Source organism: Salvia splendens, chromosome 16 (assembly GCF_004379255.2).
Source record: "Salvia splendens isolate huo1 chromosome 16, SspV2, whole genome shotgun sequence".
Lineage (NCBI taxonomy): Eukaryota > Viridiplantae > Streptophyta > Magnoliopsida > Lamiales > Lamiaceae > Salvia > Salvia splendens.
Window position 1 is genome coordinate 32,861,625 of NC_056047.1, and position 60,948 is coordinate 32,922,572.

The 60,948-nt window shown below is 40.0% G+C and overlaps 1 protein-coding gene and 1 pseudogene across 1 annotated transcript; one reads left to right on the top strand and one right to left on the bottom strand.

Moving 5' to 3' along the window:
- The first annotated feature begins 19,516 nt into the window (after positions 1–19,516).
- Positions 19,517–22,280, top strand: LOC121770515 (annotated as a pseudogene).
- Positions 22,281–34,866: 12,586 nt separating this feature from the next.
- Positions 34,867–36,187, bottom strand: LOC121770516. Its single transcript, XM_042167231.1, has 3 exons — positions 36,156–36,187; positions 35,731–35,759; positions 34,867–35,627 (listed from the first exon to the last, which is right to left on the bottom strand). The coding sequence occupies exons 1-3, from the start codon at positions 36,185–36,187 to the stop codon at positions 34,867–34,869; spliced, it is 822 nt and encodes a 273-aa protein (XP_042023165.1).
- Between the last annotated feature and the right edge of the window lie 24,761 nt (positions 36,188–60,948).

A 60,948-nucleotide genomic window follows, 5' to 3' on the forward strand; every position in this document is an offset into this window, starting at 1 on the left:
AAACAACTTCATAGCATAAAACATGTTCGGATCTTCAAACAAGGTACTTCTAGGCAGTGAAATTCAAAAGCAAACAAAGACCCAGCGTAAGGAAAAACAAGCAATTTAACTACGAAAGCGAAATAAAAGTGTTTTGCCACGCCGGGCGATGGAACTTCTAACTACGATCTTGTTGACCAGATGAGAACGTCTGGAACTCCGGGAACTTCTTGATCTTCAAGTGACCATGGCTGTGGCGAGGAACGAGACTCTGGACTGGGCTGAAGGACTGAACTACCGAAAGAATTCTACCTAAGAGTGATGATGATGATTCTCTCCATGTGGCTTCCTTTTATAGGGAGGCTTACCCTTGATTTTAGGGTAAAACCTTGTGGTGAGATGACTTCTTTGCCCTTAATCGTGGTTGATCAGTCCCAGCTATCCTTCTTCTCCATCTCGAGCCATTTTTGCATGTACACTGGTAAGTACGTAATTGTCCTGACACCCTTTTCACCTGAAGTATTTGAAGCTTTGCCTACTGGCTAGAACACTCACCCTGTACACTTTGAGCAACTGTTTTGCAGATATAATCAATTACGCACATCATACTGACCAATAACCAAGGCCTAGAGTACGACTTATCAGTGCTACTGGCTACAAGTGTTTCCCCTGCCGGCAAACGTGAGGGATCGGTCATATCCATTTGCCGGGAGTTCCTTTGGGGTACGTAATACCCCCTGTGTCTTGGAAGGATCTCTACCTACCGAAGAATGAAGGGGGACTCGGCTTTCGGGACCTTGGGGCGTGGAACAAGGCTCTACTCGTGAGGAACTTGTGGAACATTCACGTGAAGAAGGATTCACTATGGATCAAATGGATCCATAGTGAGTTTCTGAAGAATCGAACGCTGTGGAAATGGACGGCGAGATCGCGGGACTCACCACTCTTCAACAGGCTGCTTGAAATCCGAGATGAGTTACTGACCGACCGGCTGAGAAGAGAAGTGGAGAAGTTGATGGGACAGTGGTACGTGAGCATGGGAGCGGTACAGGCGTACGAGTGGTTCAGGCCAAAAAGTGATCGGCGACTGTGGCACCGATTCGTGTGGAAGGACTTTCTTGGTTCTCACCTTCACACGTGTCTCTTCCAACTTCTCATCACGTCGTTGAGCTTCTAAGGTCTTGGTTCTTAAGTCTGGCTCAATTACTAGCGTCGTTATTCTTCCTCCTACTGTCTCGGGCGCTTTCACTATTTCCAAAAGCATCCTATCGAACTCACGGATCAATGTTTCCACTTGAGTTAGGAGAGAATCCAGTTGCGATTGGTTCTTCCTACTCAAAGCATCGGCTACCACGTTCGCCTTGCCCGGGTGATAGTGAATACCGCAGTCATAATCCTTCACAATCTCCAGCCAACGTCGTTGGCGCATGTTCAACTCCTTCTGTTCGAAGAAGTACTTGAGACTCTTGTGATCCGTATATATCTCACATCTCACTCCATAGAGATGATGTCTCCAAATCTTTAGTGCGTGCACTACTGCTGCTAGCTCTAAATCATGAGTCGGGAAGTTTAGTTCATTTGGCCTCAATTGCCAGGAAGCATACGCTATCACCTTCCCATCTTGCATCAACACGCATCCAAGTTCTACTTTCGACACGACAGTCTAGTCGGCGAAGTCCTTGGCGGTTTCCGGCACCGCTAGGACAGTTGCTGTAGTCAACTTCTCTTTCAAAAGTTGGAAACTGGCTTCGCATTCCGGCATCCAATCCACTTTGACTCCCTTCTTCAACAGTTGCGTCATCGGTCTCGCAATTTTAGAGAATCCCTCGATGAAGCATCGGTAGTATCCCGCCAATCCCAAGAAACTGCGAATTTCACTCGGCGTTTTTGGTGATTTCCAATTTTGCACGTTCTCGACCTTTGCTGGGTCCACTTGAATTCCATCAGCCGTCACTATATGACTAAGAAAGTTAACTTTATTCAACCAAAACTCACATTTCCTAAACTTGGCGTAAATTTGCTCCTTCCGCAATGTTTTCAACACGGTTCGTAGGTGCCATGCATGCTCCTCCTCGTCCTTCGAGTATACCAACACATCATCAATGAAGACTAGCACAAATTTGTCGATATACTCGTGGAAAACTCGGTTCATCAAGTCCATGAAAACTGCCGGGGCGTTAGTCAGTCCAAACGACATCACGACAAACTCGTAATTGCCATAACGAGTGCGAAAAGCAGTCTTAGGCACATCCTCTCGTCGGACCTTTAGTTGATGATATCCCGACCTCAAGTCCATTTTCGAAAATACGCCAGCTCCTAGAAGTTGGTCAAATAAGTCATCAATTCTTGGTAGAGGGTACTTATTCTTCAAGGTCAACTTGTTGAGCTCAAAGTAGTCGACGCACATCCTCATCGTCCCATCCTTCTTCTTCACGAATAAATCATGAGCTCCCCACGGTGACACACTAGGTCGAATGAATCCCAAAACTAGTAGTTCTTACAACTGAATCTTCAATTCTGCCAACTCCATAGGGGCCATTCGGTATGGTGCTTTCGATACTGGCGCAGATCCAGGTTCCAAGTCAATGGTAAACTCCATTTGTATGTTAAAAGATCAAGCTTTTGCATTTCCTTAAAGTGTTGCATCAAGAACTCAGAATATGAATCAAGAACTCAAAATTTAATCAAACAGTCTTAACTTGGATATGAACCGATTTCGAATTATACAAACACTGTAAAAAAATGCTTTAAATTTGAAGAGTTCCAAAATCTCTCAAGGGAACTAGAATTACAATTTCAGCTCGACTTTTATTTTGAATCTCACTAACTTGCAACAGTTGGTTAGGATCATCCCCACGGAGCTTGAAAGAACATAAGATAGGTCATGAACATAAGATGGAATCGAATTAAATCTCAATTCTCATGGTAGGCTACCAAACAAGATAATTCAGTTGTTAGACCAAATTTGAAAGGTTCACACATCAATGGATAAGGACTTAACCATGTCACGGCCAAAAATGATCAGTTGTATGAGGAACAATAAAAATGATCAGAAATGTAGGCAGTTGTCACAAAGCAGCACTGATCACGGTTCAACGAAAATCATAATATGGAACAATAAAATCACATCAATGGGTTCATAAGTTTGTTAAAGGCAACCAAGGTCAAATGAACTTTTGAAAAAAAATCAAGTGGATTAAATTTGTTAAGGCAAGGTACAAAATGTAGGCCTTAACTTCATCTTGTAGAAAGAAAAGTTCTAATATGGAAATGATACATATAGTGGGACTGAACCAAAAAGAATTTCACTCTATAAGAAAGAACTTGACACGGACATGGTTACAAAATGAAAAGCTGAACAAAAGTTCGAAGAAGAATATACCATAGAAAACATGTCTGCGAAACGTGATTATATTGAAGGACATAACTGCAAGCAGCCTTAGGAATGAAGTTCAATAGCAAAGGCTCACAAAGTCAAAATATTGTTCGTATAAATAATAAGTCAAAGAAGACTACATTCATTCCAAGTGTCCAAAGTTATGAAGGCAACACCACTTTCCAAGAACTGAAAGTGAGTTATGACTCAATGGAGAAAAAGAAATAATATGCCTTACGAGCAAAGAGTGAGTGAAACAAGCTGTTAAATAGACAAAGGCTCACGGTTATTCGAAGGGTCCTGAAAAATAACTCCTTAGAAGCCACGTAAGAACTGTTGATTAAAATAGTTTGTTCTAGCTATTAAAGTCGCACTCCCTCGTTCATCTTTCGCAAGCCGAAACTGGTAACATCGCTCTAAGAAATTGTGGATTCCACGCTGAGATTCATCGTGTCATTGCCACTAATAATGATAGTCGAAATCCATATCTGCATAATATTCCTTGCATGTCATAACAACCATTCTCTTAAAAACATTGTAATTATACTCGCGCTCTCTACACGCAATAATAGTCGTTTGCGTCGCATCACCACGTAAGAATAGGTTTAGCTTATCAGATCGCGGGTACGATCTCTCTCCCCGTTGTAGGATTACATCATTTGGCATCTCCTCTTGTCTCGTACTTTTTCTCATTCGAAAATTCTCTTCAATTTGCACACCTTCTCCTCTTGAGCTCATTATCGTATGTAATGTCTCTTCGCATTCTCCTTATTCTTATTGTTCAGGAAGACAATAGTGAATTTGTAATTTTTCAATGAAGTTCTAATTCGCACCACATATTTCCATTTGTCTTATCACTCGGAAAAGTGATATCGCAGTTGTAACAACTAAGTTCGATATCGTTCGATCTAACAAACATCTATGTTTGCATACAAAGTTCATAGCATCATAATTTCTTCTATCGGCACTTTCATAAAATACCTCACACTTCAACGTTCACAAACCATCACTTAAATCATTATTCACATACTACATAATTAAACATGCATAAATGAATATCGCTATACATAACCACATCATACTTCTCGTTCACTTCAAGATCTCAATTTCCCAAAAGAAAAGAACTAACATGCTTTCATTTAAAGTTCAAAGATATATTTTTATTTTTATTTTTTTTCAAAAATTTCCAACAAGTTTCCACAACATAAATAATTTTCCTCAATCAAACTCCACCAACACAACTAGTCATTACTATTGCAAAACATCAACCTCAAAATCCTTTTCCCTTTTTTTTTACATACCAAACACCATGCAAATCTTTCGAAACTCATGACTTGTTCTTTTCTCCACACAACAAAAAATAATTCTTCCTTTTCTATACCAACTTCCTCAAAATATCTTTTATCTCGTTGTATGTGATAAATCTAAAGCTTGTCACGTATCATCAAGTTTGATATCATCTTAAGGCTTCCTATGTTCACATGCTTATGTCGCAGTACTTTCACACATAACACATATTTATGACATCATGACACTCATGCTCATGTTTCAACATAATAATACCATCACATTATCAAATTCACAAATGACCTTCATACAAATGCATACTCTTGCCAACACATCCTCATCATCTCATCATCGATTTCATATTCTTTCAACTACTTAAAGCATACCTCATTTTCTTTTGGTTGAGCGTGATGCTTCGGATGTTGAGCCTTCGTGACACTTTTAATCTAGGGGTACCGATCTAGACTTAATGTGAAAGAAGACTCTCGGACCAGAGCGAAAGAACGAAGCTCTGATACCACTCTGTCACGACCGCCCTTACTAAGGATAGTAAAGACGGGGAACTCGCGACTAGGGGAGGAACTAAGAAGCGGGAAAGAAATGGGGGAAGCAATATTAGGACAACATTTAATATGAAAACTCAATTAACTTCCAAAAGAAATATTTTAGTCTATCGAATAGTTAAGCAGCGGATTAATGTCTCAAGGTAATTAATGTCATAACATAGTATGGGAAAAAAATGGAAGACTTTTAGAAAGAAAGCAATTTCAAACAAGGCAGCGGAAATCAAGTATCATGAGAGAGTCATAGGATGACGCCCATGTACAAAGACACGACGCATCCGGGAAATCTTAATATACTCAATGGGCTCATGTCGAAAACATTTGATAAAAGTTATGTCATCCATACCATAGTGAACTCGAGTTTTACATTTAGAAGAGAAATATCATCGAGTATCACAAAAACAGTTTCATAGTCTGGCCAGACAAAACAATCTCCCCACTTTCTCAACAATCAATCATTCACATCCTCATACCATAGTGCGACGAAAGTGTGGCCACACTATTCACCCACAAGACCGGCAGACTAGCAAGGATGGCTCACGATCCCACCAGTGTACATAGCCTGATAGGGTTTGCGGCCCTACTCAAACCCAAATTCGTTTAACACAGCCCTATAGCCTAACGGAGCAAGCTCAAACGAACTAGGCATCAGGCAACAATCTCAACATCAAAACAATCATGGCATGACATAAAACTTTAAACCACCCTTATAACACCGTATCATACTTTTGAAAGCGTAAAAGAGTTTAGTAAAAGAAAGCCCACCTCACTTGCTTATACAACACAATTCACAACTTTAATGCAACCCTTGCTCTTTGTACCCATGTACGCACAACAACCCTTGTCAACACCATAACACAATCAGTTTTGCATCAACACATTTATCATGCATGCCCTATCGTTCCTTTCATCGTTTTCTTATATTGCCCATCCCAAACGTTCACCAACATAAACGAAACGAACACTCTAGCATACATAAACGTGCAACACATAACCACATCATAGGATACGTTCCTTATTCACACATGTATCATGTAATGCATTCAAAGCTTGTCAACAAAGCTTATTTCAACAAAACTAGAATCTGGCAAAATAGCGCAGTATTTTTGTAAAAATCATTAAAATTCCATCCGATCTCATATGAAGCTAAAGTTTGGTCACCACACAGTAGACACATAAAGGTTTGTCCATTTAAAATTCCACACCAAAATCATATCTTTTGATTAGTCAAAACAAAAACGAAACTCACTGGACGAAACACAATTTCTGGCAGGACTGCGCAGTTAAATTGAAAAATTTGATATAAATTCGTCCGTCATCAATTGAAGCTGAAATTTTGACACAAAACAGAAGACATCTGAAACTTCATGTCGAAAATAAGATCGTTTGATTGGTCAAAAACTCGTCGGAACCTACTGTCCAAACACAACAGTTTTCATGCTCAACATTCACAAACCCTAGTTTGTCTATCATACATTCACACACACATATTCATGCTTCCAACACATAGTCATGCTTCAAAAACGAGATTACAACCATGTTTTCCTATTCGCACATAACATTCACAATTATTCATCCACACACTCACACATGTACATACACGCGCGCACACACAACCATTCATGTGCATAAAGGGGCTGGCAGCGGAAGCGTGCGATCAAAACGGATCACATGAATTTGATCTATTTAGCAGATTATTTAGACAAAATCTATTCGCTTAATTATCACATGTATCATGCTCATAACTTGAATTAAAACATGCTTTAGCACATAAAATCCCTAAAACATGCTTACTACGGAATTAGCCAATTTACCTTGTTGATTCAATCAAGAATCGATGATGGCTTGCTCCGTCTCCACGTGAAGATCTTCAATACAAGACCTCGGATCTTCTGACTGGTGTCCCGGACTATACGCTGATATTTGTGTGGGAAAATATCACCAACGTACTAGGACTCGAATAATGGAAGACAGAACTCAGCTCACGGAGGAGGCACAAATTTCGAGCTCTCTCTTTAGAGGGGGACGAAAATTTTGATAATAAATTGTTATGTTTTCTGTCTCCTTTATTCTCCTATTTATATAAGTCACATATTGGGCCCAATCAGGGATCTAAGGAAGAATTTGGAACAGGCCTCACCCAATTAGCTTTTTACTAATTAAATTGAACCCACAATTTAATATAAGCTTATATTGGAATATTACGAGCAGCCACTACAGAAGTAATATTGCACTGCCTTCCAAATCCGAAATTACAAGTATTCCGGGTTTCCTTTAATTGCATTTGATTCATTTCCCGCGCTTAAGATGGAAACATCCATTAATTAATTAATGCCTGCTATAGACTTAATTAATTAACATATTTCGAATTCCAAGAGTGGACTTAGCAAGAAACTCTTATTTATTATTCATAGAGTAATCAAACTCCAACTAGCTAGGTTCCGAATAATAAAACCTCGTTTCGAGCTCCTCTTGTGGATGTTATCAAACGAGACTCTCCTCGCGCACGTTTCAACTTAATAGCAATCCTAGCACTTCCAGATAATGATCACCACTACCCAATATACCTGGATCGTTGGGTTACGTAAAACCCGCACCTTTGGTAAGTCAAAGTAGTGGATCCTCAATATCGTATGCTCAATGCTAACGTACATTGATTAAGAAATTAATTTTCTAGACCTCGTCTTTCAGTAGATAGCATAAAGACTCGTCTTGCTGTTAGATCCATTCAGTGCTATACCACACCAACGTCATCTTATTTTATTAAGGTTTAGAAATAATCGGACTGACATTGCAACCTTTCGCGATAGGTAGTCTAGGCCTATCTTGGTTGTGAAATTCTTATTTTTCTTTGTTTAGAACTGACCGTGTTACCTTAAATTGGACGACGCCCACAACCGGTCTACTAAAACAAAGACTTAGACTTTGTTACGTTTGCTCATACATTTAAATATGTAATAAACAACCATTAAATGTAAAACATAACAACATTATGACAAAAATAATCTGTTGCATTTATTGGAAAATAACCATTAGAGTTTTCAGTATCCAATCGCTCGAAAGGTGATTTCTAGTATACAAAACCCTAACAATCTCCCACTTATACTCAAAACAGCTTTTGAGTATACAAAATAGTAGTGCACAGGTCTAAATTTCTCCCACTTATACTGAAAGCGAGTTGAGGTCTTGAATGAGTCAAACTCCCATCCCTTCAACGTGGCACTCGAACGGTTTTACCGCCAAAGTCTTTGTAAAAGGATCTGCCAGGTTGTTCTCTGACGCAATCTTGACCACTTTTATGTCTCCTCTCTGCACTATTATGTGTTTGCTCGCTTTGTGAGCTCTTGGTTCTTTCGAGTTTGGCACAGCACCAAAATTGTCACAATAAATGGTGATGCTCTTGGGCATATTCGAAACCACACCTAAATCCAAAAGGAAGTTCTTGGACCATACAACCTCTTTTGCAGCCTCCGAAGCGGCCACATACTCGGCTTCCATGGTCGAGTCCGCGATGCATTTCTGCTTCACACTCTTCCAAATTACGGCTCCACCTCCTAAGGTGAACACATATCCTGAAGTAGATTTTCTCGAGTCCTGATCAGCTTGAAAGTCTGAGTCAGTATATCCCAAAGGACAGAGCTCGGCTGTATTGTAAACTAGAGCATAGTCCTTAGTCCGTTTAAGGTACTTGAGTATGTTCTTTACGGCAGTCCAATGTCCTTGGCCCGGATTCGACTGATATCTTGCCACCATGCCAACAGCAAAGCAAATATCTGGTCTAGTACAAAGCATAGCATACATGAAACTTCCAACTGCCAAAGCGTATGGAATCCTTCTCATTGCTTGTATCTCAGACGGCGTTTTAAGGCACATCCCTTGAGATAAATGGATGCCATGTCTAAAAGGTAAGAAACCTTTCTTGGCGTCCTGCATGCTAAAACGACTAAGTACTGTTTCGATGTAAGATTCTTGAGATAAGCACAACATCTTCTTCTCTCGATTCCGAAGAACCTTGATCCCGAGGATGTGTCCCTCGTCTCCCATATCCTTCATCTCGAACTGGTTTGATAACCATGTTCGAACTGATGACAACATCTTTTTATTATTTCCAATTAGAAGAATGTCATCTACATATAAAACTAAGAACACCACATTCCCCTTATCAACTTTCTTATACACGCAGCTCACACTTGGGCACTTTTCGAATCCAAACTTGCAAACAGTTTGATAGAAACATTGGTTCCACCATCTGGATGTTTGCTTGAGGCCATAAATGGCCTTCTTAAGCTTCCAAACCATGTGTTCTTTGCCCTTTATGGCATATTCTTCGGGTTGTTCCATGTAGATGGTCTCCTCAAGATTGTCGTTTAGAAACGCAGTCTTAACGTCCATCTGCCATACATCCCAATCCATATAAGCTGCAATAGACAACAGTATCCGGATCGATTTGAGCATGGCCACTGGGGAGAAGGTCTCATTATAATCGATGCCTTCCTTTTGGGTATACCCCTTGGCCACTAGTCTTGCTTTGAAGACTTTAACTCGTCCATCGGGTCCACATTTATGTTTATATATCCACTTGCTCCCAATGGCAGTACAACCTTCGGGTAGGACGGACAAATCGTAGACGTCTTTGTCTATCATAGATTGTAGTTCCGAATCCATTGCTTTTACCCATTCGCAATGATCGACATCTGCGCCTCCGCAAAGTTCCAGGGATCTAATACATTGATGTCCGAGGAGTGATCTATAGATTCTCCCAAACCAATGTATCTGTCGGGCTCATGTGAGACCCTCCCACTGCGGCGCGGCACTACAATATTTTGAGTAGAAGTTGAAGTTTCGAGAATTATTTGTACACTTGGTACTTGTTCTTGGTTAATGGAACTTGTGACAGAAGTTAGCTCATCAAGAGCCACTTCACTGCTGGGTTTATGATTCATTACATAGTCTTCCTCTAAGAATGTCGCGTGAGTGCTCACAATGACTTTCTTATCTCTGAGACTAAAGAATTCATAACCTTTCGTTCCTTTGGGGTATCCTATAAACAAACATACCTCCGTCCTAGATCCTAGCTTAGTTGGATCCTTTTCCAATACATGAGCCGGGCAACCCCAAACCTTGAGATGTGCTAGATTAGGCTTACGCCCAGTCCACAACTCATATGGAGTTGTAGGTACGGATTTTGATGGTAAATTGTTTAAAATGTGACTTGCGGAAAGCAAGGCATGTCCCCAAAACGAAATAGGCAGACGTGCATAACTCATCATCGATCCAACCATGTTTAATAAGGTCATGTTCCTTCTTTCAGCCACGCCGTTCTGCTGGGGCGTGCCCGGCGCAGTCAGTTGGGATTGAATTCCCACTTCGATAAGTAGTCCAAAAATTCGGCACTGAGGTATTCGCCTCCACGATCAGATCGTAGGCATTTGATATTCTTCCCATGATACTTCTCCACAAGAGTCTTAAAGTCTTTAAACTTGTCAAAAGACTCTGACTTGTGACGCATCAAGTAGACATATCCAATTTTCGAGAAGTCATCAATAAATGTGATGAAGTATCAAAAACCACCTCTTGCCTCAGTTGACATTGGTGCACATACATCGGAATGAACGAGCTCAAGTACTTCCTTGGCCCTATTGCCCTTAGCCTTAAAAGGCCTCTTGGTCATCTTTCCTTCTAAGCATGACTCACACTTATGAATAGGTTCCTCCTCTAGACCTTTGATAAGATCTTGTTGAACAAGAGAATGGATCCTCCTTTCATTGGCATGACCAAGTCTAAGGTGCCACAAGTACGTTTCGTTCATTGAACTTGAAGGTTCCTTTCGTTTCTTTGAAATTTTCGATGTTGTATTGAGTTCTGATTTGCGATTTTTAAACTGTGTAGAAGTGATTGTGTACAAATTGATTTCCATGATACCACGACAGATATAAGAAACATCTTTCTTAATAATGCAGTTGTCATTAAAAGAAATCGAATATCCATCATAAACCAATTTAGAAACTGAAATTAAATTTCTTCTAAAAGAAGGTATCAACAAAACATTCTTCAAAATCAAAAATCTATCACTACTAAAACGCAAATAAATGTCTCCCACTGCAACGGCTGCCACTTTGGTAGCGTCGCCCAGCTGGACTTCGATCTCACGATCATGTAGCCGTCTTGTCACCTGCATTAAGTCAGGATCAAAACAAATATGATCAGTGGCTCATGTGTCAATAACTCAAGTGCAAATTGATGTCGAAGTTAAACAAGACTCGACAACTAGAGCCTAGTGCATACCTGTAGCCTTGCCCCGTTTAGGACAGTCTGGCTTCCAATGCCCCTTCTCTCCACACTTGAAACACTTCCCCGTGGGCTTCTTGTTAGCCCTCTTCTTCTTTCCCTTAGCTATCTTGGCCGGTCCTGAGTTCGGTGCCTGCCTTTTTCCTTTGCTAGGCTTTAAGCTAGAGGAACGAGGCGCCGAAATCATCATGGTCGTCTTAGCCTGGACCATAAGGTCCTCTACCGACTGAAGTTCATTCAACAGCTCTGCCAAGGTGTAATTCCTTTTGTTCATCTCGAAGTTGAGCTTGAACTGTTGGAAGCTAGGGGGAAGACTTTGAAGGATGATAGTCACCTGGGACTCCGGATCGATCGTCCCTCCCAAGACCTCAATTTGGTTGAGGTGGCCCATCATCTCGAGGACGTGGTCCCTCACAGACGAGCCTTCCTTCATTGTCTTCGACATGATACTCCGAAAGGCTTGAGACTTAGCCGTTCGATTCTGAGTACCAAAAAGATTCTTGAGATTCTGCATAATCTCGGCGGCAGTTTCCATAGCAGAATGCTGATGCTTGAGTACTGATGACATAGATGCCAACATGTAGCACTTAGCCATCTCATTCGCCTTATGCCACCGTCTATGTGCATCTCTGACTCCTGCTGCAGCGTTAGCCGCCGGTACTGGAGGTCGCGGGGTGGTGAGCACAAAGATTTACTCATCTGCTATGAGAACGATGTCCAAATTTTGTTTCCATTCTATGTAATTTTGGCCCTCGAGTTTATTTTCTTTGAGAATTGCAGAAAGATGATTGAACGACATATTGACGATTTGGATTGCACTGCAAAACAGAGTATTTTACTATTGTCATAAACTTATGTAAGAAGTTTGATTAGATTAAACTTTTCAAAATCTTACAACTGTAAAATTAAAATTTTGTACCCTCCAGAGGAAGTCAATACGCATTAAAATCTTACAGTTTTACTGGTCACAACACCGACGAATAGTCCAGAGACCACAGAGTGGCATGGCCGCCAAATGTTGCCTAAGCAAGACCATCTCTTTAGCATTACAGAGTCTTGTTTCTACAACACACTCCCATAACAATGCTTATGTGCTGCTAACAAGATCAAGTTATCTCATAAATTCTGTGTGAACTTCTGAATCTCGTAGTTTCTTAGGATTATTGTCCCCACAGAGCAGGTGGCGATAATATTGGAAACCACATTCTAGTTCATACTATTTATATTTGAGAAGTCCGCCCTCATGAACTTGCTATTTTCTTAGGATTATTGTCCCACAGAGCAGGTGGCGATAATATTAGAAAAAGGCTTCATAAATTGCAGATCAATTGATGGAGACCATATACAAACGTTGAGTTCGTAATTATAGCTTAGATATTTCGGTTATGGTTTTTCTTTAATTATCCTTAGTTTTAGGGCAGAGAAAGACTTGGTCAAATTCTGTTGGTATTTAATCTACTGGATAATTAAATCTTTTATTAATTGGTATCTTCCTTTAGGGAATAATTATTCAAGAATATAATTCTTATTCATGTCTACTATAAGATTTGACTAAAATAAATGAATTATTTAATAATTAATAAGACATGAAAAAGTAAATTCAAATTAATTCCATGTTCAAGATTAGGAAGAGATATTTCATTATTTAATGTATTCATACATATCTATCCTTTTTAGGATCTTAGATATATAAATATTAGGAAACTATTAAATTATTCTTATCCATATCATCTAGGAATCAAAATATTATTATTTATTTCCATAGATATAGAAAATAATAAAAATATTCCTTAAATCTAGATAAATATTAGGAAACTATTAAATTATTCTCATCTATATCATCTAGGAATAAAATAATATTATTTATTTCCATAGATATAGATAATAATAAAAATATTCCTAAAATCTAGGTAAATCTTCCAAAAAGATTTTATTTCCATTAAATAATAATATTTTAATGATATCTTTTAATAAAATAATTAAATAATCATTAAAATAATCTTTCATCGTTATCTCATCGTACGAGGTTCGCACGAACGATGAACGACGAAAATTCGACGAGTTCTTCATCGGACCACGACGCACGAAGCGTCTCGGCCACCAGCGCGCAGATGGCGCGCCAGCGTCTCGGCCAACGGCTCGTCGGGTGTCGCCAGCGTCTCGGCCAGGAGCGTGCGCGGAGGCGCGGCTCCTTTCGGCCAGCGGCGAGCACCCGTCACGGCGTCTCGGCTCGTCGGGTGCCGACGCTTCTCGGCCAGGCGCGCACGCGGCGGCGTGCGCCTCTCGGCCAGCATCTCGGCGCCCGTCTCGGACATCCGAGCCGTCGGGTGGCGCGAGCTCTCGGACAACGGCGGGCATGGTGGCGCGCCCGCTCTCGGCCAGCTCCAACCTTCCACCTAGGGTTCGGCCTGGCATCTCGGCACCTCGACACGTTCTCGGTTGAACTGCCGTGCCGCTCCATCACCCGCGTCGACCTCGACCCTGGTTCCGTCTGGTGCATGTGGTCTCGGCCGGCGGCGCGCACGAGTCGTACTCGTCTGCGCGTCGCCCCGTGATCACGGCTCCCGGCTCCCACTGTCTCGACATCCCTACCTCGATCGTACGTGGTGCATTCGAGCAATTCAAGTTCTTTGATTCGATAGTTCTTGAGTTCATCATGCATAAAATTAAACAAAAACACCAAGAACATGCTTCGCAATCAAATAACACATGCATACATGAATTTCGCGAAATTTAAATCCAAATAATCAAAGCCAAAGACTGGCTCTGATACCAACTAAAGGGGCTGGCAGCGGAAGCGTGCGATCAAAACGGATCACATGAATTTGATCTATTTAGCAGATTATTTAGACAAAATCTATTCGTGTAAGTATCACATGTATCATGCTCATAACTTGAAATAAAACATGCTTTAGCACATAAAATCCCTAAAACATGCTTACTACGGAATTAGCCAATTTACCTTGTTGATTCAATCAAGAATCGATGATGGCTTGCTCCGTCTCCACGTGAAGATCTTCAATACAAGACCTCGAATCTTCTGACTGGTGTCCCGGACTATACGCTGATATTTGTGTGGGCAAATCTCACCAACGTACTAGGACTCGAATAATGGAAGACAGAACTCAGCTCACGGAGGAGGCACAAATTTTGAGCTCTGTCTTTAGAGGGGGACGAAAATTTTGATAATAAATTGTTATGTTTTCTGTCTCCTTTATTCTCCTATTTATATAAGTCACATATTGGGCCCAGTCAGGGATCTAAGGAAGAATTTGGAACAGGCCTCACCCAATTAGCTTTTTACTAATTAAATTGAACCCACAATTTAATATAAGCTTATATTGGAATATTACGAGCAGTCACTACAGAAGTAATATTGCACTGCCTTCCAAATCCGAAATTACAAGTATTCCGGGTTTCCTTTAATTGCATTTGATTCATTTCCCGCGCTTAAGATGGAAACATCCATTAATTAATTAATGTCTGCAATAGACTTAATTAATTAACATATTTCGAATTCCAAGAGTGGACTTAGCAAGAAACTCTTATTTATTATTCATAGAGTAATCAAACTCCAACTAGCTAGGTTCCGAATAATAAAACCTCGTTTCGAGCTCCTCTTGTGGATGTTATCAAACGAGACTCTCCTCGCGCACGTTTCAACATAATAGCAATCCTAGAACCTCTAGATAATGATCACCACTACCCAATATATCTGGATCGTTGGGTTACAAAAAAACCGCACCTTTGGTAAGTCAAAGTAGTGGATCCTCAATATCGTATGCTCAATGCTAACGTACATTGATTAAGAAATTAATTTTCAAGACCTCGTCTTTCAGTAGATGGCATAAAGACTCGTCTTGCTGTTAGATCCATTCAGTGCTATACCACACCAACGTCATCTTATTTCAATAAGGTTTAGAAATAATCGGACTGACATTGCAACCTTTCGCGATAGGTAGTCTAGGCCTATCTAGGTTGTGAAATTCTGATTTTTCTTTGTTTAGAACTGACCATGTTACCTTAAATTGGACGACGCCCACAACCGGTCTACTAAAACAAAGACTTAGACTTTGTTACATTTGCTCATACATTTAAATATGTAATAAACAACCATTAAATGTAAAACATAACAACATTATGACAAAAATAATCTGTTGCATTTATTGGAAAATAACCATTAGAGTTTTACAGTATCCAATCACTCGAAAGGTGATTTCTAGTATACAAAACCCTAACAGTGCAACCATCCTTCCCAACCAATAAATTCTTAGATTTACGATTCTCCACTCACTATATGCATGAGGGGTTCAAGAATCATGGATTCAATGATAAGAAGGGGAAAGGTGGATCAAAAATTATACCTTTCTCTTGAAAACAATCGGTAGAAAAGACAATTGGTGCGATTCCTCAACGGATCTTGAGTTTCCAACTCCAAATCGAAGCAACAATGAAGGATTGATTTGGAGCACTTGAGAAAGAGAGGAGGGGGGAAGAAAAACGTGTGGGAGAAGAGAGGAAGAGAGGGAGGCGTGTGGAGTGAAGATTAGGGTTAAGGATTTGTTTAATTTATATTCAATAATTATTCCCACACTTAATTAAACAATTAAAATTGTGGATGAATAAAATAGAGGTTAATGAATAAGCTCCACAATTAAAAGAAATAGGCAGTAGTGTGGGGGGAATTTTTCGAAAATTATGGTATTACTTGGAGAGAAATATACTCACAAAAATGGGTAACAAGATATTGAGCATCCCATAAATAAGGTAACAAAATAATTCAAGAATTCTCCAAGTAGGAAAGGGGGGGCGTGTAAAATAGGGAGTAGTCAAAGGAAATATTTAAATCCCCAAATTAAATAGGAATATGATTTAAATTTGGTAATTTCTTGTGGAAAATGCTCCCATAAAATAGGTAACAATTAAATTAATCCCACAAGGTAATTGAAAGGCATAAGGGGCGAAAATTTATGAGGTCTTAAAGATGGAAAGAGTCAAATCCTAATTAAAATAGGATATGAAGAGATTTAATTGGATTTTTAATTTAAGTAAGGAAATAAGTAAGGTACCAAGTAAATCTACAAAATAATTTATCCTCCTAATTAATAGGAGATTTAGAAAAAAAACCAAGAAATGGGCAAGGGGTCGGAAATTATGTAGAATAACATAGGGATAATTTGGTTTGGATTTAATTTGGATAATTATCCCAAAATAATAAATTAAATCCAAGAAAGAAAATACTATTTCAAATAATTAGGAGGGCCGAAAAATATCAAATAAAATGGCTAGAAAAATATGCATGATCCCATTTAATTTAATTCACACATTGGAACATAATTCATATTATTCCACATAACTCACAACAACTAATTCCACATAATTAACTCAATCACATAGAAAATCAATTTCCATAAAAGAAATTCTCATTCAACATCCACATTAATAAAAACAAAAGTCGCAAATTTTTCGGGGTGCTACAGAACAATCGGTGAGAAGATGTAGAAGCTGCTGTTTTGCGTTGTTTGTAGTCATTGTTGCTGTCGCCGGTGACATTTGTCGCGGTTGGCTGCGAGGTCGGTGAGGTGAAAGGAGAGCTAGGGTTTCAAATGTCGGCGCTGAAAATGGAGTGTTGTATTTATGTTTTTGATATAATATGTTATTAAATCATAATGTTTATTAATTATATTGATTAATTGCAATTAGGTAGTTGTTTATTAATTATATTGATTAATCGTAATTAAGTTTATGGAATATATATTGGGCTCCTTTATTTTTGTGTTGAGCTTTTTAATAAATTACTTTTTGTATTGGGCTAGTTTCAAATAAAAGTAAATATTGGGCTTCTTATTTGTATTATATGTGGGATTCTCTTATGGAATATATATTTTTAGAATTGGGCTGTTTGGAAAATCTTTTTATGTTTTGCGCCGGTTTCAGATAAATAGAAATATTGGGCTTCTCATTTGTTTTCTTATGGGTTTCTGTTAATAATTTTATTTAGCGTATGTTTTCAATTTATAGTAGACAGCAGTCGTGCAAGTTATTTAATTTTTCTTATTTACCAAAAATATTAAAATCTTCATTTTATTTCTATTGCATGTTATTATTATTATTTTTTTTTGCATATTATTGTGATATTGGTCATGCTTTTTTATTCGTGTTCAAATTGTGATGCATTTTTTTGTATGAAAAATGGTTGAGCAAATCGTATAAGTGTACTAATCCTAAATATTTTGTAGATTACTTAGTTTTTTATTACACAAGAGTTTATGTTTTCATTTATGAAAATATAAGTTTTGGTAATCATATGGTGTGAACTATTTTTTTATGGACTTTAATTTATTTGTATTTTAGTATATATTGTTCGTGTATGTTAATATTTATGCAAGCTTAGTTGAATGACTTATAAGTAGAATGTGAAGATCTTTTTGGGTGTAAGAAATTTATAGACTGGAATAAAAGACAATTTACTTGATCCTCATTTAATATATAGTTGATTTATTTTATTTTATTTTACTTCACTTGGGTCATGAGTTAAAGTTGAAGCATCGTTTACCGAATATCAAATATTATTTATATGTTTTCTGAATATCAAATATTTAGATTGAGTTGGAAGGAATATGTTTTCCTTTTTTTACTCTTGATAATGTTATTAAATATTTATACTTATTGTAATTAAAATATTTTTTTAATTATAAACACCATTGTTACTCTCTTTTTTTTTTAATTATTCAACATTATTTTTTGAAAATCGTTTGGGCCATGTGTTAATACTAGTTAACTTATAAAATAACAAAAATAAATATTTACTGTTATGCATCCATTAATAAAATCAAAGCACCGACGAGATCAGCTGATTGAACGCGGCGTCTGTGTTACGATCTTTCGTCGTGATCGCCCTATCTTTGACCGTAACTTCTCATACACACGCAATATCACCAACTCGAGCTAAGAAGAACGAATAGGAATTATATTGATCGAGGAATATCACACTTACAATGCAAGGAATTCGGATAGGAATCAATAGGAGCTGTAGATCCACGATCTACAGCTAACATGAACAACACACACACAATTCTCAACAACACCAATGAGCTAGCTTCACTCTTATTTATACTTATTTCTCCCGCGCTAAACTTCATATATCCACGTCAACTCCACGTCGGCGTAAGCATGTGTATGTCACGTGATGATTGCCAGCTGGCTTGAGTTAGTTACACAGCAACTAACTCCTAACTCCCAACGGTAATTTCCCACGGCTTCATTTTGTAGCTCGTCATCTTGTGTTGCATGCATTTTACGCATGAATGATCATGCATGCAACAATACCCCCCACTTAAGGTTCCTTGTCCTCAAGGAACCAAGGAAAACGCTCTTTAATTACGTCAGCGAATTCCCAAGAAGCATCAGCAGGGGATCTATCTTTCCAATGGATCAGCCATTTTGTAACCGCTTGATTGTGTCGCTTCACCATTTTTTTATCCATTGCGGTATAGCATCATTGATATGAGATATAGTTGGTAGATCCGAAATAGGCCCGAGAGTATCACCAACTCGAGCTAAGAAGAACGAATAGGAATTATATTGATCGAGGAATATCACACTTACAATGCAAGGAATTCGGATAGGAATCAATAGGAGCTGTAGATCCACGATCTACAGCTAACGTGAACAACACACACACAATTCTCAACAACACCAATGAGCTAGCTTCACTCTTATTTATACTTATTTCTCCCGCGCTAAACTTCATATATCCACGTCAACTCCACGTCGGCGTAAGCATGTGTATGTCACGTGATGATTGCCAGCTGGCTTGAGTTAGTTACACAGCAACTAACTCCTAACTCCCAACGGTAATTTCCCACGGCTTCATTTTGTAGCTCGTCATCTTGTGTTGCATGCATTTTACGCATGAATGATCATGCATGCAACAGTCTGCAACTTGACTACTTCACATTGTATAATCTTACTCACAGCCCCCTTATGTAATCTGGATCGCCGCCGGAGAAGCTAATCGGCAATGGCCAATTATTTCCATTTAATTTCTTCTTCTTTTCATCTCGTCATCGTACTCTTATTGCTACTCAACAACCACCCCGTCCTATGCAAGACGCTTAAGCGAGACGGTAATTATCTTGATCCATCGCTGCTATTGTAGTTTTATTAAGCTGATTTCTCCAGTTGCAGATCTCTAGGTCTAGTTGCAAAGTTATCGAGTTCTTGATTAGGTTATTATTTTTATGATGATAATAGTATTTCTTATTGAAATCTTGAATTTAAGATGTCCGGTCAACGAAGTTTGACTAATAATAAATGTGACAAGACATTTAATTTTTGAAAATTAAATGATATAGAGTCGATCTACGTTCCGCGTAAATGACCGTAGTATATTCACTTTCTCAAATCCGATTCCCGGTGAGTGAGAAAAAAGTGGAATAAAGTTGGTCACATTGTAGCTTTTAATAAAGCTATGAGATTAAAGCTTAGGGAGTAATTAACTAGTGTTAATTATCCCACATATGAGATTAGACACATCTTTTAATGTGTATTTATTAAGTGACTTTACTACACTTAATAATTATAGTGGACTAAGATGGGTTGAAGAAGCCCACACGCGCACCGAGCCGTGCCCGTGCCCTTGCCCTTGACAATTGGTCTTTGGGCTTGGTGCTTGGGCCCAAACTTAATGTTTTGTCAGCGAAACCAGTGGCATGACACATCTTCAACTATGACGCAGTCAAAGTCTACGAGGCTGTCACGTAACGAATTCCACGTGTGACGGATGAATTGGGCATGTATCGCGTCTAGATTCATCGTCAACCTCTCCAGCTTTCAAATCCGTAACGGCCAGCCGTTACAGCCACGCCATGATGACAGCCATCAAGGCTGAGTTGACCCCTGCAGTGGACTAGGTCTATAAATAGGCTAGTCATTTCTTGCATCAACATAGAACATACACACAAAGCATCATACTCTCCGCATAGTCTTTTCTTCTCGAAGCTCTGCCCTCTCATCTTCCAGTTCGCCGGAGCTCTGCTGATAGCGGTGCTGGTTCACCAGAGACGTTGTCGTTTTATCTTTGGGGACGACACGCCATAACCGAGAGTACTACCGGGGCGTATCTCGTCTTGCGGAAAGAGAACTTTCCTCGACTCGGCTAAGTTTGATTTCATTGTATTTTCAGTTTCTGTTCTTCTGTGTTGTATTACGCCCGCTTTTGATTATCTCTTGTAATTCCAGTCATTCCACCAACAATTCTTAATTTTCAAGATGCGGTTAAAATTGTTGTAATCGGAAATTTGATTGGTGTGATTTTTGTTGGATGAGATGGTAACTTTCTCGATCCGTTCGCTGTAAATGTAGTTTTATGAAGCTGATTTCTCCAGTTGCAGAGCTCTAGGTTTAGTTGCAAAGTTATCGAGGTCGTGATTAGGTTATTAATTTTATGATGATAATAGTATTCTTAATTTTCATGATGCGGTTAAAATTATTGTAATCAGAAGTTTATTAGTGTGATTTTGTTGGATGAGAAGTTTTCTCGACCCATGGTTGTAAATGTAGTTTTATTAAGCTGATTTCTCCAGTTGCAGAGCTTTAGGTTTTGTTGGAAAGTTATGGAGGTGTGATTAGGTTATTATTTTTTTGATGACAATATTTCTTAATTTTCATGATACGGTTGAAATTGTTGTAATCGGAAGTTCGATTAGTGTAGTTTTGTTGGATGAGAAGTTTGATCGAATCTGTTAGAATTCTAGCACAATATTTATTAGCTTGTGTGTACTAGTAAGAGTGTTGGGGATCATTAGTTTGATTGTTAAGTTAGAGGAATGTTGTGTTATGATATATGTATGTGATTATTCTAATGACAGTGAAGGCATTACATGAGATAAAAGCATCACTCGGGTGGAGAGTGGTGTATGGTTGGGTTGGAGACGATCCTTTGCCTGCTTGGTCCGGGGTCACGTGCTCCCCTGTGAGTGGTAGCGACTATCGGGTTGGGTTGTTACTGAATTGTGAGTTCTAGCCTCCTTTCTCTTTGTTCTTGTACTACATAATACGCTTCTCACTACTGCATTCTGAATTGTTTCTCCTTGTAGGGAAGTGTATGCAGTTTCTATCGTTGGTCCTTTTCCACTCGCAGTCACTAATCTGATGGGACCTTATTAGGCTCTATGTTTGTGCCTTCCAATCAGAGCCTTATATCTTCTTTTAAACAGCAATTGCTATCTTTTGCATTTCTAAAATCTTCATTACAACAAACTTACATCTCAAATTGGCCGACTGAAGCATCTCAAGATTCTGTAATATATCACATAGATAAAATTATAAAAAATAACCTCTCTCTACTCATATATCACCAATCGCATACATGTTTTTCCTGTTTCTGACGCTTCCACTTTTGTGTTATTGTTTTTATCAGTAATTTGAGGTGGAATAAACTCCAAGATTCTATTCCTCCTGAAATTGGTGAACTGAAACAGCTTACACATCTGTAAGTGTGATTAAATGTGAAATTCCTAAGGAGCTAGCAAATCTTCCACAACTTCGTTACCTTTGGGAACTTTAACAAACTTGCTGCACTTGTAAAACACTACCTACCTTCTAATAATGTATTCTGATTATGTTCAATACTTCACAGGGATGTTGGTAACAATCACTTGGTTGGGACCATAAGAGAACTAATTCGTATTGAAGGATGCTCTTCGAAATTTGTATGCTGTGCATGATAGTCTTTGCTCTTTCTAATCTCTTTCCATCCTTCATTCATGTCTGCATTAAAGCTAAAAAGCTCCAAATCATTTTCTTTTTCAAAACACCAATGAAATTTAGAAAAATAAATAGTGTCCTACATAATTCTACAAATCGACATATGTGTGCATATTAGGCCTTCCTCTTGAGATCCCTCTCTCTAGCATCACTCAGTTCATCGCATTAAACCTGAAACATATACAGCAGATGAAGTTGGCTCCTTCACCAGCAATTGTGTACCTTAACGAGAAACGAGGCAATCCCTTATAAATGGAAAAAAAACATTTCAGCTTATATTTTGTGCTAGAACCTGGATCACAACCAATTTACCGGGAGGATTCCGGATACCTTCTACAAGCACCCATATTTGAAAGAAATGTAAGTTGTGTATTCAACTTTTGATAAACCTTTTCTTTCTCCTAAAATGTCAAATCTTGCTAACTTCCTCAATTCTCTTCTTACAGGTACATTGAAGGAAATTCATTCCGGCCGGGTGTGAAACCGATTGGTGAACACAAAGTTTTGGAGCTTGCTGATTCAGAGTTTCTGGTTTAGGCAGAGATAAGTCGACCTAAGTTTTGGCCTTTACTATTTGTATTTATTTATTTTTCTGAATCCACGAGCCTCTGCTTCTGAACAATCGATCCAAAATTATTTATGTAAACACGTATCTCTCCCAATTAAAACATCATGTTAGCTCTCAACTGTGTATAGATCACTTCTTTTTGCAGTTTAATAGTTACTCTATCTGTCCCATTAAAAATGAAACATTTTTCAATCGATAAATAAATTAAACATTTCATTAGGTTACACTTGAAACAGAATTATAGATATTTCATCCATCTTCGAATGTCTTCTCCCCAGCAGCAAAATCGTGGACAGTAATGTAAATCTACACAGCTACACCATGGCGTCTTCTCCTCTCCTCCTCCTCATCATCTTCCTAATCCTCCCGGTAGTGGTATACGCATTCCACAGCTGTATGACAAATCAATGTGCTCGTAGTGCTCAGGTCTTGGCTCAGTTTTAACTATAGCTAGCTTCCTAAACGAGCCTCACCTTGATGATGCGATTAACTATGTTGGACTTGCTACACGCTATGAACAAATGTCACGCTATCTGGCTCAACCCCTTGCTGTTGCATTTCGTCGAACATCTAAACCGCACTCTACGTTACCATTTGTAGCATAGCCTATGGTTCCAGCAAATCAAATCTCTTTTAGGCATTTTGTTGAACACCCTCTCCATGAAATCCAAGCAACCCACGTTCCAAACACATGTCAATTGAAGCATTGTCCGATTTCACACCCACTGGCATTTGATTAACCTAGACAGTTTCAATCCTTCTTTGAAACAAATGTTTTGCGGCTTTTTTCTCAAGATATGAAGATATAACAATTACTTTCCCAAAACGGGAAGTTTTTTTTTTTTTTTTTTAATTCTCGTCTAGTGAGAAACAGAAACGTGTTCTCGGAACGCGTCACAATTTAATGAGACGCATGCGCAAAACGCTTCACACATGATGTAAACACATTTATGTTATCAAATTGAAAATACATCTCTTAATTTCAGACAGGCTAACATTGTGTGAGTTGGGAGATTATAAGGTTGTAGTTTTGTTATATTGTTAATATTTACTCCACCTGTCACATAAAAATAGACATTTTTGGAACGACACGAGTTTAAATACTTAATTAGTAAAGTAAGAGAAATATGAGAATTAAATTATTGGAGTATTATTAGTGGATAAAGGGACCAATTTCATTTTAGAGAAAACATGTGATTAGAGAATATGTTTTGCATCTTATTTTGTTTGAATGTGTTGTGTTTTACCATGTGTTAAGAGTTTATATGAAAATTGTGATTTTTGTGCAATTTGATTGTTTTCATGCCCAATTCTATTATTTTATTTGTGATGATATGTTTGTAATGTTAATTGATGAATTTAACATTTGTGTGACTTGTTGGACAAATTTAGACTAATTGCAGTATTGGACAATATCGGTATGTTAATTAATTGTATATTATTGCACAATATCAGTACGTTAAGTTGTATGGTTTTCTAACATAAACAGATTCATTTGTGTTTGTAATTTGCGGATCAATTAAATGTCCCCAAAATCAGCATTTGAGTCTCGAACGATAATATTTATATATATTGGAGTGAAGGGGCTGGCAGCGGAAGTGTGCATGACAAAACGGATCACATGAATTTGATCTATTTAGCAGATTATTTAGACAAAATCTATTCGCGTAATTATCACATGTATCATGCTCATAACTTGAATTAAAACATGCTTTAGCACATTAAATTCCTAAAACATGCTTACTACGGAATTAGCCAATTTACCTCGTTGATTCAATCAAGAATCGATGATGGCTTGCTCCGTCTCCACGTGAAGATCTTCAATACAAGACCTCGGATCTTCCGACTGGTGTCCCGGACTATACGCTGATATTTGTGTGGGTAAATCTCACCAACGTACTAGGACTCGAATAATGGAAGACAGAACTCAGCTCACGGAGGAGAGCACAATTTTCGAAAATTCTCTTAAAGGAGGGGGACGAAAATTTTATGAATAAATTGTTGTGTTTTCTGTCTCCTTTATTCTCCTATTTATATAAGTCACATATTGGGCCCAGTCAGGGATCTAAGGAAGAATCTGGAACAGGCCTCACCCAATTAGCTTTTTACTAATTAAATTGAACCCACAATTTAATATAAGCTTATATTGGAATATTACGAGCAACCACTACAGAAGTAATATTGCACTGCCTTCCAAATCCGAAATTACAAGTACTCCGGGTTTCCTTTAATTGTATTTGATTTATTTCCCGCGCTTAAGATGGAAACATCCATTAATTAATTAATGTCTGCTATAGACTTAATTAATTAACATATTTCGAATTCCAAGAGTGGACTTAGCAAGAAACTCTTATTTATTATTCATAGAGTAATCAAACTCCAACTAGCTAGGTTCCGAATAATAAAACCTCGTTTCGAGCTCCTCTTATGGATGTTATCAAACGAGACTCTCCTCGCGCACGTTTCAACATAATAGCAATCCTAGCACCTCTAGATAATGATCACCACTACCCAATATACCTGGATCGTTGGGTTACAAAAAACCCGCACCTTTAGTAAGTCAAAGTAGTGGATACTCAATATCATATGCTCAATGCTAACGTACATTGATTAAGAAATTAATTCTCAAGACCTCGTCTTTCAGTAGATAGCATAAAGACTCGTCTTGCTGTTAGATCCATTCAGTGCTATACCACACCAACGTCATCTTATTTCAATAAGGTTTAGAAATAATCGGACTGACATTGCAACCTTTCGCGATAGGTAGTCTAGGCCTATCTAGGTTGTGAAATTCTTATTTTTCTTTGTTTAGAACTGACCGTGTTACCTTAAATTGGACGACGCCCACAACCGGTCTACTAAAACAAAGACTTAGACTTTGTTACGTTTGCTCATACATTTAAATATGCAATAAACAACCATTAAATGTAAAACATAACAACATTATGACAAAAATAATCTGTTGCATTTATTGGAAAATAACCATTAGAGTTTTACAGTATGCAATCACTCGAAAGGTGATTTCTAGTATACAAAACCCTAACAATCTTCCACTTATACTCAAAACAGCTTTCGAGTATACAAAATGGTAGTGCACACGTCTTAAATATCTCACACTTATACTGAAAGCGAGTTGAGGTCTTGAATGAGTCGAACTCCCATCCCTTCTACGTGGCACTCGAACGGTTATACCGCCAAAGCCTTTGTAAAAGGATCTGCCAGGTTATTCTCTGACGCAATCTTGACCACTTTTATGTCTCCTCTCTGCACTATATCTCTAATGATATGATACTTCCGCTCTATGTGTTTGCTCGCTTTGTGAGCTCTTGGTTCCTTCGAGTTTGTCACAGCACCAGAATTGTCACAATAAATGGTGAAGCTCTTGGGCAGATTCGAAACCACACCTAAATCCATAAGGAAGTTCTTGAACCATACAGCCTCTTTTGCAGCCTCTGAAGCGGCCACATACTCGGCTTCCATGGTCGAGTCCGCGATGCATTTCTGCTTCACACTCTTCCAAATTACGGCTCCACCTCCTAAGGTGAACACATATCCTGAAGTAGATTTTCTCGAGTCCTGATCAGCTTGAAAGTCTGAGTCAGTATATCCCAAAGGACAGAGCTCGACTGCATTGTAAACTAGAGCATAGTCCTTAGTCCGTTTAAGGTACTTGAGTATGTTCTTTACGGCAGTCCAATGTCCTTGGCCCGGATTCGACTGATATTTTGTCACCATGCCAACAGCAAAGCAAATATCTGGTCTAGTACAAAGCATAGCATACATGAGACTTCCAACTGCCGAAGCATATGGAATCCTTCTCATTGCTTGTATCTCAGACGGCATTTTAGGGCACATCTCTTGAGATAAATGGATGCCATGTCTAAAAGGTAAGAAACCTTTCTTGGCATCCTGCATGCTAAAACGACTAAGTACTGTTTCGATGTAAGATTCTTGAGATAAACACAACATCTTCTTATCTCGATTCCGAAGAACCTTGATCCCATGGATGTGTCCCGCGTCTCCCATATCCTTCATCTCGAACTAGTTTGATAACCATGTTAGAACTGATGACAACATCTTTTTATTGTTTCCAATTAGAAGAATGTCATCTACATATAAAACTAAGAACACCACATTCCCCTTATCAACTTTCTTATACACGCAGCTTTCACTTGGGCACTTTTCGAATCCAAACTTGCAAACAGTTTGATCGAAACATTGGTTCCACGATCTAGATGCTTGCTTGAGGCCATAAATGGCCTTCTTAAGCTTCCAAACCATGTGTTCTTTGCCCTTTATGGCATATCCTTCGGGTTGTTCCATGTAGATGGTCTCCTCAAGACTGCCGTTTAGAAATGCAGTCTTAACGTCCATCTGCCATACATCCCAATTCATATAAGTTGCAATAGACAACAGTATCCGGATCGATTTGAGCATGGCCACTGGGGAGAAGGTCTCATCATAATCGATGCCTTCCTTTTGGGTATACCCCTTGGCCACTAGTCTTGCTTTGAAGACTTTAACTCGTCCATCGGGTCCACATTTACGTTTATATATCCACTTGCTCCCAATGGCAGTACAACCTTCGGGTAGGACGGACAAATCGTAGACGTCTTTGTCTATCATAGATTGTAGTTCCGAATCCATTGCTTTTACCCATTCGCAATGATCGACATCTGCGCCTCCGCAAAGTTCCAGGGATCTAATACATTGATGTCCGAGGAGTGATCTATAGATTCTCCCAAACCAATGTATCTGTCGGGCTCATGTGAGACCCTCCCACTGCGGCGCGGCACTACAATATTTTGAGTAGAAGTTGAAGTTTCGGGAATTGTTTGTACACTTGGTACTTGTTCTTGGTTAATGGAACTTGTGACTGAAGTTAGCTCATCAAGAGTCACTTCACTGCTGGGTTTATGATTCATTACATAGTCTTCCTCTAAGAATGTCGCGTGAGTGCTCACAATGACTTTCTTATCTCGGAGACTAAAGAATTCATAACCTTTCGTTCCTTTGGGGTATCCTATAAACAAACATACCTCCGTCCTAGATCCTAGCTTAGTTGGATCCTTTTCCAATACATGAGCCGGGCAACCCCAAACCTTGAGATGTGCTAGATTGGGCTTACGCCCAGTCCACAACTCATATGGAGTTTTAGGTACGGATTTTGATGGTAAATTGTTTAAAATGTGACTTGCGGAAAGCAAGGCATGTCCCCAAAACGAAATAGGCAGACGTGCATAACTCATCATCGATCGAACCATGTTTAATAAGGTCCTGTTCCTTCTTTCAGCCACGCCGTTCTGCTGGGGCGTGCTCGGCGCAGTCAGTTGGGATTGAATTCCTACTTCCGATAAGTAGTCCAAGAATTCGGCACTGAGGTATTCGCCTCCATGATCAGATCGTAGGCATTTGATATTCTTCCCATGATACTTCTCCACAAGAGTCTTAAATTCTTTAAACTTGTCAAAAGACTCTGACTTGTGACGCATCAAGTAGACATATCCAATTTTCGAGAAGTCATCAATAAATGTGATGAAGTATCGAAAACCACCTCTTGCCTCAGTTGACATTGGTCCACATACATCGGAATGAACGAGCTCAAGTACTTCCTTGGACCTATTGCCCTTAGCCTTAAAAGGCCTCTTGGTCATCTTGCCTTCTAAGCATGACTCACACTTATGAAAAGGTTCCTCCTCTAGACCTTTGATAAGATCTTGTTGAACAAGAGAATGGATCCTCCTTTCATTGGCATGACCAAGTCTAAGGTGCCACAAGTACGTTTCGTTCATTGAACTTGAAGGTTCTTTTCGTTTCTTTGAAATTTTCGGTGTTGTATTGAGTTCTGATTTGCGATTATTAAACTGTGTAGAGTGATTGTGTACAGATTGTTTTCCATGATACCACGACAGATATAAGAACCATCTTTCTTAATAACGCAGTTGTCATTAAAAGAAATCGAATATCCATCATAAACCAATTTAGAAACTGAAATTAAATTTCTTCTAAAAGAAGGTATCAACAAAACATTCTTCAAAATCAAAAATCTATCACTACTAAAACGCAAATAAATGTCTCCCACTGCAACGGCCGCCACTTTGGTAGCGTCGCCCAGTTGGACTTCGATCTCACGATCATGTAGCCGTCTTGTCACCTGCAATAAGTCAGGATCAAAACAAATATGATCAGTGGCTCCTATGTCAATAACCCAAGTGCAAATTGATGTCGAAGTCAAACAAGACTCGACAACTAGAGCTTGGTGCATACCTGTATCCTTGCCCCTTTTAGGACAGTCTGGCTTCCAATGCCCCTTCTATCCACACTTGAAACACTTCCCCGTAGGCTTCTTGTTAGCCCTCTTCTTCTTCTTTCCCTTAGCTATCTTAGCCGGTCCTGAGTTCGGTGCTTGCCTTTTTCCTTTGCTAGGCTTTAAGCCAGAGGAACGAGGTGCCGAAATCATCATGGCCGCCTTAGCCTGGACCATAAGGTCCTCTGCCGACTGGAGTTCAGTCAACAGCTCTGCCAAGGTATAATTCCTTTTGTTCATCTCAAAGTTGAGCTTGAACTGTTGGAAGCTAGGGGGAAGACTTTGAAGGATGATTGTTACCTGGGACTCGGGATCGATTGTCCCTCCCAAGACCTCAATTTGGTTGAGGTGGCCCATCATCTCGAGGACGTGGTCCCTCACAGACGAGCCTTCCTTCATTGTCTTCGACATGATACTCCGAAAGGCTTGAGACTTCGCCGTTCGATTCTGAGTACCAAAAAGATTTTTGAGATTCTGCATAATCTCGGCGGCTGTTTCCATGACTGAATGCTGATGCTTGAGTACTGAAGACATAGAAGCCAACATGTAGCACTTAGCCATCTCATTCGCCTTATGCCACCGTCTGTGTGCATCTCTGACTCCTGCCGCAGCGGTAGCCGCCGGCACTGGAGGTCGCGGGGTGGTGAGCACAAAGATATATTCATCTGCTGTGAGAACGATGTCCAAATTTTGTTTCCATTCTATGTAATTTTGGCCCTTGAGTTTATTTTCTTTGAGAATTGCGGAAAGAGGATTGAATGACATATTGACGATTTGATTTGCACTTGCAAAACAGAGTATTTTACTATTGTCATAAACTTATGTAAGAAGTTTGATTAGATTAACCATAAAACTTTTCAAAATCTTACAACTGTAAAATTAAAATTTTGTACCCTCCAGAGGAAGTCAATACGCATTAAAATCTTACAATTTTACTGGTCACAACACCGACGAATAGTCCAGAGACCACAGAGTGGCATGGCCGCCTAATGTTGCCTAAGCAAGACCATCTCTTTAGCATTACAGAGTCTCATTTCTACAACACACTCCCATAACAATGCTTATGTGCTGCTAACAAGATCAAGCTATCTCATAAATTCTGTGTGAACTTCTGAATCTCGCAGTTTCTTAGGATTATTGTCCCCACAGAGCAGGTGGCGATAATATTCGAAACTACATTCTTGTTCATACTATTTATATTTGAGAAGTCCGCCCTCATGAACTTGCTATTTTCTTAGGATTATTGTCCCCACAGAGCAGGTGGCGATAATATTAGAAAAAGGCTTCATGAATTGCAGACCAATTGATGGAGACCATATACAAACGTTGAGTTCATAATTATAGCTTAGATATTTGGGTTATGGTTTTTCTTTAATTATCCTTAGCCTTGAGGCAGTTGAAGGCTTAATTAAATTCTGTTGGTATTTAATCTACCGGATAATTAAATCTTTTATTAATTGGTATCTTCCATTAGGAATTATTGTTCTAGAATTTAATTCTTATTCATGTCTACTAAAAGATATATCTAAAATAATTAAATTACTTAATTCTTAATAAGACATGAAAAATTAAATTCAAATTATTTCCGTGTTCAAGATTAGGAAGAGATATTATATTATTTAACGTATTGATACATATCTATCCTTATTAGGATCTTAGATATATAAACATTAGGAAACTATTATATTATTCTTATCTATATCATCTAGGAATCAAAATAATATTATTTATTTCCATAGATATAGAAAATAATAAGATATTCCTTAAATCTAGATAAAATATTATGAAACTATTAAATTATTCTCATCCATATCTTCTAGGAATAAAATAATATTATTTAATTCCATAAAAATAGATAATAATCAAAATATTCCTAAAATCTAGATAAATCATCCAAAAAGATTTTATTTCCATTAAATAATAATATTTTAATGATATCTTTTAATAAAATAATTAAATACTCATTAAAATAATTCTTCATCGTTATCTCATCGTACGAGGTTCGCACGAACGATGAACGACGAAAATCCGACGAGTTCGTCGTTGGATCACGACGCACATGGCGTCTCGGCCACAGGCGCGCAGGTGGCGCGCCATCGTCTCGGCCAGCGGGTCGTCGCGGTTCACCAGCGTCTCGGCCAGGACGTGCGCGGAGGCGCAGCTCCTCTCGGCCAGCGGCGAGCATCTGTCGCGGCTTCTCGGCCCGTCGGGTGCCGACATCTCTCGGCCAGCGGCGCGCACGGTGGCGCGCCCGCTCTCGGCCAGTGTCTCGGCGCCCGTCTCGGACAACCAAGCCATCCGGCGGCGCGAGCTTCTCGGCCAGCGGCGCACACGGAGGTGCGCCCGCTCTCGGCCTTCCGCCTAGGGTTGCGGCTCCCGGCGCCCAGTGTCTCGGTGGTTCAGTTACGAGCCACCACACCACGCCAGCCACCATGTCGCTCTCGACGCAGGTGCGTCTGGGGCCAGCGGTCTAGGCCGACGGCGCGCGCGAGCCCTTGCTCGCCTGCGCGTCGCCCCGTGACCCAGGCTCCCCGGCTCCCACTGTCTCGACATCCCTATCTCGATCGCACGTCTCGTACAATCTAGTAATTCAAGTTCTTGATTCGATAGTTCTTGAGTTCACCATGCATAATAAATTAAACAAAACACCAAGAACATGCTTCGCAATCAAATAATACATGCATACATGAATTTCGCGAAATTTAAATCCAAATAATCAGAGCCAAAGACTGGCTCTGATACCAACTGAAGGGGCTGGCAGCGGAAGCGTGCGTGACAAAACGGATCACATGAATTTGATCTATTTAGCAGATTATTTAGACAAAATCTATTCGCGTAATTATCACATGTATCATGCTCATAACTTGAATTAAAACATGCTTACTACGGAATTAGCCAATTTACCTCGTTGATTCAATCAAGAATCGATGATGGCTTGCTCCGTCTCCACGTGAAGATCTTCAATACAAGACCTCGGATCTTCTGACTGGTGTCCCGGACTATACGCTGATATTTGTGTTGGCAAATCTCACCAACGTACTAGCACTCGAATAATGGAAGACAGAACTCAGCTCACGGAGGAGAGCACAATTTTCGAAAATTCTCTTAAAGGAGGGTGACGAAAATTTTATGAATAAATTGTTGTCTTTTCTGTCTCCTTTATTCTCCTATTTATATAAGTCACATATTGGGCCCAGTCAAGGATCTAAGGAAGAATCTGGAACAGGCCTCACCCAATTAAATTTTTACTAATTAAATTGAACCCACAATTTAATATAAGCTTATATTGGAATATTACGAGCAGCCACTACAGAAGTAATATTGCACTGCCTTCCAAATCCGAAATTACAAGTATTCCGGGTTTCCTTTAATTGTATTTGATTTATTTCCCGCCCTTAAGATGGAAACATCCATTAATTAATTAATGTCTGCTATAGACTTAATTATTAACATATTTCGAATTCCAAGAGTGGACTTAGCAAGAAACTCTTATTTATTATTCATAGAGTAATCAAACTCCAACTAGCTAGGTTCCGAATAATAAAACCTCGTTTCGAGCTCCTCTTGTGGATGTTATCAAACGAGACTCTCCTCGCGCACGTTTCAACATAATAGCAATCCTAGCACCTCTAGATAATGATCACCACTACCCAATATACCTGGATCGTTGGGTTACGAAAAACCCGCACCTTTGGTAAGTCAAAGTAGTGGATACTCAATATCGTATGCTCAATGCTAACGTACATTGATTAAGAAATTAATTCTCAAGACCTCGTCTTTCAGTAGATAGCATAAAGACTCGTCTTGCTGTTAGATCCATTCATTGCTATACCACACCAACGTCATCTCATTTCAATAAGGTTTAGAAATAATCGGACTGACATTGCAACCTTTCGCGATAGGTAGTCTAGGCCTATCTAGGTTGTGAAATTCTTATTTTTCTTTGTTTAGAACTGACCGTGTTACCTTAAATTGGACGACGCCCACAACCGGTCTACTAAAACAAAGACTTAGATTTTGTTACGTTTGCTCATACATTTAAATATGCAATAAACAACAATTAAATGTAAAACATAACAACATTATGACAAAAATAATCTGTTGCATTTATTGGAAAATAACCATTAGAGTTTTACAGTATGCAATCACTCGAGAGGTGATTTCTAGTATACAAAACCCTAACATGGAGTAATGCCAAAACTGGTCCAGAACATAAGCCCATTTTATGATTTTGGTCTTATACTTTATGTTTTGAATTTTTGCATCCTGAACATTTCAACTTGGATCACAATTGGGCATACACTACCAATTCCATCAATTTTTAAACGGTTTTACCTCTAATAGAAATTGGATCCTGAACATTTCAACTTGGATCACAATTGGGCATACACTACCAACGTCATCTCATTTCAATAAGGTTTAGAAATAATCGGACTGACATTGCAACCTTTCGCGATAGGTAGTCTAGGCCTATCTAGGTTGTGAAATTCTTATTTTTCTTTGTTTAGAACTGACCGTGTTACCTTAAATTGGACGACGCCCACAACCGGTCTACTAAAACAAAGACTTAGATTTTGTTACGTTTGCTCATACATTTAAATATGCAATAAACAACCATTAAATGTAAAACATAACAACATTATGACAAAAATAATCTGTTGCATTTATTGGAAAATAACCATTAGAGTTTTACAGTATGCAATCACTCGAGAGGTGATTTCTAGTATACAAAACCCTAACATGGAGTAATGCCAAAACTGGTCCAGAACATAAGCCCATTTTATGATTTTGGTCTTATACTTTATGTTTTGAATTTTTGCATCCTGAACATTTCAACTTGGATCACAATTGGGCATACACTACCAATTCCATCAATTTTTAAACGGTTTTACCTCTAATAGAAATTCATGGGTTCCATCTTAAAACCAATTGGTGATAAGAGGAGAGGCCCATGAGACTTATATAGTGGATTAAGCTCTTTGTGTACACCGATGCGAGATATTATTATATTCATTTTTATGTTTCAATTGCCAACACCCTCCCTCAAACCCTTCAAGGTGAACCTTGGAGGGGTTGGACTTTTTTATGATTAATTGGACAATCGGCCCAATTTTTTTTTCGATCAGTTGAACCACTGGCCCAAATTTTCAGCCCAGTTATACTGCTGGGTCAGTCATTTTTTTCAGTTTCAGCCCAGATATACTCCTGGGTCAGTTAAATATAACCCACAGTCGGTGACCCGCTCTGATACCATGATAGAAATTCATGGGTTTCATCTTAAAACCAATTGGTGATAAGAGGAGAGGCTCATGAGACTTATATAGTGGATTAAGGTCTTTGTGTACACCGATGTGAGATATTATTATATTCATTTTTATGTTTCTATTGCCAACAACCTCGAATGAGACTGTTAAAACCATCAAAATCGGTCAAAATCGGGTTAAAACCGTTTAAAAATTGACGGAATTGTTAGTTTATGACCAATTGTGATCCGAGTAGAAATATTCAGTATGCAAAAATTCAAAAGATAAAGTATAGGACCAAAATCATAAAATGAGCATATGTTCAAGACCAGTTTTAGCCTTTACTCTCTATATTATTATTCAACACTTTCATCATCAACAAGGAAAAGGCTTTAGTTCCATGTACAACATATCTTTCCCAACAACCGAATTCCAGTCTATCAAGGACTAAACCAAAGAGAGAAATTGAATAGAAGAATTTGGTCCTAAGTTCTCATCTCTCTTCCTAGCCAATCAAGCACGGGATATGCGAAATACAGCACCAAGAAGGCTGGAACCGCAACGAGAATTGTTATTGCCAAGTAGAGCATTAGGATAGCAGCACACGCAGGTAATGCAAACGTGACGATCATGAGGAGGAGGACCAGCGGAAACTTGGCCATCGCTCTAATGAAGAAGTCGAGGGTGTTGTGGAAGGACATCTGGAGCCTTTCGGGAGTGAATCTATCTCTGTAGCGGCTGTGGTTATTTATGTAGCTTGGATGACTAAGACGATGCACCCTCCTGTTGGTGGCATCAGAGGAGCTATCTCCTGTAGTTGAAGGGCACCGCTGAGACCATATTTGTTGACAATCTCTGCAGATGGAGGAAAGTGCCTTCACCCTCTCACCGTTTCTGCTCTCCACCATCCACAGTATGAAGAAGTTCTTGCTTGGAAATCTAATATTCCCCTTGTAAAGGAAACGAAATGTCAGCAAATTGCACCAAGGACAGGAAACAAAAAAGGGAATCTGGATCTGATGCGCGGAAAACTTCAGAGTAGCTAAACGAAGTCCCAAGATGCAGTTCTTGCAGAGGCTGTGGCCGCACCATAAAACATAAGGCACGTTCTCGACAATATTGAATGATTCCCAGCATATAGGACATTCCAGCCCTTCGTCAGTGCTAGCATTTGAAGAGATCTCATCATCTGACGTTTCATGGCAACCCCTGGCTAGCTCTGCGATGTTTTTCTTTTGCCCAAACCCTCGAATGGAATGTGATATAGATTTTCACATGATGGATTCAAGAAAACTTGACAAAGCTATGGTGTTTCTGCCTTATAGCAGAAAAGACTCATTGAATCTTACATGTTCTGGGACTTGCTAAAAGATTCAACCTGGTTCAGAACAGCAGAGAGCGAGATGGTTAGCAACAATTATCAATTTGGTACGAGTGCAGTACTAGATTCATCAAAAAAAGAGAACTTCTATCAATGTCTTTAAATACACTATTGCTCAGTTTCTCCTACATTTAACACAACTATGCACTACATGAAAAAGTAAATGGCATAGCTTGTATAGCTGATAGAAATATATTAACCATGTTTAATTTTCAATAGCATCATATATTCATATGACATATATGATTCACATCTATGACAAAAAAAAAACATAAGAAAAAACAGACATAAATTATTTCATTCCTGACAAATTATTAAGTTGCAAAAGATGAGGGTGAAAAAATGTACTATTGCATTCAAAGATAATCCATATAAATGATAAACCCAATTCACCTATTGACACTCTGGCTCTTCCCATATCTCATTTCAAGGTTATCTCAAATCTTTATAGTGTAGAGTCCTTGAATGATTTAGGGACTTGCTTCTTTTTTTAATCTTTTAAACAAGAGAGGGTCTACAAGTCCACAAATTCATGAAGTTCTTATCACCAACATTCAGCTAGCAAGTCCCATCCAAAATCCATGGGGTCCTTCACAAGACCCCCCTTGTGCATCAAATTAGCTAATCCTTAAAAAATTATGAATTCAGCTTGCCTTTCAGTGTTAGCAACTACCATCAAAAACTGACTCGGATACACAACAATGCAAATAACTCTGCTTTAGAAAAGATCAAAGGAAACCCCTATTCCCTTAGTAAACTCAACTAAACTAAGGAGGATTATACATTAAAAGGAAAAATCCACAAAATTGTAAAAATACACAGATAACAACACCGTTCAATCCATTCCTCTGCATAATCACGAAGAGCATCAATCCATTGCAGGCAGATTTCATTAACCAAATTATATAAAAATCAACTAATTAAGTTTTCAAAACGCTCGACCTACATAAATCACCGTAATCAGAGTGCTATTTTTTCATAAAACGCGAAAAAAAACGATTTTAATGCAGTGAAAAGCTGAATTCGCGAAGATACGCCACAATTGAACATGCAATACAGCTCCGTTATTCACCGCCACAGCCCCCAAAATAAAAATCCGAAATTGAAAGAGAAATCACCTGCATTTTGAAAAGGTGTTGCATGGAACCGTGGAGCTGGAAGAGAGCCGCAGGATTTTGAGAATAACGGCTGAAATTCCTCATTTTCGAAGAGCATTGAATTGCAGAAAAGAGCAGATGAGAGAGAGAACTTTGAAATTGTTAGCTAGGCATGCACAACGGTTCCGAACCGCCGGTTCCGGTTCATGAACCGGCGGTTCCCGGTTCATCATATGCATGAACCGGAACCGGCCCGCCAAGGGTCCCGGCGGTTCCAGTTCCGGTTCAAAAAACCGCCGGTTCACTAGGCGGTTCAAAACTGCCGGTTTTTGGCATGAACCGGCGGTTCAACCGAAAATTTAAAAAAATACTTTTTATTTATAAAATTGATTTTTATACTTAAAAATAATTTTTACAAATAAATGAATACAAGAAATTCATAATAGCCCATAGATATTTGATGGGCTTGTGAATTTATGAAACCATTCTTGGTTATTTCTCTTTTATAGAGACATCCTTGAATGTTTTATGTTTCACTTTCGATGTGGGACAAAATCATTCTTGGTTGTTTCTCTTTTATAGAGACATCCTTGAATGTTTTATGTTTCACTTTCGATGTGGGACAAAATCATTCTTGGTTGTTTATCTTTTATATAGACATCCTTGAATGGTTTATGTTTCACTTTCGATGTGGAACAAAATATGTTGAATTATTTTCTTTTATAACTACATGTTTAGAGTATTCATTCATCTTTTTCCAATGTGGGATACAAAACTTTCTTTTATCTTCTACTTTTCTTCATGTTTTGTATAATATATATAAATAAAATTATTATTCAAATATATTCTTGATTGATAAAAATAAAGAGTTATTGAAAAATATGATTTGTATATAGAAAATATTTATTTGTATAATAATTATTGTTAGGCTTATACAATTTGTATAAGAATTATTCTTTCAATGTGTATAATATTATTTATTAGTTAACATATACATAAATTTATAAACCTAAACAAATCATTAATGATAAAGAACTAATGAATAATAGTTTATGTAATAATATTTGTTGTTAAATTATAATAATAGAAGATAGAGTATTAATATAGACGAAGAATGATGGACGATCTATAATACTTATAAATAAAGACTTTCATTCTACATTGAAATAAAGAGTAACACATCCAAAATGTGTAACTATAAAAGAGAATAATTCAATATACTCTCTTCTAAATTAAATAAAATCCAATATACTCTCATCCAAGTATTGACATTTTAAAAATCAAATCCAACTTTAAGTATGGAGTATTTTTTTTTGTCTTTTTAGTCTTTATTATGTATAAAATGTGCTTAAACAAATTTCAAACAATAAGGTGAAAATTACAATTTTATTGATAATATATTTGAATAAGACTAAAAATTACAACTTATAATGAATATATTTTATTTACAAAAATTAATAAACACTACTTAAAGTTAAACCTTTTGATTTTTAAAATATCAATACTTAATATTGGACTTGAGCATTTAAATTGGAAGAGAGTGTATTGAATTATAGGGAAAACACTACTTGAATTATAATGTATTGAATTATAGAGAGTGTATTTCAACTTATAATGAATATATTTTATTTACAAAAATTAATAAACACTACTTAATATTTTATTTATCATTAATGATTTGCTTATGTTTATAGATTTATGTATATGTTAACTAATAAATAATATTATACACATTGAAAGAATAGTTCTTATACAAATTGTATAAACCTAACAATAATTATTGTACAAATAAATATTTTCTATATACAAATCATATTTCTCAATAATTCTTTATTTTTATCAATCAAGAATATATTTGAATAATAATTTTATTTATAAATATCATACAAAACATGAAGAAAAGTAGAAGACAAAAGAAAGTTTTGTATCCCACATTTGAAAAAGATGAATGAATGCTCTAAACATGTAGTTATAAAAGAAAGTACTTCAATATATTTTGACCCACATCGAAAGTGGAACATTAAACATTCAAGGATGTCTCTATAAAAGAGAAACAACCAAGAATGATTTTGTCTCACATCGAAAGTGGAACATAAAACATTCAAGGATGTCTCTATAAAAGAGAAACAATCAAGAATAATTTTGTCCCACATCGAAAGTGGAACATTAAACATTCAAGGAAGTCTCTATAAAAGAGAAACAACCAAGAATGATTTTGTCCCACATTGAAAGTGGAACATAAAATATTCAAGGATGTCTCTATAAAAGAGAAACAACCAAGAATGAATTTGTCCCACATCGAAAGTAGAACATAAAACATTCAAGGATGTCTCTATAAAATAGAAACAACCAAGAATGAGTTTGTCCCACATCGAAAGTTGAACATGAAACATTCAAGGATGTCTCTATAAAATAGAAACAACCAAGAATGAGTTTGTCCCACATCGAAAGTGGAACACATTACACTCAACGATGTCTCTATAAAAGAGAAACAACCAAGAATGGTTTCATAAATTCGCAAGTCCATCAAATATATATGGGCAATTATGAATTTTTAGTATTCATTTGTTTGTAAAAATTGATTTTAAATATAAAAATCAATTTATATAAATATATTTTTTTAAAATTCGGTTGAACCGGCAGTTCAAACCGCTGAACCGGCGGTTTTGAACTGAACCGGCGGTTTGAAACGTTGAACCGCCGGTTCAAACCGGCAAACCGCCGGTTTTGAACCACCGGTTCACGGTTCTTGCATCCTTCGACCCTGAACCGGCAACCCGCCGGACAGTTCAAACCGCCGGTTCCGGTCCCGGTTCATGAACCGGCGGGCCCGAACCGGCGGTTAACCGCCGGGCCGGTTCATTTTGTGCACGCCTATTGTTATCACCATCGGTGCGTCGGCAAAATAGCGACGACCCAATTTTGATTAATATGGGCTTCAATTTGTTGGGCCTTTGGTTCCCACTAATTCATAAGCCCAACTAGTCCTTTTTGTTGTAAGCCAAAATTTTAACTTTCTTTTCACACCACTTTTAGAGCATCCCCAACGGTGCTCTTGGCAAGAGCACCGTCTGTGCCGTCGGCAAGAGCATACCTTTATCCGCCGATGTCCTCTTGCCGACGGCACGACCCTGCTTAATGCATAGAGCACGTCCATGCCAACGGCAAGAACACGAGCGGCCGACGTGGCATGCTCTGGTTGGCCGTTGGTTTATCATTTTTTATTATTTTTAAAAAAAAACTTGAAAAAATCTAAAAAAATCAGATTTAATAAAAAAAATATTTTCCCACTTCCTAATAAAATATATCCATTTTTTCCACACTTTTAATTTATTTTTTTATTATTTTTACCCTAAAATTCATACTTTCATCGATAAATACTCACATTTCAAACACAAAAAAATGAGACTATACCAAACAACTTTCTCAATCTCAATTTTTAAGATTTTAATTATGTAATTTTTAATTTTTTAGTAATTTGTAATGGTATCGGGTATTTTTAATGCATTTTAATATTGTGGTAATGTTTTTAGTAATTGAAGTATTTAAATTGAACAATGGAATGGTGAGACTCGTGAGCAGGTGTTGTGCTTTGCGGAACAGCATGGAGAAAAATATTAATAAATATGAGTCTGGGCACACATCCATGCTCTTTGGCAAGGGGATGCTTTATCTAAATATAAGTACATAACAAATAATGAAATATGTTTGGCTTTAGCATAAAAATCGTTATTCATTGCAAGCGTATGAGAGAGATAGTTTTGTTTGAGACTCATATTACACCAAACATAATTACTTATTAATTAATATGTACTGTCCGTATTACATATTCTATTCAACAGTAGTCAAACAAATAATAGAAATAGGATCCGATCCTAATGAACAATTCTCAAACACTAAAAAAAATGTAACATTAAACTTAAAGAGACGACTCTTCAGTTAAACTTGACATGGATGAATTACACTGATGAGTCCGCGAATTTTTGATGGTGACGAATGCAGGAAGATGCAGATCACGACACAATGAATTTACGTGGTTCGATTTACTGAGGTAAATCTACGTCCACGGGAAGAAAAGAGGGCAGAGTTGTATTGCTTGATCTGTTTTCTACAGCTTACAATACAGACTTGCTATTTGATCTTTTATCTCTAGAGAGCTTAACAGAACTTAACCTTTTTCTATCTGATCTAAGTTCTATTTATACATTGAACCAAGATCGTGGCATGCAGCACCATTTACTAGGCAGTGGATGTCGTGGAGATCGTGGCGATCTTGCATGGGTCCACTATCCTGCATGAGTTAATGACTGCTTGACACCACTAAATAGATCGTGGGTGTAGTGGAGGTGGAAATCCTGCATGAGTCCACTATCTCCTAGTTCGGTCGAATACTGAGACCGAACTGCTGAATTATTGCCGAGCAGCTTTTGCCGATCTGAGAGTAGAGCTTGATGCCGACCTGAGAGCAGAGTTTGATTGGTTGGCTTTTACCGAGCTGTAGGCTGGGGCCGAACTCTTTGGTTGTGCCGAACTGAACTCTTTAGTCATGCCGGACTGATACTCTTTAGTCATGCCGAACTGATACTCTTTCTTGGGCTTTAGGCTGATGGGCTTTACTGCTGTTGGGCTTGTTTAGTACGTACTCCATCACTACCCCCCCCGAGAAGCGAAGTGAATCACTTCGGCATTCTGGATAAAGGTACGGGGTAAGTTGATGTTTGTCCTCGGTCGGATGAAGTGAACTCTTCTTTGACCGGACTTGGTTTGTGTCCTAATTTGGCGAGTTTTATCGCTCGGATCGGACTTTCCGTTGTCCTAATTTGGGGATCGGACTTTCCCTTGTCCTAATTCGGCGAGTTTTATCGCGTGGATCGGACTTTCCCTTGTCCTAATTCAGGCAAGTTTTATCGCGTGAATCGGACTTTTGTTGCAGTTCGTTTCAGACGAAGTGCTTGATTTTTAAGCCGAATTGTGGTCTTGTATCCTCTTTAGAAGCTTGGACTTCACAATCGTTGGCTTATTGCAGTTCGTTTCAGACGAAATGCTTGTTTCTTAAGCGGAATTGTGGTCTTGTATCCTCTTTAGAAGCTTTGACTCACAATCGTTGGCTTATTGCAGCTCGTTTTAGACGAACTGCTTGTTTAAGCTGAATTGTGGTTTTGTATCCTCTTTAGAAGCTTTGACTCACAATCGTTGGCTTATTGCAGCTCGTTTTAGACGAACTGCTTGTTTAAGCTGAATTGTGGTCTTGTATCCTCTTTAGAAGCTTTGACTCACAATCGTTGGCTTGTATATGTTCTAAGAAGGGGATCAGCCTTCGAAGAACAAGATACCTCAGTAACATTTGTAAGAGACGACACGCACATAGACAGACAAAACACACCTAGACAAATAAAAAGCACTTAGAGACAAAAACGCACAGAGACAAACAAAGACCAAGCAAACCAAAGAAAGCACATTGACCGAACAGGACTCAAGACTGACTGACCGGACTGTCTCTTACAAATGGAACTTCTTGAGGTTGGAAATGTGCCATGTTCGGGGTACCTGTTCTCCTGACATGTGAGCCAATTTGTAAGACCCTTTGCCGAGGACTTCTGACACCCGATACGGACCTTCCCATGTGGGTTCGAGCTTGCCCAGCTTTTCTGCTCGGCTTACTTCGTTGTTTCTCAAGACGAGATCTCCCACTTGAAATTGCAGCTTCTTCACCCTTTGGTTGTAATACCGGGCTACTTGCTCCTTGTACTTGGCTGCTTTTATGCATGCCAATTCTCTTCTTTCTTCGGCAAGATCTAGCTCGGCTCTCAGTCCGTCGTCATTCATTTCTGCTGAGAAGTTTAGAGTTCGGGGACTGGGTATGCCGATCTCCACCGGAATCACGGCTTCAGTGCCGTACACAAGACTGTACGGAGTTTCACCGTTGGAGGTTGTGGGTGTAGTTCGGTAGGACCATAGGACTTGAGGGAGATTTTCTACCCATTGTCCTTTGGCTTGTTCTAACCGAGCTTTTAACCCTTTCACCAGGATACGATTTGTTACCTCCGTTTGTCCGTTTGCTTGTGGATGAGAGACCGAAGTGAACCGCTGTTGAATATTCAGCTCTTGGCACCAATTCTTGAACGTCTTGTCGGTGAACTGAGTCCCGTTATCCGAGATGAGGATGTGGGGTATGCCAAATCGGCACACTATGTTCTTCCAGACGAAATCCAATGCCTTCGAGCTCGTTATCGTAGCTAATGGTTCAGCTTCCACCCACTTCGTAAAGTAGTCCACGGCAACGATTAGGAATTTCATTTGCCGAGGAGCTTGAGGAAGTGGTCCCACTATGTCTATGCCCCATTGCATGAAAGGCCAAGGGCTTTGCATAGTGTATAGATCGGTCTGCGGCATCCTTGGGACATTTGCATGAATTTGTCACTTCGTACACTTCTTGACGAGCTGCACTGCCTCTTGTACCATGGTTGGCCAATAATATCCCCATCTCAGAACTTTTTTAGCTAAAGCTCTGGCTCCGATGTGGCTACCGCACGATCCTTCATGAACTTCTCTGAGGATGTAGTCCGTCTCTTCTGGCCCTACGCACCGCAATAACGGCTGGAGGTAAGACTTTCTAAAGAGGACTCCTTCATGAAGTTCGTACCGAAGTGCTCGGCACGTGATCTTCCGAGCTTCTCTCTTATCCTCGGGCAATTGTCCTTGATCCAGATACTGCAAGATCGGCGTCATCCAGTTCGGCGAGCTGGATACTGAATGTACCTCGGCTTCATCAATGCTTCGATGCATTAATTCTTCCGCCTTTGAGCTCGGATCTGAGGCCAACTTACTTAAGGTATCTGCTCGGCTATTTTCCGCTCTGGGAATGCGGATTATCCGAAAATAGGAGAAACTTCGGCTGATGCTTTGCGCTTTGTCCAAATACTTCTTCATTCTCTCGTCACGAGCTTCACTTGTACCCAACATGTGATTTACTATGACTTGTGAATCACAATGGACTTTGAGAGATTTGACGAGCAGACTTTGCGCTAACTGGAGTCCGGCCAGGAGGGCTTCGTACTCGGCTTCATTATTAGTAGTGGGGAATAGGAACCGAAGTGAGTAGGTTACCTCGTGTCCGTCGGGAGCGACAAGTAAAATACCAGCTCCACTTCCCATCTTGTTTGAAGCTCCATCTACGAATCCGCTCCAGCAGTCCGGCGGCTCTACTTCGGATTCCAAGGGCTGTGCTAGTTCGGCATTGGCAGAATTTTTCTGTTCGGCAATGACAGGGATTGCTTGATCGAACTTGGCCTCTGCAAGAAAATCTGCCAAGGCTTGTCCCTTGATGGCTTTTCGAGGTAGGTACTCGATTGAGTGTTCTCCCAGCTCTATGGCCCATTTGGCGATTCTGCCTGATGCTTCTGGCTTGGTCAAAACTTGCCGAAGTGGCAGATCAGTTAAGACGCATACCTTGTGAGCATAGAAGTATGGCCGCAGTCTCCTTGCTGCATTTACTAACGCCAGAGCAATTTTTTCCAGAGGTTGATACCTTGTTTCTGGACCTCTTAATGCTCGGCTTGTAAAGTAGATGGGAAACTGCTTTAGGCCTTCTTCTCGTACAAGCACCGCGCTAATGGTTTGATCGGATGCTGCTAAGTATAAGAAAATCACTTCGGCATCTGTTGGAGCAGAGAGAATTGGAAGCTCGGCTAAATAACTTTTGAGCTCGTCAAAAGCCTTTTTCTGTTCTATGACTTCAGAGACGATTTAGTCTTCCCGGCAGGGAGAGCGTCAATAGTTAGGATTACTCCATCATATTGCGGCTCGTTATCGTCTTCGGGATCCTGTTGCCTTTTCGGATCCTGAGGGGCGCAGTTCGCACCTCCCTGCTTTTTGTTCTTTTTCGGCTGCTTGCTTTGGTATTTTTTTAACGTCCCTGCTTTCACAAGGGCATCAATACCTGCAGCCAAATGTCGGCACTCCTCGGTATCGTGACCGTAGTCTTGATGGAAGGAGCAATATTGATCCTGAGGTCGGCGCGCGGCCGATTTCGTCATCCGCCTTGGCTTTTCGAACATATCGGAATGCAGTTTGAAAATTTCCGCTCTTGACTTGTTCAATGGTACGAACTGAGCGGGCGGCTTCTCAGGATTGAGACGTGGTCCCAATCTGCCTTGTACCGGTGCCCTTTGAATTCTTTCAAAAGGAGTTCGGCGAGGAAGCACCTGGCCGCTTTGATCGGGCTTCTTTTTCTCTTCTCGGGATGAGCTGTCTAAAGACCGTTTTCGACGGTCTGCCTCATCCGCACGGGAAAACTGGTCCGCAATGTCCCACATTTCTTGAGCTGTTTGCGGACCGCACTCCACGAGCTTTCTGTAGAGAGCTCCGGGCAGGATTCCATTTTGGAATGCCGAAATGACAAGTAGATCGTTGAGATCATCTACTTGTAGGCATTCCTTGTGGAATCTCATCATGAAGTCGCTGATCTTTTCGTCGCGACCTTGACGTATAGAAAGCAGCTGAGCCGAAGTGATCCGGGCTTCCGCTTTCTGAAAGAACCTCCTGTGGAAAGCATCCATTAGATCTCGGTAAGATCTAATGCTGCCTTGGGGGAGGCTATCGAACCACCTTCTCGCGTTCCCGATAAGAAGCTCGGGGAACAGCTTGCACATATGGACCTCATTGAGACCCTGGTTCGCCATATTATACTGATAGCGTCCCAAGAAGTCATGAGGATCCACTAGCCCGTCATAAGTCATTGACGGTGTCCGGTAGTTCCGCGGCAAAGGAGTTCGGGTGATATCGTCCGAGAACGGAGTCTTTAATGCTCCGTACATGGCGAACCCGATATTTCTTCGGTACGGAGGAGATGGAGTTCTCCTGTGGTTCCGGTACCGAGGAGGAACAGGAACATGTCGGGGTTGAGGATTCTTTCTCCTGGAAGACACGTCACTACTGCGGTAGTGACTTTCATGTCTGGATGAGGAGGGAGAATCCGCCGTTGTCTTCTCCGGCTGTTGGCTCTTCTGCAGGAAGGTTAAGAACTCCTCCTGCTTCTCGGCCAAGAACAGCTTGACAGCTTCATTTAAATCGGGCTGCTGGGAAGACTCGGTGCGATGACTCCTGGAGTGGCTTGTTCCTTCTTCGTGAGAACCGGAGGTAAATGTCTCCCGAGGCCGTTTTTCAGACCTGCGAGCTGGACTAGCTTCCTCACGGTTATCACGAACGGTATTATGGGTGTTATGTGATCTGGTATGCATTTTTTTGGGGTGGAAAAAGGGTCAAAAATTCGCTTTATCACAAATTTGGTTCTCTGTTTCCCACAGACAGCGCCAGTGATGAGTCCGCGAATTTTTGATGGTGACGAATGCAGGAAGATGCAGATCACGACACAATGAATTTACGTGGTTCGATTTACTGAGGTAAATCTACGTCCACGGGAAGAAAAGAGGGCAGAGTTGTATTGCTTGATCTGTTTTCTACAGCTTACAATACAGACTTGCTATTTGATCTTTTATCTCTAGAGAGCTTAACAGAACTTAACCTTTTTCTATCTGATCTAAGTTCTATTTATACATTGAACCAAGATCGTGGCATGCAGCACCATTTACTAGGCAGTGGATGTCGTGGAGATCGTGGCGATCTTGCATGGGTCCACTATCCTGCATGAGTTAATGACTGCTTGACACCACTAAATAGATCGTGGGTGTAGTGGAGGTGGAAATCCTGCATGAGTCCACTATCTCCTAGTTCGGTCGAATACTGAGACCGAACTGCTGAATTATTGCCGAGCAGCTTTTGCCGATCTGAGAGTAGAGCTTGATGCCGACCTGAGAGCAGAGTTTGATTGGTTGGCTTTTACCGAGCTGTAGGCTGGGGCCGAACTCTTTGGTTGTGCCGAACTGAACTCTTTAGTCATGCCGGACTGATACTCTTTAGTCATGCCGAACTGATACTCTTTCTTGGGCTTTAGGCTGATGGGCTTTACTGCTGTTGGGCTTGTTTAGTACGTACTCCATCATACACCAAACTTAACAAATTCATAGCCTAAATCCTAATCCATTAATTATCACAACCTTAACAGAATCATAGAAAACCCAAATCCAAGTGCAAAAATCAAACAAAAACTAGTAATAACAATAATTTTTAATAATAAATCTAAATAGAACGATAATAAACTTGTTACTACTACTTTTTGCTAAAGAAACTGATACAAACCCAGCAGCGCCGCAACCTCGGCAGGAGCCGAGCATGGAGCAGGGGGTGACCCCGGCGGAACCGCAGCCTCAGCGAGAGCCGGTCGTGGAGCGGAGTATAGCGAGAGAGGAAGATAGGTGCGATGCGCGGGGTCGAGAGGAGGCATCCATTGCGAAGTCAAGGCCGACGAGGAACGTGAAGCCTCCGAGCCGATTCGGCAACTTCGTTGCCCGATAGTCAGCCCTTTCCATATATGTCTTTCTTTTTTATTTTTGCTATTAGTCGACCTTAGTAGTTATTTTTGGTATATTTTTATTATTTATTTTTGAATTGAGTCGAGCATAATTATAAGCTCCGTCGGGTTTTCTTGTTGGTTCTTTCCCGATGTTTAGGATTAGGTCGAACCAAACCTAGGGTCCTAGATTATAAATAGGGTTGTTATGATCACAACAAAGGAATAATAAGAATATTTTTGCCCTACTTGCATTACTTAACAATCAAGAAACCCTTGAAACCGCGCTGCCCGACGAGAGAACTCGCGCACAGCCGCTTCGGGAAGATTCCGCCGACCCTACGTGAAGGGCGCCGGACGTTGGAAGACGACGAGAGGCTTCGTCGATTGCAGTTAAGGGGAAGGAGCCTTAACATCTGGTGTTTTCATTGAGACTCTATGAGACACTACAACAACTACGGTAGACCGGGGTGGGGCCCATCTCGCCGTGGCCAACCGGTGAACCGTCGCGAGGCTGGAGGGTTTAACCATCAGCCGTTTGACGATTTGGACGTGGAGCCGAGACAGGGGGAAGACGTCCAACTAACTCAATGAAAGCACCAGTTGTTAAGAGCCTCCTGCTCCTAACGGTGAATTCCGTCCGAATTCACAACTATAACACCACAATTCCGGCGCCCTCGTTTAAGGGTCGGCGGACAAACGATAGGGCTGGCGCGGAGGAGTCTCCGTCGGCAGCGTTGAGAGTTTAAATCCGTGATTAATCCGGCGCCCAAGTCTTGGGTCGGCGGTGATCTCCGGAGATAGAGTTGGGCGCAAGAATGAATCTTGTCGGCAGCGATAAATAATTTTGGATGCTTGATACTCCACAAGTGGGCAAACGATAATGATTTTATTAATTGATTGAATGAATAAAAAAGATAACAGTCTATCCTATTTATAATGCTACTGACTTAATGAACAAGAAAACAAAGATATAGAAAAAGATATGCTAAATCCCTATAATATCAAAACTAAATAATAATAATAGAGGTTCGTATCAACTCCCCCACGGTTAAAATCCACCTTGTCCTCAAGGTGGGAACCACGAAGCAAAAAGGAGAGTTGAAAGCAGAAGCTTCGGCGAGGCAACTCCTCCTGGATCAACACACACCGAACAGATGAACTTCTCCCTTCTTCACTTCCATAAAAAATCAACAAAGGAGACCCAACTTTATCGGAAAAATTCCTTGCCAAATCGAAAAGCTTGTCCATGCCTCCCAGAATGCCCAAGCATGGCATGTCATTACTCGGAGGGATCAACCTTGCATTTTTGTCGAGCGATGTTGATTGATGATTCATACTTGGAACATCACTGACATTCAAATCCACATAGACACAAGCAATTATGGGCAAATCGGTGTAAGCACCATCTCCTTTCTTGCCCCAACAATTTCCAACAACATTTTTGGATGACACTTGAACAACATTAAGTGAGGCGATTATCTTCTCCACTTCACCAATAGAACCATCCTCCTCTTTATCTTCTAGCAATGTCTCCTCCTTTTCACCAATCTTCTCATCATATACCCCAACGAGCACTTGCGGTGGCTCACTGTCGTTCTTGACAATCCCTTTGTTCTTGAGGAACTCTCCAGGGGACTCGTTGTTTTGAACATCAAGAGGAGCGCCATCATTGTGAACTTCGGTAATGTCATGGGGAACATCATCACCGAATACTATCGTGGGAGTATTATCAGTTTTCTCTTCGGCTAAATTCTCATCTTGAATGTTCTCCTCAAACTCCTCCCCATCATCCGCATAACAGAGAATGCGTTGTTTACACACATGTCCCATCACCCATTTTTCGGGACAGTGCCAGCAGAGACCCAACCTGGACCGTTCTAACTTCTCCGCCTGAGAGACTCGTATTAGCGGCAGGCGTGGCTGCTTCGGAGTTTGACTGGTCACACGCGCGGGCTGACTGTACAGGTCCCGCGTTGGCTTTTCGGTGGAGTAGCAGGACTGGTGGGAGGCGGGCTGGACTCGCGCTCTCACCTCCTCCCGAGGGCGAGGTCGGTCCCAACACGTCTCCGAGCGTCGGGGACGGTCAACGGTCAGGTAGCCGCGGTCCTGCTGTTGCGCCGGTGGGTCCCAGCACGTTGGGCGGTGCCCCTGCGTTGCGGTTGTCGGGTAGCGATCAAACCCTAATTGGGTCTGATGATCTCCGCGATCAGATAGGTGGCCACCCCTCTCGATGTAGCCACCGCGGTGTCGGGGCCAAGCGTCTTGCGCGCAATCGCGGTACCCGATGGGCTGGTATCTCGGCCGTGGGCGACGATCAGGTGGATCCAAGTGGTGTGAGACGTAGGGTGATTCTGGATCAGGCCACGACGGCAGACGGAGTACTTCCACCCGGCTTCTTGGATGGTCCCAACTGGTTACAAGGTGAGGTTGGGCCGGCTGGTATGGACAGAATGGCTGTGTGGCCTGAGGGAAGTCGTATTGTCGACGGCGATAGCCGGCGTAGTCGTATGACATGTTGACGGACTGAGGCGTGGTTGTGGTGGTTGATGATCGTTTGACTTCAACGCGGCACGCGGGAATCCTTCCCGTCGGGCGTTGCAGAAGTAGTGTTGTCCTGCGGCTAGAGCTCGGCGGATAGGCGAGACTCGACAACCAAAGCAGTTGCCGTGCGCGGAATGTTTTCCGTCGGGCAGCGGTGTAGCTTCGGTTCGAGATGGTGGGAGGGTCAACTCTTAATGAAAGCACCAATTTGATAGGATAAACCCCTTATCGGGTTGATCGGCGTCCGTAGATCGGCGATCGATAGATGTTTGTCGCGGGCAAGTGCCCGTCGAGCAAGACGGGTTTCTCACTTGGAGAAGAGAATGAACGATAATATTGATATTCTTGATTGATTTCTCAAATGATTATAATAACTCCTATTTATAATGCTAATAATAACTTAATGAACAAGTCAGATAAGGAGCTTAGGGGATTTTTGGGTCTGACGGGATACTACCGTCGTTTTATTGCGGGATACGCGATGATTGCGGCTCCATTAACCGAACTACTCAAGAAGGATTCTTTCCGTTGGTCTCCGAAGGCGGAGGAGAGCTTTATGGACTTAAAGACGGCAATGACGTCGGCCCCTGTCCTCCGACTGCCTGACTTCGATCGCCAGTTTTGTATAGAGACCGACGCGTCAGATCTTGGCATCGGAGCAGTATTGTTGCAAGATGGCCACCCTATAGCCTATTTCAGCAAGAAATTGGGCCCCCGTCGTCGGGTGGCGTCGATATATCACAAGAAGTTGTACGCCATTGTGGAGGCGGTACAAAAATGGCGACTGTATCTCTTGGGTCGTGAATTCGTGATTAGAAGCGATCAGAAGAGCTTGAAAGAATTGTTACAGTAGATCGTTCAGACTCCGGATCAACAGCTTTATGTGAGGAAGTTAATGGGGTACAAGTTCACGATTGAATACAAAAAAGGGGCGACCAACCGCGCGGCTGACGCTTTGTCACGCTGCGCAGAGCCGACCGAGGCCGAGCCTCCGGTCGATGCAGGGGGCGGGGAGTTCGATAGCGAGCAGGCTGACGGAGTTCTTCTGGCAGCGGCCGCCTGCCCGGTTTCACATCTGATCGACTTATTGCGGCGTGAGATGGTCTCGTCTCCGGAAATGCGGGAATTGACCAAGGAAATAAAGGAGGGTTGCGCCCAGCCTCATCTTTCGTACGTGGACGGCTTGGTCTACTACAAGAGGCGCATATTTGTGGGATCCCGATCGTCCGCTCGCACGCCAATCCTGACGGAATATCATTGTTCTCAGTCGGCGGGACACCCGGGCTTTGAACGAACCCTGCGAAGGGTGACGGCCGAGTTCTACTGTACAAATATGAAGAAAGAGATTCGTCGTTTCGTCGAAGCGTGTGTTGTATGCCAGACCACTAAGTATTCTACGCAAAAACCGGCAGGTTTGCTACAACCACTACCGATTCCTTCCCAGGTTTGGGAGGATGTGTCGATGGACTTCATTACGGGACTTCCACCATCGCGTGGGTACACGGCCATCATGGTCGTCGTCGATCGCTTGTCCAAGTACGCCCACTTTGCAGCCCTGCCAACACGATTCGACGCGTTACGGGTTGCGCATTTGTTTGTGAATACAGTGGTCCGACACCATGGATTCCCCAAGACGTTGGTTTCAGATCGCGATTCAGTGTTCCTAAATAAGATTTGGGAGGAAATTATGCGTCTAAGTGGGACTAAGTTAAACTTCTCAACGGCATACCATCCCCAGTCGGATGGCCAGACGGAGGTAAGGAATAGGGGGCTCGAGCAGTATCTGCGCGCCTTCGCGGGCAACCGACCGTCGAAGTGGACGAATTTTTTGCCGTGGGTGGAACTAGCCCTTAATTGCTTCCATCATGCGGGTCTAGGCACGTCGCCTTTCAAGGCGCTATACGGAAGGGACCCGCCAAGCTTGGTGTTTGCGCCCCCATCGGCCGCGACGCCGCCGGCAGTGGCGGATTTGATACGCCAGCGGAGTCAGTTGTTGGTGCAGCTTCGTGAGAATTTGGTCCGCGCATAGCAAAGGATGCGTGACTCGGCGAACAGGCATCGGCGTAACGTGGAGTTTGTGGTAGGGGATAAGGTGTTGCTCAAACTCCAGCCTTATCGACAGCATTCCATCGCGCGGCCATTATCGGTGAAGTTGGCTCGGCGGTATTATGGTCCCTTTAAGGTGGTTGGACGGATAGGGCAGGTCGCCTATCGGCTGCAGCTCCCGGAGGGCAGCAGGATCCATAACGTCTTCCACGTTAGCCTCCTTCGGCCTTTTGTGGAGGGCGACTCGGCGAGTATTGGGGGTGATTTGCCGACGGAATTCTTTGGTGAGCGACCAGTGGTGTACCCTGTGCGAGTATTGGAGAGGTGGATGCTATGGAACGGGGATCAGCCAAGGGAACATGCGTTAGTTCGATGGTCGGATGGGACAGAGTCGCCGACATGGGAGCCCTTGGAGACGATCCGGCAGAACTTTCCGAATATCCTCCTTGAGGACAAGGACGTGGCTATGGAGGGGGGGTTGATACTGTAGGGCTTGGCAGCGGATGCGTGCGTTTCGACGGATCACATAATACGGATCTATTTAGCAGATTATTTAGACAAAATCTATTCGCGTAATTGTCACATGTATCATGCTCATAACTTGAATTTTATACATGCTTTAGAACAAATAAATCCTAAAACATGCTTGCTACGGAGTTAGCCAATTTACCTCGTTGATTCTCCAAAGAATCGTCGATTGCTTGCGCCTTCTCCACGATGATCTTTAATACTAGACCACAGATCTTCTGACTGGTGTCCCGAACTGTATTCCGACATCAGGGTGGGCTGATCTTATCGAAACACTAGGACTCGTATAAAGAAGACAGAACTTTCTCACGGAGGAGGAGCTGAAGAACTCACAGAGGACAATTCTTCAAGAAAATCGTTCCTCCCTCAAAATATGAGGGTGGACGAAAATTTCATAATGAAATTCATCATCTATTTCTGTCTCATTTATTCTCCTAATTATAATAGTTCATATTGGGCCCAGTCAGGGATCTATGGAAGGTTTTGGATATGGGCTCCCCCAATTAGCTTTTTACTAATCAAATTGAACCCATAATTTAATACAAGCTTATATTGGAATATTACGAGCAGCCACTACAGACGTAATATTGAACTCCCCATCCAAATCCGAAATTATAAGTATTCCGGTTTTCCATGTTGTTTATTATTCATTTCCCGCGCTTAAGATATAAATGCCCATTAATTAATTAAAGTCTGCTATGGACTTAATTAATTAACATCTTATTAACTCCAAGAGTAGATTTAGCAAGAAACACTTATTTATTATTCATAGAGTAATAAAACTCCAACTGGCCAGTTTCCGAATAATAAAACCTTGTTCAAGCTCCTCTTGAGGACATTATCAAACGAGACTCACCTCACGCACGATTCAACATAATAGCAATCCTAGCACCGCTAGATAATGATCACCACTACCCAATATACCTGGATCGTTGGGTGACGAAAAACCCGCACCTTTAGTAAGTCAAAGTAGTAGATACTCAATATCGTATGCTCAATGCTAACGTACATTGATTAAGAAATAGATATTTATCAAGACCTCGTCTTTCAGTAGATAGCATAAAGACACGTCTTGCTGTTAGATCCATTCAGTGCTATACCACACCAATGTCATCTTATTTCAGTAAGGCTTAGAAATAATCGGACTGACATTGCAACCTTTCAAGATAGGTAGCCAAAGCCTATCTAGGTTGTGAAATTCTTCTTTTTCTTTTGCAAAGCATTGCATAGAACCGACTGTAGTTACCTTAAAGTGGACGACGCCCACAACCAGTCTACTAAGCAAAAGACTTAGGCTTTGTTTACTTCTTATGCATTTAAATGTTTATAAAACATCTCATAAACGCACAAGCAAACACAATGTAATAATATACTGATTCTATTCGTGCGAAATGCTCGAATAATACTGAATCGGGTCAAAAGTGGATTGTAGAGTTTTTACGTATACATGCAACGTTCTATTCGTGCGAACTCTCGCTCGAAACATGCTTTTCAGTATACTAACCCTAACAATCTCCCACTTATACTCAAAACATGCTTTCGAGTATACCCACTGCCAAAAACTCTCCCACTTATACACAAAGCAGGTATTGGAGCTAGATATATCGAACTACCACTCATTTCACATCATGTTTGAAACGTGTTGCCACAAAGGCATTTTTCAGTGAAAAATCTACTTGGTTGTTCTCTGATAATATCTTTTGCGTCACTATGTCTTTGCTGCGTACTTGATCTTTAATTAATTTCATCTCTCTATGTGATTGCTTAGCTTATGATCTCGTGTTCCTCTTGAGTTAACCTTTGCTAGAGTAAAAATACTCATAGGTATACTCAAACTTACGATCAAAGCTACTAGGAGTATACTCCTAATATAAACACATAAACAGAGGATGACTTACTCGATCACTGATTAGTCATAAGACTTAGTCAGTGTAACCCTAAGGACATTACATGAATGACTGGTAAACTAGAATATAGCGATTAGTCTTTCTCAAGTACTATGGTATATTCATTACCTCAATCAAAATCCTTTGCCATGGTTAATATGATATATACTTGCTATGCAAAAGCACAACTAATATCAAACTTAGTACACATCATAGCATACATGAGACATCTATCTGCAGAACTAGTCTCATAATTCTTGTTCTCACTAAGCGTCAAACGACACTTGACTAGAGACAAGACAATTCCATCTTGAAAGGTAGAAACCTTTGTATGGAAATTCTAATGCTAAAATGTTCCAAGCTATGTGTAGATATAGGATTCCTAAGAGAATCTCAACATTCTTTCTAGCAATCTTAAAGACTTTAGATGCTTAGAATGTAATTAGTTTCTCTATAATCCTTTATCTTAAACTGGGTAGACAACCAGTTTCCTACGCTAGATGCCAATCTTAGTTGTTTGCAACTTTTGTAGATTTCATCATCGTAGAGTACCAATAATACCATATTTAATGCACTTTCAACTTCCTTGTGCTTACTACACATTTAAAGAGCACATGTCAAATTCCAAACATTTGACAATCTCGACAAAACACTTATCTCTGATTTAGATGCTTGCCTAAGACCACAAAGATCTTCATAAGCTTCTAATCATGTGTTTCTTGCCCTCTATTACATACCTATTAGGATGTTCCATGTAGATGATTTCTTCAAGACTTCTATTAATAGAAAGCTGTCTTGACAATCATGATACATACATTCTAATTATGTAAGTGCTGATAGACAATAGGATTAAACAAATCTTGGCACAACGACAGCGAGAAGATGATATTTCTCTTTGGGCATAGCCCATTGTCATTGTCTTGCCATTTGAGATCCATTTTTACATTTGCAAATATACTAGCTCCCACTGACTGACACAGCCTGTAGGTAGTGTTGCAAGTCTTGTAAAACATGTTGCCTATCTAAGATTGTAGTTTGGAATCTATCACCTTTTCAAGGATGAATATCCAAATGAACCAATTATACATTGTAGTTAAAGGGAGTATGTTCAAGTTAATCTAAGACCGAGTCTTTCGACACTCTTAGACTCATGAACTTGTCATGTTCCTGGGAACGCTCCCACTACGACATGGTTCTAACAATCTTAGGTGTTGAAGTTGATTTTATAAGTGCAAAAGTTTCTAATGGTATGACTCTTTGGTAATATGGAAAATCCGATATCTCTCTATGTCCTGAGAGTTATCACGCTGTTAGGCTTTTAGTTCTATTCTTGATCTTCATACAAGAATTATATCTTTGAAGATTACAGAACTTATAATCTTACATCATTTGGGACAACCTTAAAACATACCTCAGTACTCAACTCCAATTACTTGGATACCTTTCCAACATGCGTTGGAACAACATTACACCTTGAGATGTGCTAGACTAGAGTCACTCTAGTCCACAACTCGCGTTTTGTAGAAGGTACTGATGATGGTAGTTTCTTTAAGGTGTATCTAACGCTTATCCCATCAATGATAAGATTTTCATGAGTACAACTCATCACTTGATCAAACTTGTCTTAGAAAGACTTCGATTCCTTCTTACATAACTATCCCACTTCTTTGAAAGAATGCTTGGATTCGTTAATGGAGATTAGACTCCCACTACTGATCATAAGGCTTTGCCTGTCTTCTTATTGGTGTAAATCATTGAGACTTGCTAGTCTTTCTACGTTGCACTTCTATAATTATTCTGAATCAAATGATTCTAACTCATAGTGCATCGAATAGACATTCTCGACTTTCAAGCTATTTAACAAACAAATTGTTAAAATCTTGATAGTCTAGATCAGTTTGAACAATAGCTAAGTATTTTCTTGGCCTTAAGACTAAGAGCCATAAATACTTTATCATTCATTGTTTAAGAAGTTGATGTGTTATTTAATACTCAATCTTGTTGCATCTATATTGTTTCAATACTATGATGCGTTAAACATCAACCATAAAATAATAATTGAGCATTAACAGCTCCCACTGCAACAAAAAGCCTAAGTGGATCAAGATCTCTTACTTAGAAGTGCATTTTCAAGTAAGTCATTGTCCTTCTTGTAAAGAGGTCAATCTAACTTACAAAGCATCTTCACTCGCTTTAAACAAACTTTGATGACAATTCAGGCTCTCTCATTTCCATATCTAGTCTTTTGTTCAAATGAACTAGGACATAGGAAAAATATAGCCTATACGAATTCGTCATCTATCATGTTACTTTCCTCCAACAGTAATATAATGACTAATATTCTGAAGGTTTTCTACTTTTCGGTTAAACCTTCTTTTAGTCATTTCTTATTACTCAAGGCGATGACTTGAGTCAGAAACTATTTGAGTGATCAAAAGATTCCTCAAAATATTCTGTCCATCTAGGATATTCCAATCGAATCATCTTGACAGATTCTATTGATATCCATCTTTCATCGTCACTAACCAAGACTTGTCATGCTACTTAAAAGAAAATAGCTTGACCTTAATCCTTAAAGAACTCGTCAAGTACATGCAAAAATGCATTCTCGAAGAATCTTCGTGGAATTACGTCGAGGAAATAGAGGACATGAATCATTGAGTATAAACTCCAAGTTTTAGCGATGAGAATCTTATCCATTTACATTTCCAGTCTACATAATTTTGGCATTCGAGTTTATTTCTTTAAAGATCGCAGACAAAATATGAATGACATAATGAACATTTGGCATATAAACTTATTATCACATACTTATGCTCAATACATAATCGCAAATGACCACAAAACAATTATGTATCTTGCAACTGTAAAATTAAAATTTTGTACCCTCCAGAGGAAGTCAATACGCATTAAAATTTTACAATTTTACTGGTCACAACACCGACGAATAGTCCAGAGACCGCAGCACGGCATGGCCGCCAAATGTTGCCTAAGCAAGACCACCGAATTTAGCATTACAAAGTCTCATTTCTACAACACACTCCCATAACAATGCTCATGTGCTGCTAACAAGATCAAGCTATCTCATAAATCCTGTGTGAACTTCTGAATCTCGCAGTTTCTTAGGATTATTGTCCCCACATAGCAGGTGGCGATAATATTGGAAACCACATTCTAGTTCATACTATTTATTTTTGAGAAGTCCGCCCTCATGAACTCGCTATTTCTTAGGATTATTGTCCCCACAGAGCAGGTGGCGATAATATTAGAAAAAAGCTTCATAAATTGCAGACCAATTGATGGAGACCATATACAACGCACTTGTTGTAATTATCGCTTAGATATTTTATATGGTTTCTGCTTAATTATCACATAAGCAGATAAGACAGATAATCCACTTAAAATAGATAAACACCAAATAAACAGATAATTCCATTTAATGCATGGCATTTAACCACACTGGATAATTAACGACATTATTTAATCTACTCAAGGGAGATTCAATTAGGATTTATCAAGATAGTGTTGACTATCTAAATCCACTTAGGATTATTCTAGATTTTATTTCGATAAAATCTAATCCTTCAACTCAAGATAATGTTGATCTAGGATTATCTGTATTTAAATCGTTCTAGGATATTACTAGATAGAAACGATTCCATCATAATCCATACGATGAATAAAATCCAATCAACCTAGATTTATACAAATCTTTAATTCTATTTAGAATAGACATCTAGAATATATCATATATTACTTAGGATTTCTTAGATAAATAAGTTTATCTAAATCCAATTAAATAAGGATTTTCTTATATATTATCTTTATCCCAATCTATCTAGGATATAATACATAAGATAAGGATAACTTGGATTAATGTTTATAGTAATCCATCTAAGATTTGTCTTGATAGAATTAAATCTATTCAAATCTATAGGATAAAATAAATTAATATAAATATTAATCCTAATTCATCTAGGATTTATTCTTGGAGTTAATCCATATAAATCCAAAGAATTAGATAATATTATATTATAATTATTCATATCTATCTTAGATTTATCTAGGAACAAATCCATACAAATCTATAAGATAAGAATAAAATATTATATTATCACTATCCAAATCCAACTAGAATTTATATATGAGTAAATTCATATAAATTCACAGGATAAGAATAAAATAATATTATCATTATCTAAATCCATCTAGGAAATATCTAGGAATGAATCTATAGGATATAGATAAATGATTAGATTATTATTTTCCAAATATAACTAGGATTTAATCCAGGAATAAAATCCATATAAATCCAATAAATAAGGAAAGAATCTAATTAATCCATGATTTGATATTAAATCAAATATCATATAATATATTAAATCCACAAAAGATATATTCAAATCTTATCACCATATTTATCTTGAATCTAGATGAATATTATGAAACTATTAAATTATTCTCATCCATATCATCTAGGAATAAAATAATATTATTTATTTCCATAGATATAGATAATAATATAAATATTCCTAAAATCTAGGCAAATCTTCCAAAAAGATTTTATTTCCCTTAAATAATAATATTTTAATGATATCTTTTAATAAAATAATTAAATTATCATCAAAATAATCCTTCATCGTTATCTCATCGTACGAGGTTCGCACGAACGATGAACGACGAAAGTCCGACGAGTTCGTCGTCGGATCACGACGCACCCAGCGTCTCGGCCAGGTGACGCGTCGGGTGGTTCGGTTTCTCGGCCAGCCCGTCGCCTCCGTCTGCGGCCAGCGTCGCGCACAAGGCGCGGATGCTCTCGGCCTCTTCGGCACGTCGGGCGACGCGGTTGCTCGGCCAGGGCTTGCGCGGTGGCGCGGCTCCTCTCGGCCAGTAGTTCGTCACCCGTCTCGGCCTTTCCGAGCCACGGTGCTCCCACTATCTCGGCACACGGCGCGCAACACGGCGCGTCTGTCTCAGCCAATAGCTCGGAGTTTCGTCTCGGATCTTCCGCCAAGGGATCGGCCTGGTGTCACGCGGTGTCTCGGTGGTTCTCGGACGAACCACCACTCCGCGCCTAGCACCGCCACGTCGGCATCGACCCGGGGTCCGTCTGGGGCGTGTGGTCGCGGCCGGCGGCGCGCACGAGCCCCACTCGTCTGCGCGTCGCCCCGTGATCACGGCTCCCCGGCTCCCACTGTCTCGACGTCCCTGTCTCGATCGCGCGTGGTGCGATCCGTCTCGGCGCGAGCACCGACGGGTCACACGTCTCGTGCGTTCGATTAATTCAAGTTCTTTGATTCGATAGTTCTTGAGTTCATCATGCATAAAAATTAAACAAAACACCAAGAACATGCTTCGCAATTAATTAACGCATGCATACATGAATTTCGCGAAATTTAAATCCAAATAATCAGAGCCAAAGACTGGCTCTGATACCAATTGTAGGGGTTGGCAGCGGAAGCGTGCGTTTCGACGGATCACATAATACGGATCTATTTAGCAGATTATTTAGACAAAATCTATTCACGTAATTGTCACATGTATCATGCTCATAACTTGAATTTTATACATGCTTTAGAACAAATAAATCCTAAAACATGCTTGCTACGGAGTTAGCCAATTTACCTCGTTGATTCTCCAAAGAATCGTCGATTGCTTGCGCCTTCTCCACGATGATCTTTAATACTAGACCACAGATCTTCTGACTGGTGTCCGAACTGTATTCCGACATCAGGGTGTGCTGATCTTATCGAAACACTAGGACTCGTATAAAGAAGACAGAACTTTCTCACGGAGGAGGAGCTGAAGAACTCACGGAGGACAATTCTTCAAGAAAATCGTTCCTCCCTCAAAATATGAGGGTGGACGAAAATTTCATAATGAAATTCATCATCTATTTCTATCTCATTTATTCTCCTATTTATAATAGTTCATATTGGGCCCAGTCAGGGATCTATGGAAGGTTTTGGATATGGGCTCCCCCAATTAGCTTTTTACTAATTAAATTGAACCCACAATTTAATACAAGCTTATATTGGAATATTACGAGCAGCCACTACAGACGTAATATTGAACTCCCCATCCAAATCCGAAATTATAAGTATTCCGGGTTTCCATGTTGTTTATTATTCATTTCCCGCGCTTAAGATATAAATGCCCATTAATTAATTAAAGTCTGCTATGGACTTAATTAATTAACATCTTATTAACTCCAAGAGTAGACTTAGCAAGAAACACTTATTTATTATTCATAGAGTAATAAAACTCCAACTGGCCAGTTTCCGAATAATAAAACCTTGTTCAAGCTCCTCTTGAGGACATTATCAAACGAGACTCACCTCACGCACGATTCAACATAATAGCAATCCTAGCACCGCTAGATAATGATCACCACTACCCAATATACCTGGATCGTTGGGTGACGAAAAACCCGCACCTTTGGTAAGTCAAAGTAGTAGATACTCAATATCGTATGCTCAATGCTAACGTACATTGATTAAGAAATAGATATTTATCAAGACCTCGTCTTTCAATAGATAGCATAAAGACACGTCTTGCTGTTAGATCCATTCAGTGCTATACCACACCAATGTCATCTTATTTCAATAAGGCTTAGAAATAATCGGACTGACATTGCAACCTTTCACGATAGGTAGCCAAAGCCTATCTAGGTTGTA

Excerpts from the sequence above, each read along its gene's own strand:
- LOC121770516 (XM_042167231.1), bottom strand. The coding sequence starts at position 36,187 with ATGAGATATGGGAAGAGCCAGAGTGTCAATAG. Across the intron at positions 35,760-36,155 it reads AAGAGCCAGAGTGTCAATAG|GTTGAATCTTTTAGCAAGTC; the intron begins GTGAATTGGGTT and ends GTTCTGAACCAG. Across the intron at positions 35,628-35,730 it reads TTTAGCAAGTCCCAGAACAT|GGTTTGGGCAAAAGAAAAAC; the intron begins GTAAGATTCAAT and ends ATTCCATTCGAG.